Consider the following 72,089-nt stretch of genomic DNA (forward strand, 5'->3'; position numbering starts at 1 on the left):
TGTTTGTATTCCCAGGTAACCATTACGCATGATGAAGCCCTGCTTTCCTGGGGCTGGCTGAACTTTTGCCTGCTGACAGGAAACAGTAAATCAACCCTTTATTTTGCTTTGCATATACACACAGGTTTTGCTTTACCTTTTAAACTGTCTTTATTTCAACCCATGAGTTTTCTCACTTTTTTTCCTTCTGGTTCTCTCCCTCATCCCATCAGAGGGAGTGAGCAAGAGCTGTGTGGTGCTTAGCTGCTGGCTAGGGTTAAATCACAACAAGCTCATAATGGGATGATTATAAGGATCAGGTAGCCTAGTGGGAAGGATAAATGCCAAGTATCCTCATGAAAAATTGCAAATAATCTTTTCCAGGAATTCATTAAAAAAAAAAAAAAGGCAAACATGAAAATATCTCACAGCTGACAGACAACAAAAAAGGAGACCAGTGAGAGAATTGAGGCATTGCTGCTCAAGTAGTATGCAAGAAGTGGGATAAGGCACAGGCAACTCTACAGATGGGAATGTGATCCTCTGCAGGAGCTGCATTAGTAGCCCATTGCCACAAACCTTCCTCAGTTGCATCCTTCCACCTAAATGCATTAGATAATGTTCTAAGTGTATGTGTGTATTCTATGTATGTGCATAATATTTATTATATGCATACATGAACACTCAAGATTTACAGCAGAATGCTTTTCTAAACAAACTTCTGTTTTGCCCTAAAACCAGGCACTACAAAACTGAGAAACTAGAAGCAAGGTAGAGTTGACAATGTATTTTTAATCCTTGCTGGGGAGTTGTAACTGAAACAAAAGCAAACAAGTATTTTAAGGCAATTTACTACCCTATGCTGTCCCTAGAGCAACAGAAAGGTTGATGTTCTGAGGGCATCCCATTTAGTATCTGACAGTCCTTCCTTGAATTCTTGCTAATAGTCTAAAGCAAGTGAAACCTTTTAAAGTAAGAATCTCTAGGTCCTGACCTGGTACATCAATAAATTGATAGCAGATTCTTAGTTGAGTTAATCCATCAGCTATGAATGCAACTATTCAAGTTCCTTAAAGACTGAAGGGAAACCTGCTTTGACAGGAGGATTGTTTCAGAGTCTGCCTATGAAATGTGTAAGTCCATTCATTGAAAAATACATATAAACAACACAAATACACATGCTAAGTGAGCAACTTTCAGGTTTTTGTGGGAAATTTACACTGAAAATGTCAACTTTTTCCTAAGAACAACATCAAATTGCAAGGTGGGTTTTGTTTTAGTTTTTGTTTTTCAGAAAATGAAGAGTAAAAAGAAGAAAGAAAATTTGAAAAAGGTCAAGTTTCCAGAGGAAAAAAAAATATTCCTATTACTTCAGAAAATAACAAAAGTTGTCAATCAAATCATGCTCACACTTATGAAAATCATACAAGAAAGCATTTGCCATGCACAGTTGCTACTTTGCATCATAATTTATGATTACAAGCCCAGTCACTGAACATCAGTCAGTAAGCTGGACATGGTAAATGGAGAAATCAACCAGTGATTAAGCAATATGGTAATTACATCTCTCATAAATGAAAGATGATCATCCCTTTAGAAAAAGTATACAAGGAAAGTAATTTTGCTATCGACTCCTGTCAATATCAGCTGTAGCATTGTACTCTGTAGTACAGCATCATTTAGCAGAGTACAGTACATCAGAGCACAGCACAGCTAAAGAGCATGTAAGATCTGTCTTCATATAAAACAAACCAAGACTGAATCTAAACTGGAAAAAAAGATATGCCACATTATTAAAAAAAAAAAAAGAAAAAAAAAGACACCATGATAAAAATTTAAGTACTTTCCACTAAGTCCCAAAATAATTAGTAAACAAATCTCAATATTAATGTTTGGAGCTTGTCTAAATAAATAACACTCATTCTTTACAGATCATATTTACTTACTACCTCTTGCTTTCCTGCCTCTTCTTCCCTCTTTGCTACTGCTTGCTCAAAACTCACCTGGTGATATATGTTGCATCCACAAAAAATAAATTAGACTAATTTCACCTCAGGAAATTAATTGCCTTACTCTCTGTTGTCTTCATAATGCCTCTGGAACACGTTGAATTATTGAGAAAGGTCAGCTCATTCGCAACAAGATTCTTATTCTGCCAAATGAGTCTGCCTGACACTAGAAATAGGAGGAAGGTTTTGTGATTCAGTACATTAAAAATAGCAATTGGTTTTTTTGCAAGGAGTGGCGTACACAGAACAGCTTGGGACAAAATTACTGACATTTGGTTTCCAACCTTGAACAGCAATGCTTTGTTGATGTAACAGGTAATCTGAGAGCACTTTACAAAAGAGATTAGGAGGATGGGAATCTGGAAGTTGAGAAAGGAACTGATTTCTCCAAGCTGGGCTGTGCCACAGCCAAACTAGAATGCAGGTCTCCACAAACCCAGTTCAATGCTCTTAAATGTTCATCAGCAACCAATCAACTTTTGTCTGTTACTGCTCTAGGAAAAAGTGTAAGATTAACTAACAATAGTTTCCTCCCTCATTTTTTCAAGTAAATAGAACTTATTCAACATGTTCAAATATTCAAAATATGTAAGGGGTGAGTGTCAGGAAGATGGAATTAAGCTTTTTTCAGTGATGACCTGTGATAGGACAAGGGGTAATAGGTGCAAATTGGAGCATAGGAAGTTCAAGGTGAATATCAGGAAAATTTTTTTTCCTGTGAGGGTGCCGGAGCACTGGAACAGGCTGCCCAGAGAGGCTGTGGAGTCTCCTTCACTGGAGACATTCAAAACCCGCCTGGACGCCTTCCTGTGTGATGTACTCTAGGTGACCCTGCTCTGGCAGGGGGGTTGGACTAGATGATCTTTCGAGGTCCCTTCCAACCCCTATGATTCTATGATTCTATGTTCAAAATCAAAACCTGCTGGTTTTAAGAATACTGAACAGGGTTGGTGTAACACAAAAAAGAGTAGCAGTCAAGTGGTTTAATAGGTAAGCTCAATTAGAAGAGTGAATAGGAACATTATTTCATGCTAAAATAAAACTAGGACAATTTGGCTCTCTTTTCTTCAATTTAGAGAATATATCACCTGAAGAATCTTTGGCACTGCATATCAGCCACAGACAAAGCAGTATCAGCATACTTTAAATGCTGTGTGATAAAAGAAGCAGGAAGTGATAAATACTTCTCTTACCCTCCCTCTTCACTCTCCTCCCCTCCACAGCACAAATAAGGTTTATATAAAGCTTAAAAATTAGATATTTTTAGCGAAAGTTCAAACAAACAAAAAAAAAAAACAACTCAGGAAATAGTTTTTAAAATAATCTATAATTAGAAGTTACTTTTAGTCAATCTCCTCATTAGTCACCACGTTAAAGAGCACAAGCTAGTAAGAAAATGCTTGCTTGAACTCTGTTAATTCCCTAGCAATACTTTGTAAAGAGAGAATAACATAGCCCAGAAAATACTTTTTTTCTAGTGTATAGGAAGAGAAATCACTGAGAGTGTTTGATGGACCAGACCCCTATAAGGGAGCTAGTACACCCTATTACATAAGATGATCAAAGCAAGGAAAATATATTCAGCACTACAAATTATTCCTAGAATTATGATTAAAGCGGAAATCATCACCTGATTTGTATCTAAACTGTATCTGCTCTTCTTGGATTATCTTCACTTGTGCTGGTTTTGGTTGGGACAGAGTTAATTTTCTTCACAGTGGTTCATATGGAGCTATGTTTTGTGTTTGTGCTGGAGAGAGTGTTGATAATACAGGGACGTTTTGGTTACTGCTGAGCAGTGCTTGCACAGAGCCAAGGCCTTTTCTGCCTCTCACACCTCCCCAGCAGCAAGTAGGCTGGGGTGCACAAGAAGTCTGGAGAGGACACAGCTGACCCCAACTGACTCAGGGGATATCCCATTTCATATGACAACATGCTCAGGATATAAAACTAAGGGGAAAGTTGGCTGGGGTCTGCTGCTTGGTGGCTGGCTGGTCATCAGTCAGCTGGTGGTGAGGAATTGTTTCCATATGCGTCACTTATTTTTCTTGGGTTTTGTTATTTTCCTTTTCATTACTATTTTTTAAATTTAAATTATTAAACTGTTCTTACCTCAATTAATGGATTTTCTGACTTTTACCCTTCCAACTGTCTTCTCTCCCTCCTGCTAGGGTGGGGAGTGAGCAAGCATCTGTGTGGTACGTAGTTACCATCTGCGGTTAAACCACAGCACCATTGTAACTGACTTTCAGTAGTGAACTTTTATGTGTTTTAGAAGATCACACTTTAGTTAGCAAGGCAGGGATTTAGAGCAACTCCCTAGAAAACAGAGTAATTCTGTAACAACATCAGTGTAAATGAATTCAGACACTGTCGTGAATACCTAACCTAACATCAGCATGTTCTTTCATTCTTTCTTACAGTGACTTCTGTGAAGACTTCAGACTATACCAGTTTTTAAAGTAAACATATTTTCTGTAATGATCCCTTGTGCTAGAGTCTTTTCAGTTTTATTATTACTACTACTTGCAATGTTATATTCTTCCTAATTCCTCAATCTGCTCTGTTTAATCTGTTTGTTTCACAGAGGCTATGGATATTAAATGTGATGCTTTACTTCTAAAAGCCTCAAAATGCAATTAGTCTGCTTTTATTTAAACTCTAAACAATATAGAGATGAGTGCAGTGGGAAATCTTCTTTGGCCTTGTAAATAAAGCTAGAATGTTTAAACAAACAAACAAACAACAACAATTTATTGTTCAAGTATAAACAGAGTACCTTTTTACAGAACCATTTGCAGCAAACTTGTCTGGATGGCTTGGAGAAGGGAAATTACAATTAACCTATTTCTAGAAACTCTCCCGCTAGCAAAACTATAAAAAATACCTTCCTCATATTTTCTTACATATTTTTTTATTACAATGCAGCTTGTATGGATAAACAGAAAATACTCTCATCAGCCAAGTATTTCATCTTCAGCAGTCAATAAACAATTGGCCGGTCAACTTCAGAGAGTCATGCTTGGGCTGGCTGCAGGAATGAGTCTTTTCATGCTGAAAAATTCTAATTCTGAATGATGAAAGGCAAATGCCAAGTAATCTTTTTCTTACATAAATAATATTCTTTCAGCATGAATATAGGAAATCATATTAATAAGAACTGCTTTCATAGATACGTATCATAGCAGAAATAAGTTGGTCCAATGTTTTGCAGAAGAGGTGTAAGAGATTGACAGACTTCTTGATGCCAGAAATTGAATTTCACTGATATGGCTTCAAGAAGTCAGTCAATCTCTTGACAGTGGTTTAGAATGCAAAAAAGTCAAGTTCAGATAAACTGTCTACCTGCATCGCAGATGACAAACCGCATTCTGAAGCAGCCAGAGCACAAATCTTAGATTCCAAAATGCAGAACAGGAGAAAGGAAATGTTTTCCCACATTAGAGAGAGTAGCTGAGACTATTTTATTTTTATCCTTTACTTCCAATGCAAAAGTTACATTTCAACACACAATTTGCTATGTTGCCAACAGGCTCCCTCCTATATTTGTTACACATTTTGCAGATACAGCTTTCCTGCTAAGTTATTACATGCTTACCACTGATGCAATTACAAAATTCACTCAACTCTGATGCTGTTCTAGCACTTAGAATTTAAAATAATGTTTTGCCAAATGTCATAAGAACATAGTAATATCATGTGTAAATTTAGAATTTTATTTTTAAAAACTTTTTCCTTCTACAACAAAGGCTAACAAACTATTTCTGTGCTGCCAGAATATGGTCTCATACAGGCAGTCTTCTAAAATGGACAAGAGTATATATTTTTTAGAAATACTCTATAGATAATATTCTGAATCTGTGAATTGTCTGTAATACTTTATGAAGAACATCCCATAAAAATTATTTTTTGATGAAGGAAGTAAGTAATACTGAATATTCGCTTGATAAAACAGTGAAAGCAAAACAATATCTTCAAGTGAAAGTAAAACAATATCTTCTGTTATTAAAAAGCAAAGTCAAGAAGCCTCTGTATTTCACTTTTCTGGTAGTAGTGAAACACAGATGCGTTACTGGTGCTCTGTGAATAATGTGGATAAAGCTATCTGAAAATCCTGATTTCATTCACCACTGAGTTACTATGATTTCATCCATGCCTCCTCATCTTGCTCAAGACCTTAAAACATGCATTTTATTATCTATGAATATATATGTACATTTCATTATATATAATATACATTCAGCAACTCCAGAAGACAGTAAAGTGGCCAATAAAATCCCTCTTAATTTGGATGTTTGGAAGGAATGAAATTCCTGGAAAGAGCCCTATAGGAGACAGAGGGCATTATGTTGCCATTAAGTGTCTTTTCTCTTCACTATAGTGGATTTACAAACAGGCACGCAGGAATTTCAGGTGGCAACAGCAGTTACCAGTTAAGCAGTTTCAAGACTAGAGGTTCAGAACCTGCAAGATCTAATAAAACACATTATTGTAATCTCTGACTTATATGACCTTATAATTCTGTTGTTAAATGTAATTTAGAAAAAAAAGGAAACATTTATGAATGCACATATATATGTAAGTTGCTAGATCATCTCACCTATGGCATTAGACAGGCATTTGAGCAGTTGGAGAAAGATGAAAAGGCAGACGTGCCTGGAATTACAATTGCAAATAATTTGTCTCCCACTGGAGAAAATACAGAATGTACAGAGGTTAGGAAAAAAAAAAAAACAGTGAGGATTTCACACTACTTTGTATCAGGGACTGCAAAAAAGAATGTAAAGAGGAAAATAATAATAGCAGGAAAGAAGACTAATCACAGTAGCCCAAGAAAATGTTTATTATATCACATCTCATTTCACTCTGCCTTTACCTCTTCTCCAGATATACTTCTCCCAGGGAAAAGAACCACTTGAATCAATCCACTTAATTTTTTTAAAAAAAAAAATTGCTAGGATCACACTATGTATAATGTATTTCCCCGTCAAAGCCCTCACTGACCGAGAAAGCAAATTAATAAGAATGATTTTTCACAGAACCGTGCCCTACAAATTACATTTTGAGACAGCTGTTCAGCCCCTTCAGTCATGTCCTACATGGAGCAGCTAAAAAACAGAGGGCTAAGCTATGCTGGTGGTAATGGAAACCTAGTGTATTTAACCTTTCAGAAGGATCAGAAGATCAAACCCTCAATGAATGAAGAAATTCTGCTGATTCTTTCTTCATCAAAGAATAAAAGTATTCTCATACAAAATAATTTGTGAATATTATCTATAATTCAGAAGAGTCTTTGTTTCTATTTAGTGTTACTTAATTTCCTAAAACTCACCCTTAGAGCTGGTGAGTTTTACTTTATTTTAAAAGTAGTTTCAGTGAAGTTGTACCTCATCACCATAATCAAGAAGAAAACTTCTCTCTAATCAGTTGTTTGGCTCTGATTGTCCCCACCCTTCTGGCTCACTCTAGCTATGAGGAAGAGCCACATAAGATAAGATAAGTTTGGCCTAGCCCTTTGCTGCAACATCCTTACTCACATGCTTGTGAAGTTGTCCCATATCCTACTGAGTCATTTTCATTTGGTGCCAGGAAGAAGACTTTTGCATTCATAAGCAGTAATCACAAACCAAGTTCAAACTGAGTTTTCCAGCTGTGTTTTAAGCTGCACAAATAAAAGCAAACTGTTCAAAATCCAGTTAGGCTGACATTGTCATGACAGCAACACAACGCTGATGAGCAGCCATAATAAATTGGACAGTGCTTAGCATCCTTAAATTCTAAAAACCATCCTGCCCTAGCTAAAGTTTTGCATAACTGACTGATGAACAGGAGGTATCAACACTGAAGAAAAAAACTGGACCACCAAAGCTGCTGCTGCTGGATCTCTTCCAGCTGGAGGCTACAGGAAGGAGGCAGGGAATGAGGTCATAAATTATCACTTGCTTTATATATTGTTCCATTACTGTCACTGTTATTACTGTTGTTTTTTGCTCCTTTTGCATTGTTGTATTAAATTCTCCATATATCAACCCATGAGGTTCTGTATTTTCCTCCCTTTTCTCATAGAATTGTAGAATCATAGAATGTTAGGGGTTGGAAGGGACCTCTAGAGATCATCTAGTTCAACTCCCCTGCCAAAGCAAGATCACCTAAGGCAGGCCACCCAGGAACTCATCCAGGTAGGTTTTGCTTTCTGGGCAGCTTGTTCCAGTGCTCCATCATCCTCACAGTAAAGAAGTTTCTCCTCATATTGAGGGGGAACTTCCTATGTTCTAGCTTATACCCATTATCCCTTGTCCTATTACTGGGCACCACCAAAAAGAGCTTGTCCCCTCCCTCTTGACACCAACTCCTCAGATATTTATCAACATTAGTAAGATCCCCTCTCAGCCTTCTCTTCTCAAGACTAAACAGTCCCAGTTCTCTCAGTCTTTCTTCACAGGAGAGATCTTCGAGTCCCTTAATCATCCTCATACCTCTCTGTTGGATGCCTCCAGCAGATCCCTGTCTTTCTTGAACTGGGGAGCCCAAAACTGGGTACAGTATTCCAGGTGAGGTCTCACCAGGGCAGAGCAGAGGAGGAGGAGAACCTCCCTAGAAAATGAATGAACCCCAGGATACCACTGGCCCTCTTGGCCACAAGGGCACACTGCTGTCCCATGGACAACTTGTGCTCCGCTAGGACGTCAAGGTCTTTCTCCATGGAGCTGCTTTCCAGCAGGAAAACCCCTAATCTGTACTGGTACCTGGTCTTATTCCTCACCAGATGCCTTCCCATTTAGGGACTGGGGCAAGGTGGGGGGGTGCAGTGAGCAAGCAGCCACATGGTGTGCAGCTTCTGGCTGCATCTAAACCACAAGAAGATGAGAATTCAAGTACACCTGAAGACTTTTAGAAGATTAAATCATAGTCTGACAAACAGCATTTCTACATATATCTATGAAGCTGGGAAGGGGGAACTGCTAATAGCTCCAAGTTAAACCACAGGTGAGTGTAGAAACCCAAAGTAGCTGCCAGTGGCATGGCAAAAGAGAGCAGCAAATAGCAGATGACCAGAAAGCAGACACTCTAAAATTGAGTACAGTCTTACCTAGATGAAAATGAAACACTCCCACTGCAAATACGCATAAGCTGGAATTGCCAAAAGATAACATATCAAATCATGTATCTGTAATAGTTTTAGAAGAAAGTGCCAGAATGGTTACCCTCTGCAACGACCTTATTCTTCTACAAGAGACAAACTAAAACCACAGATCTGTCTTTTGTACTGCTGCTTTGCATAAGTTTCACCATAGTCAAACAGGTATTGCTACTTAGAAGTAATTAATACAAACATTTTCACCAAACTTTTCACCACCAACCTGTGGAACTTATTTCAGAAACTGAATGCTGATGACCTTCAGCTGACCAAATTTTAATCAGTACATGTATAATCAGTACAAATTTTGATAGAGAAGCACAGCAGTTGTCACTGTCCAAGGGAATTTCCTCTCTAGGCAAGAGCAAATTACTGGCTGCCTAACCTCCTTTCTGAACTAGTTAAAATGCTATCAAGGTAAGTCCTGAAGAGCAAGTCAACCTATTTCTTTACTACAGTTTATAAGGCATAGGAAGACCTGGTTTCACTCCAACTGATTGTACCAGGCTACTCTTCTAGGATTTCAACAAGAATGAAAGCCAGACCACAGAGAATTTATTCTAACAAATTTTTACTGTCCTCTCCAAAAGGAAATGTTCACCATGGAGTGCTGATCCAGTTGCCCAACATTTGCCATGTGTTATTCAGTGTTCCACTTCTCAAAACAAAACAGCTCCAGATATCCATCCACTTCTGCCAGATTTGGATACCTGCTGCAACACAACAGTCAACATCCAGCTTTCTGAGCAAGTGGCTAATGAAAAATCTTGGTTGTCCATTATGATAATGGTACCCCACAGGTCTTTTTCTCTGCATGCATAGGGGAGAGGACACAGTGAAGAACATAGTGTATAAAATGTTCCCTACAGGAATAGAATATTTCCTCAGTTTCCTCAGGATATCCCTGCAGAGGAAGACAGGAATTAATTTCTATACTGTTAAGGTGATGCTTTTGTTCACATAATGTGTTAATGGTCTGGCTGACATTTCAAACACAGACTACAACTTTTGTTTAAAACAGGTCTCAAGAACTCAATTTACCTAAAGCTTTGATTGCACAACGAGATGCTGACTTGTACTGACCTTACACCGTGACTAGGAATGGATTGAGGAGAAAAATTTCCCATGGGGGTACTGTAGAGGACTAGGGAAGGACATGGGAATAGTCTCTCCAGAATGGAGAGTATGCAACAGCAAGCAATTTTCCAAGACAGACAGCTAGACCAAGTTTCATTCTTGTGAAAACAGAGGAACAAAAAATAAGAGTCCTGCTTTCAAAGTCAATATACCCTAGTTTGCAGCATTGGTGCTGAACTATCAACATACTGCACATTTTTTCAAGGGAACTCATCACTGAAACAGAATTTACACACATGAATAAAATATGTTTCCATGAACTATATAGAGCAAGTAGTTCTAAAAAAGATCATTCATGTTTCTTTCTATGCAGGGGAAGTTCCTGTATGTCCTATACAGTATGCTGTTCCTGTATGTTTGCACTCTGCTGCATGGTTGGCAGTACTGTGTGCAAGAAATAAGGTCCCTTTATCTCTGGGGAAACTGAGGAAAAGGAGCAATAGAACTAGTGTTGGGAGAGGTGGGTGGAAGCAACAAAACCACATAGGACATAAGGACTTGGGCAGCTGGTGTAGGAATATGAAAATCACCTCAGCTTATTATAATGATACCGTCTGGTGTTCCTAGTTTGGACACTAAGGTGTAAAGGAATAGGGCACAGGGCTGGGTTTTTCCTTTCTGGGTCACAGACATATGAAATTCTTAAGTGAAGCTTCTAGAGTCAAGAGTTGAGCGTCCGAGTTTCTCCTATAACTAGTCAGTCCAGCATTCCTCACTCATTGGAACCACCATTTGAATTCTTTCAACACTCCGACTCACAGAGATTTTCTTTACCACAATAAATTAGACTTCTTACTTGTATTTTGCCTGTGATTTACATTATTTATTACAAGTCAGACTTCTTCATCCCGTTACAGGATTCTCTCAGTCCATCCCACTGGCCTATTTTAGACAATATGAAACAAAAACAAGCACCCTTAGTTACTAACCCTCTGGCAGCATCTCAGTGATTTTACCACGAGAGCACTCCTGGATTACTTAACTGCTTTCCTAAAGCCCCCTCTATACATGCCCAAAAGACAGAAAAAAATGTATCCTATGGTTTGTTGGGGAGCTAACTTAAAGAGCAGTTCAATCTGTTCAGCAATAGCATGGTCTTTTCTGACTTTGCTTCTTACTCCCTGAGACTATGGCACAAAGCCTACCTGGGAAAGGGCATGTGAACTACTATTCCCTCCTTCAGACCCTCCTCCAGGGTGAAGATGAATGATGATGCAGGTGGAAGATTTTAGGACTCAAAATGGAACTGTGGGATCAACTCCAGTTGTCTTCCTGTGACAAGGACCTGCAGTGCATGGGTAGGTTCTAGATATGCTGTAGCAAAGGATGGTTTTCAACAGAGCTGCCAAGCCTGGTGTGGGCTGCTGCTCGGGCTGGTGTCAGCTGGTAAGAGCTGAGAAGCATATAGAAATGGCCACGATTGCAGTCATTCAAATTAAAACTGCAGTGAAGACCTGGCAATTAAAGTGCAGATACTACTTACACTAGGCAAATACAGCAGGGAGGAAGTGGCACACAGGAATAGTCGATTTTTGTATGAAGCTTTTGTTAAAAAAAAAAAAATGTAGAATGTGTCATTGCTGATAGGGGTATTGAATAGCTCCCATTGCTGTGATACAGTTCATATCTCTACTGATGAGAAGTAGTAGCTCTAAACTGTTCAAGCATGGAGCAGATCAGCACTAAAACACATTTTCTCCCTGAAGACTGCAGCCTATTGAATAACAAAGGTTTGTTAGCTGAAGAACTTTGCAATCAACCCTTGCATAAAGCATGCATTCCCAATGCCAGCTGTTGTTAATGTATTAACAAGAAAACTGACTTATTGGATGTAAAAACATTAAGTGTTAAATTTACCCTTTTCAACCAGTAAAGAAATCACTGCATATAAAAATATTGCTTGCTCCAAATAATAATCGTACTTAGAGTGGAATAAATGCAAATAAATAAATGTGTGCTTTTTTTTTTTTCCCCTAAAGAAACAAATAAAACAAATCCCTACTATTTTACACATATTTAAGGACATCTATGTTTAGGGATGCATGGTGTTTCAACAAAAATCAGTGTCTGATGAAGATACAAATGGCTTTACAGGTACCAAAGTTAGTGATCTAAGAAAAAGATAGTCACTTTTTAATTCTATAAATGTTTCTTGATGTGATTTGCATACTACAGATTGAAAAGTGTAATTAAAGAGCAGCAGGATGTATTTATTTATCTGAAAGAGGTCACTATTTCAAATCTGTAGTTAACAGAATGGTTAAAAGGAAAGCTTGTATTAAATGGAAAGACAGCAGAAAAAAAAGCAGATCTGATTCATCTGGAAACAGCTTTAATAAAAAGCAGGCTCAGTCCTGGGATATTCAAATAAGCCAGCTAATTAGCCCTGCAAAGACAAGGCAAAAAAGACTATTTAAAAAGGAAGCACAGTAATGAAACTTAAAGAAATGCAATATGAAACAAATCTCTCAGCATAAACGAGATGAGAATTCATTTTCCCCATGCCCTCTCCACAGTGCCTGAAAGTGCCTGCTGCTGGCAATGAATGAAATAAAAGGGGAGGAGGGAACAGAGAAAAAGAGGTGTTCCCTTACCAGTGGATGGAGCTTGTCACTCCACTCCCTTCATGACGCTAGGAACTCACAAGCCTGTAAAATGTGCTTTGCCTACCAGTCCCCTTCTCCTTCAGCAAAACCAAAAGCAAGAGGTGGCTGTACAGAGGAGGAATTGGATGCTGTTTTACCCAGAGAAAGCTCTCCTTACTCAGCTGTTACAGCATTTCTAACAGTTTGAACAGCATAGTCCAAGTTTTTTTCTGACAGATCTCCCCTTCCCAGTACCTGCTGTGCTGTCTTCCTTTTCTCCTTCTTTCCTCTTCTTACCTGTTGGTGGGAATTTTGGAGGGTTGGGAGAGGCACATCATTCCTGGACATTGCTGGAAGAGAGGAGAGGAAGATCCAAGATGACTTCTGTCCCCACAGCCAACTGGAACGTAAGCATGGGCAGCAGGTGGAACACGAGCCATGCAATGGCAGGCAATCCCTGGGGACAGGTGCTGGGAGCGCCAGCTGGAAACACTTCTCCCCCTGTAGCGTCCTCAGCAGCCAACTTTTCCAATCAGTTTGTGCAACCCTCTTGGCGCATTGCCCTGTGGTCTCTGGCTTATGGTGGTGTGGTGGCAGTGGCTGTTTTTGGAAATCTCATTGTCATCTGGATTATCCTGGCTCACAAGCGCATGAGGACAGTGACCAATTACTTCCTGGTGAATCTGGCCTTCTCTGATGCCTCCATGGCTGCTTTCAATACTCTCATCAACTTCATCTACGCGCTGCACAGCGAGTGGTACTTTGGAGAGGCTTACTGTCGCTTCCACAACTTCTTCCCAATCACAGCTGTCTTCGCCAGCATCTACTCCATGACAGCAATAGCTGTGGACAGGTGAGAAAAAAGAGGAAAAGTTAAGGGGTAAGAGATTAAGATCAGATTCTCTGATGATAAAAAAAATACAGAAATAATAATCATAAAGCGATGAGAGGCAGAGCTCTCAGTAGTTCATTGATTGTGCTCCTCTGTACTTCTTTAAGATCTCTCCCTAACACTGTTTTTCTTCATGTCTTTGATATTTTTCTCATTCAGTCTTTCATTGGTTTTACTCTCTCACTTTGTTTTACAGCAAACACTTTGTCACTCTGACTTCAGTCGCTCTTCATGCTCCAGCTTTTAATACTAATCCTGTAACAGCAGCCGTTGCTCAGGGGTTTGCTTCCTCACCCGTGAAAATAGTATCTGTCCCTCAGCTGATGTCATCTAATTCATACTGATAAGGAGTTGTAGAGGTTGTGTGTGAAGAGAGAGGATTTCAAATTTCCCTCCTCTTTGTACTTCTGCAGCTGGCAGAAGCATTTGCCTGCTCCTCAGAAATCACTTCAGCCTCTGCTTTTAATAGCTCTTTTCACAGACATCTCAGAGCTGCTTGGTTCCTCCTGATTTTAACTAATGAGACTATTTACATTGCCATCTGTGCATATCCAGAGGTCTGATAAGAACATGATTTCAGAGCACTTGATTTTTCTTTTATTTGTAGTAAAACAAGCCTTTGTGACTGAAAGAACACCAGATAGGGAAAAACTTTATGTTTGTGCTCTTGACAATAATGGAATAGGAGAGCTGTAGTCTCTATAAAGGGGAGATGTAGTTCTCAGATTTCAAACAGAGATGCTTTGATGGACCGTCTTTCTCAGAAGGTGCTGTGAGTCTCCCCTAGTAAGTGTTCCTTTCTTTATGATCATTTTCACATTTGCTGTACTGGAAACATAACTTGCCCCATGCTTTTGAAATCAAATAAATTCCTGAATTTTCATTCAGAAAAACAGATTGCTTTGTACTTCAGATCTTTTATTCCTTTTAACACTGAAATTATTCACAAAACTCTGTTCTACATTTTCAAATCACATTATGCATCTTGCCTTAATTGACTCGGTAGAACTGCAGCACCTTCTGGTGATGGCAATTAAGATTTTATAAGGTTCAATTCACCTTCTGAAACACTGTTTCTTATTTTTATGTGCAAAGATTGGGAAACGTTGTACATTTTGTTTGTGCTGTGGACAAGTTCATAAAAATGCTTTTCTGTTGGCTCTACTGATTGCAAATTTTAGGAGGCATTCTCAGCCAGATGCATTTATGTTCCAGTAAGTTAAAAATGAAAGAGAAAATGAGATTCTTCACAACTTTTTTACCTCTCTGCTTCAGGGATGGATGAAGACAGGAAGAAGTCAGTATAGTTTTCTCCAGCCGGTGATCATCTTCCCAGCTGTTACTTCCCATTAATAACGGAGGAGGTAGTGTAAAGACCAGGCTGAATAGGGCTTTGAGCAACCTGGTCTAGTGAGAGGTGTCCCTTCCCATGGAAGGGAGTTGGAAATAAATGATCCTTAAGGTCCCTTCCAACGCAAGGTATTCCATAATTCTATGATGCTGAAGCCAGAGATACTATCTTTAACCAGGAAAAGATTTCTTCCATTGTTGGTTCGAGTTTAGCTTAAGATTCTCATCTAGCTTGAGATTTTCAGAAAGATAAAAGGTTCTTAGCTGATGCTGAGGATTTAGCTGTTATTGCTACAGCTGAGCACATCATTTTCCAAGCAGTTACTAGGATGATCTGAGTTAGGGTTTTTTTTTTCATTTTTTTTCTGACAAAAATACCCACAGAGACACAGTACTTACTACCTTGAAAGTTCCTAAATTTATGGTAGGAAGCTGGAAATGAAGGTGCATTTCCCAGTTCCCTGGGAATCCAGAGGGTGCATCTCTCGTGTCAGCAAAGAATAGCTCTGCTCCATGCTGACTGAAGTGCAGTGGTCAGATACAAATATATTGGAAATGTTTTCCTTAGTTTAGCAATGTGAGATACTGGTGCTCAGAAGTGAGTCAATTACTACAGTTACTCACTCCAATATATTTTTTATCTGAAAATCCCCTGAAAAAAAAAATCACTATTTCCACCCCACCATATGTCCAAGCTCACCTGCCCCCAAAGCAAATGAAATTCTTCCCCAGGGGGGAGCAGTGAACAGTGCCACAGCTCTGTTTGGGTGAGGTCTCTGTAGCACCAAGGAGCATCAAGGAAAACAAGCAGAAGAGCAGCCTAGCCCTCCTTCCCTATTCACACTGCTATGCCTTTTACTTTTGTATCAAATCACACCTCATTTGTTCAGTACCTTTAACCATTTCCTGGCTACCACTGCAGAACAATTCTGCAGAATCAAAAGGAAAACTGGAAGTCAAAAGTGAATCCCAAGGAATGTCCTTATATATACAGACTGCCCCATTCCAGGGCACAGATCTGTTGAGTGGACATCTTTTAAAACTTTGGTTCCCATTCTAATGCTTCAGTCAGGACACTCTTCTTTAGTTTTGACCCAGTAAACTCATCCTTACATATTCACTGTCATTTATTTTTTTACAAAAAAAAAAAATAAACAAATGTACAAATTTGGATAAAGCTTCCAAGGGCACTGAAATTATAAGATCAAATCAGATGATTTTCCAGCAGAAATTGTTAACATTTCAAAATACTGAAAGGTCATGGATTGCAACTCACTAAAAAGTATGTTATGATATACTCCACTGATAGTTTTAGAACATCCAGGTGTTCACAGAGTATGAATGAGTCACTATGACTGCAGACATCACTAAGCAGAGGTCATGGGCAGCACGTTTGCTTTCACATCTGATTCTACAGAGCACGCTAAGCTGTGCACACTGTGAAATGACTGGACTGACACAGACTTCTGTGGTGTAGGCAGTTCCTGCAGCAAGGTGTCCTCCACCTGGAGCAGAGATGAAAGTGTCCAAGATGCTGTGTAACCACTTGGTCATTGAACATAGACTCAAATCTGTGTGGGTTTATTCACACTTCTGACCACCCATTCCTGGTGGTCTTTTTACCCTGCCTTCTGCTTCTTTCCCAACAGGCAGTTCGCAGCCTGCTACAGAGATGCCATAGGGAGCTTTAACCAAGCCTGCTCAGGAGTCAGAAGCAGCACAGATTATACACTGTACTTCTTCATGGGTATTCATTCATTTGTTCTTCTGTAGCTCCTGCAGCACAGTGCCACAGTTATATTGCTTTCAGTGCAGTTAAGTTCCTACAGCTACCTCTTGGCAATAACCTTTTAAAATAGCCTAAGATAAACTGAACGGGGATCATTCTGAAGCCAACATGCCCTTGCCACTGGCCAGTGCATGATCCTAAAGGGTTGTGTGTCTCAACTCCCTCTGTGACTACTGGCTGTGATACAGTTCTTGGACATATTAAAGACAGTAACTCAGGCATAATTTAGGCCATCTGGCCCTGGCTGTTGAAAACCCATTGTCCACTCCTACTAGTTCTTAGCATGCAAAAGAGGTGGTTCATGTACACTGGCAATTAATTTCCAGTCCTAAGATTGCGTCATTATACAAGTTCTGTGTGTATGACTAGAAATTCTCTGCAGACACCTGATGGTTAAAGTGAAATTTTGGACATGTAGCAAAATAGCATAAAATAACATGCCTTCAGTATAGCACTGAGTATATTTTCACGTGTGTTTTCCTGTTATTAGCACATCTGGAGTATAACTTTCTCAGTTATTGTTCTCTCAGCAATTCCATGACTTCCTCATTTCAACAAATTTAACTGTTTGTAAAAGCAATTAAACAGGCATTCTAACAGTGACAGAGTAGCTGCTGATCCTATTCACATCCTACCACTTCCTTTCTTCCTTGTATGTAAGCAAAATTTTGGTCTTTGAAGAGCTATTACATATATATTAGGTTTCTTTATATGCAAAAGTAATTGAAAAAAATATTACATACATGCTAGTATTTAACACACATGTAAATAATACTTACATATTACTGCAAAACAGCCTACAAGTTTTACTGCTGCTCAATATGGGCCAACATAATAGCATCAAAAAGATGTAATTTTTAACAAATTATTAGGAAAGAGGAAAATGATAGATTTGACCTAATCCTTTTTAAAGATCAGTTTCTGCCACCTATTCTAGCCCTATAGTCTGCAAAAATCCCAGCCCATTTTTTAGTTCAGCTACTTGCAGATTCAAAGGTATTTCAATAGAAGAATGACAAAATAAAGTCCAATGTTAAAGAGGCTACCACTTTCATGTGCTTTTTTTTAAATTACAAAACTTTCTCTGCCTATCGTGTTTATGTAAACTCTAGAGCTGTTACAATTTGCTGCCTCAGTCACTCATTGATAATGACAGTCCAGTAATTAACTTATAATCAGAAGATTATCAAAGTAAATCACCATTTTTAAAATTTAAAAATTGATCATGTCCCAAAATCCCATTATGATTTCTATAATAACTTCATCTTTCCTCCTTTTTGGTCCTTCTGATAGAATGAAATGTCTGGGTTTTTTGACCTACAGGCAGATACAGAACTTTATTCTCTATTCATCTAGTCCAACAGAGCTGTGATGAAACTTGCTACTTGTATTTATTCCACAGAAGTGTGTTTCTCACAAGTTTTAGAAAGAATAAAGCTATTAACACAGGTATATTAGCACTCTTACCTCTGGTTCCCCAGACAGCTCACTCAAGTATGACTACAGCATCATGTTGTTGACATGGATAATGTAGACATCAGGATGATTTTAAAAATTTGATTGAAAAATAAAATAATTAAACAATTTGCCATGGAATGAGAATCAGAATCTAAGAGCCACGGTCCCAGCTTTCTCCTTTTCAGCACCCTGACACTCATTTTGCTGAACAACAGACCCAAAACAAAACTAACCTTCACTAATAAAAGATTAGATAAATAATCTCCATGTTTCAGAATACGATTGATTCTTGTTATTAGCAGTTTCTGTTTCCTTTTAGTTACCTTACTCATTTCTTTTTAATAAGCTTTCTTAAGTTTTTATAGTTCCCTTTCATCAGATAAAATACTACCATAGCAGCTTTTTTTGACTTTTATTGTTTCTGCAGAGATGTAAAAATCAGCCATACTCTACACACTATTCAAAGAATAATAACATTTATATCGGACCATGGACAGTGTTCAGGACCAACTTAAGAGCTCCTTCTTTACTTTGGGCTTCTCCTCATAGATGCTCCATAGAGCAATCATTAATGTTGACCAGGAATATATTTCATCTGCACGGATGTCACTGATATTGCCTATTATTATTGCACTACCTGCTACCACAGCCTTCTAATTTCTTTTGGCATTTCACCATTACTACTGTGAATTAGCTGCATGTATAATGCTGAAGTTTATTTTTTTAGAGTCATGCTTGGATTTTCAAACCATAAAATTCAATATTATTCATTAATACATTTGTTTTACTTGACTCGATTTTAAACTATATTTAACATACAGTTTTATTCCTCCTCTTGCACAATGTCTTTTCTTTGTTAAGGAACTTCAGTATTGCAGTGGTACATTCCTCCTATCTAGGTTCTAGCCTTCCTATTACACCAATATCCTTATTCAAAACTTGCTATTCTAGTTTCCCACCTTATTTCTTAGACTTCTAATACGTCTACAGAAATACACATGTACTGGGTCAGTTTTCTGTTTTTCAATGACATTACTGAGTTATTGATGGCTGTTAATAATCCTTCTATACACTCAGACTCCAGCAGAAGTAATATGATACAAGCTTGTAACAGAAGACAGTTACAAGGCATAAACACGATTAAATTTATCAAATAAAACCTAAGTTCCTCATCTGTACACACTCGGGTCCTCAAAATATCATTTAGGCTCTTCATTCTTTTCAAGTGTATACTGTAAGAGCAGTTATTATTGTCACAAAGTAGTACCATAATCCCTATAAATGAATCAGTTATTGAAATAGGCAGTTGGCACATTTAAAAATGTATTATCTTTACAGTAGAATACATTTTGGTATCTGTCTCTGCATGAGTTCCTGTTCCTGGGACAAAGTGCTCAAGGCCTTCATGTGCCATCGACACTTTAAACTGAGACTCCTGCCAAGCTATACATGACCATCTTTGATGCAGAATAACATTATCTGAATTGGGAGTTAAGCATCTGTTACCTCTCCTGTGCACTCAGAAACACTGAAGTACAGGGAAACGTAGATGTGAAAAAATGGTCTCCGATACGTCTAACAGGTTAGGATATGGAGGGCACAGGGCATGACCCCATGCTGCCATATAGTAGTGGTGTCAGCAAAAGTGGCACAACACCAAGAAGACGTATAATAGTGGTACTTGCATACATGTGCTCAGCACCGAGTGTTTTGTGCTTGGCTCGCCAGTGAGTAGAGGAGGTTGAAGGGATGGCAGGCAGGAAACCTGCATTGCCCAGCAAGCTGCCATTCCCTGCACTGAGCTCAGCCCAAACAGAACTGCAGCCTTTGGTCCCTCTCTCACTCCCCCTCCCTCACACTCTGCTGTCTCAATGTAAATGGTTTCCATATAAAAAGAGAATTTGCATGAAGAATGAGGAGAGAGATATGAACAAGAAAAACAAGAAGTTAGATGGATTTCGTTTCAGGTTTCTTGTGCTTTATGGGTTATTTTCCTCAGAAAGGTCCCCCCCACCTCATACTTCAGAATATTTTCATCCAAAGAAATGGATGTTTCTGTAAACTTACTATGCTGTTTTTTACACAGGATGCCATTTTATTGTTTGTTAGCTTTGCCTGCCTCTGGTGTCACATAACTACACAAAAGACTAGCTGCCCTACCCCCAAACTAAAGTTCAGTACAGCTTTTTTTCCAAACTAATGTTTGACTTAATAATCATGACTTCTCAGTTAGTCTTGGGCACTGTGTATTATGAAGGGGAAAATTTAGATATAGATTTTTAAATTTTTTACTATTATTACTAAGATTAATTTGCCAGTCAAACTATAGAATTCAAATAGGAAATCCCATCCATTTTTCTCTGTGTTTCACAAATTTATATTTTAAGGTGAAGCACATCAAATTTCTGGATTTCAGTATCTAGGCAGGTCTCAAAAATACTAGTCTTCAGAACTGGGTAGAAAAAGTTGACTAGGAGAGTGTTAAGGGTTCAAAAATAAAGAGATGAAACATAAAGGACTCTTTATGACGTGGGGGTCTAAAATTATTTTCTTTGGTTTATAATTCTACTTCTTTATGAGAAAAAAGGTGAAATAGTTTCTGCAGAACATCCTGATGCAATGGCTACAAGACTCAGACTGTCAGAGACATAGGGAAGATGATTTCTTGCTATGGTACAAACTTGTAATGATCAGGCAAGAAGACAGAACCTCTCTGGCTTTTGGTCAAAATTCCTGACAGAGTTATGTTATTGTTAACATCCTGAGACAGTTTAGGAATAAATATAGGCTTAACAGCTTTTTTTTTTCCTCTTTGTTTTGCATTGAGTAAATATTATATTTAACAAGCTGCTTTCAAAAGATGCAGTGAAAAAAAAAAGGAAAAAATCATGTTTACAAGCCAATACCTTGAGGAGTAGAGGCAACATTTACAACAGTGACTCACCCCAAGTCTTCTTGTTCAAAGCAGGAAACAACATCTGACAAGTTCAAACTATAGGTTCAGATGAGAAGTTCACTTTAGACATTCTTAGCCTTAAATTTATTTTCTCAATGCCCCTATTTATAGCTTGATGAAAACTATTAAAAGATGTATCTGTGGCTTGCTATGTAATGTAGCCTGCAGTATACTTTCAAAGATAGTCAAGGGTTGGCTTTTTTGTTTTGTTGTTTCCTTGAATATTATTGATTATATGCATGCATTTCTGACAGATTTACTAACCAGGAAAGAAATTTGTATTATTCATATGTTTATGTTTACCTAAAATAAAATTATTTCAAAATAACTGCAAAACCAAGAAGGAACCCATTCAGATGACAGTGTCAGACATAAAGGGAATAACAGATTGGTTTGTAGTCTGTGCAGATGGAGCTGTTTTTGCAGCACTTGCATTGATATTGGTCCTTGATACCCACGTAGATTGTATTCAAAGAATAGCAGAACCAGAAGACCTTCTGTCAGGGGAAGTCTGCTAGTCTAGCATTTTATGAAACAGACCAAAGTGTTCTCTCTTTTCTATCAATATGCATAGTTACACAACACATTGTGTGAAATAATTACATACTTAAAAAAATCTAGCCCATTGTCAGTTGCCAGAATATTCCTCAAGTAGAAAGACATTGCACTGTTTATGAGAACTCAGCTACAATGAAGAATTTCAATACTAGTGTTTTAAGGTTTCTGTTAAGAGGTACCCAAAAGCAAGGCATGGACACTAGTCCTGATTTCAGAAAACCTGCAGTGTTACCTCCTGCTCAAAACACAACAGCCACTCACCAAGAGCAGCACATGTACCTCTGGGTAAATCAAGGCTCTAAGGTGATCACTGCATAAGAGTAACATTGTTCACTGTTGATCCTTCAGCCACCAAAACCAGTCTTATTCAGACCTAGTCCTACATAAGATAGCCACTATTCCTTCAGAGCACATCAGACTAAATTAATGAATACAGACCACTCCCACAAGAAAATACAGGTCCTTGCACAAAAAGGTTGAAGAATAAAGAATGCAAGAGTTGAAGATCTGCTTTTCAGCATACAAAAAAAATGCCTCTAAAATCTCACAGGTCATTCCATCCTCTTCAGTCTACTGTATCTACTTCAGAGACCTTTTGTAGGATTTTCCACAACAATGTTTTAAATAAGGGCAAGGAATCATAGCAATTTCCCTATTTAAGTTTTTTAATTACCAGCTGGTTTCAAATACAAAGTTTGAGAACCAGCTTCTGTTTTGAGGCAATAACAGCATCTGTGCATCCACAAACAAAGTGCACTCTGCTGTTTGCTGTTGATGAGCCACTTATATGCAAGCATTATGATTTTCTCACAGTCTCTTCCTTTGTCAAGTCACAATTTCCCTCAAAATCTGGGGCTGAATTGATTACTTTTTTCTCCAATTCAGTTTATAAACACACTCTAAACAGGTGAAACAAATCACTTAGGATGATTAAAGGGTTCCAACTGTGTCTCCAGATGGGCATTTGTAGGATCCAATATTGAATACTGTTTTGTTTTTAAAATGTCTTATGTATTTTGGCTACAATTTCCTAAATGATGTGTGAAAAAGGGAATATTTTCCTGCCTGTGTTAGTCAGTTTATGCTGGTTTGCAGAAATATAAATTAGGATTTTTTTATTTTTTTTTTTTATCTTTTCTGCTGTCAGGACCATAATACACAAACTTCAGTAGCTCTTATAGTATTTACCAGCTGTCTCTTACGTTATTTGCAAACTGTAACAGAGCTCCATGATTATGCTGTCATTATAACCACTGGCTTGAGTTTATCAAGGTTATTCAAATGAGAATTGTCTCTATTATAATTTCAGAGAAAACAGATTTTCTTGATTTGATGAACACAAGAAATAAGTACCAAAGAGTAAATTGTAGACTGCAGCCAAACTGAGCAGTTGTGAAGGAAACTAGGTCTATTCTGACCTGAGCAGATATGAAAACAGTCTTGAAGGAAGAGAGCTGCAGCAAGCACACCATAATGAACCAGCCACTATATCTTGCAGCCTGACTGATGTCTTATTAAGTTCAATGCAAAGACTCTTGCTGACTTCATTAGAAATTAGCTAGGAACAAAGACTAACATAAGCCAAAGCTAGAAGAAAAGCTATGTCAGTGGGATATAGCATGATCTCAAGCAAACAAAAACATGTGCTAATGATTCTAGTGATGAAACTAAAGTGCTACCTAAAAATGTTTTAGAGAAAAGCAAATCACATGGTTCCGATGTTGAATAATCCACATTCTTTTAAGTGTTGGCTTGAGTCTCTACCTGTACATATTTACATCCCTAAATTTCTAAATGTGCATATTCAATCTTATAATTATCTTTCAAGTGTTGGTGTTTATATTGGATGGGGTAATAATAGTTTCTGCTTGTTGGGATAAATGAGCACACTAAGATAATTCTTTTCAGTTGATATGTAATTTAGATTCAGCATCCCTGCTTTACTGTGTAAAATGAGCTATCTGTGCCACTATCAGCAGCTCTCACTGGAGTGAGAAAGCATTAGAAGTCCAATCCTGAAATCAAACAAGCTCAGTGAGTTCAGAGCCTTTTGTTTGGCAGGGGGTCCTATTGTTCCAGCCTAGTGACTAAACAGCAAACGTCCAAAGACTGCAATGCCAACTGGCACAGCACCTCACTGAATAATGTTTGTGTGGCTACAGAACACCTTTCAACAGTGTAGCAAGTCTTCAGTTGCTTGTAGCCATTATAAATCCTCCTTCAGCTCTAATGCCTGCCATCTTTTAATGCCCCTAAGAGGCAGAGGTGTGGGGAAGTCCAAGGTCTATGTATAAATATCACAGAATACAGTGGACCTATGTGGGCCTCAGCATTTGCCACTATCACTGATTTCAGAGGGACTGCATAAGTTCAGGCCATTTCAAAGAACAATGGAGAAGCAGAACAGACATTAAGACACATGACATCAGAGTATCAGAGAAGTCCATCTGTTCCCCTTGCATGCAGTTTGTATGGCTGACCACAGAGAGAACAACTCTCTGGGAGTTCTTTCCCCATACACCTGCAGAGACAAAAGGGCTTGCCACCACAGAGCCCTATCAAAAAACACTGTGCTTCTCTGCCCATTCTACTTACCTTGGAATTTCTGCCTTTACACCACCTCAGTTTTCTTTCTTATTCTCACCTCCATCCTATTTCTATCTGCTAGTATTCTGCAATTCTCCTTTCTTTGCTTCTCCTCCTATTAGTTTATCATTATTCTTGTTTCACTTCTATTCCTATTTTTGCACTTGGAAAACTGTGCCCCAGTCTTAGTTCTTTTGCTCCAAATACTGTATTTCATCATTCTCCCATTCTTTCCTGGCCTACTCACACAATCTTTTTTCTACACCATCTTCAGCACCATTCAGTGCACAATTCAGACAGCACGTCTAATTGGCACTTTACCATACAAAATATATGTAAGGATATCAAACAGAGTAAGGAAATGAGCCCTAACAACAACACAGTTGTCTGTCATGGGTAATTGGAATATAAAGGGGCAATACCCTGCATCATACATACAAATTATCCTTAATTTATTCTCACTCACAGATTTTCTTAGAGACACCTAAGCGTGGAACCTCTACCTGTGCTAGCAGGAGCTTTTGTTCCTGATGGAAATATCTTGGCCAAAATGAACACAGATCAAAAGCAAGGGCTGACTGAAAAGTTAGCTACTGCCTCTTCAGGTTGAAGCTAAAGAGATAGACAAACTATTTATCGTTCTTAGGCACCAGTAATAGCAAGATAACATTGCCAGCAAACAAAATTATAGGCAGGAGTGGTTAAGCCTCCTTTGCAAATGACAACTAATAGTGCAGGAATGACTTAGTTCTTTTCAGGGCTTCTTTTGGCTACAGAGATTAACATCCACATACAGCTCAGCTATGGAGGTGTTTTTTGAACCTGCAACTGAGAGTCTTTCCACATTTCCCTCTATCCTTAATTACGGCAATGATGGCTTCTCTAGGAAAATGCTACCAAACTTAGATGACAAGTCTGAGTGAGTGTAACAATTGCAGCTATAAAGCAGTACCTCACTGTGTTAATTAAGCAATCTTATTGCTAAGAAAAGCCACTTAAGGAACAAGTAAGATGCTTCATGTAATTGTTAGTGTTCTGGCCAGTTAGAATAAATTAGATTTGTTATCAAATGCTCAGTAGTAGAGAGCTGTCAATACTCTGGTCAGCTAAATCTTTCCTGCACAAAGGCACTATTGAGGGACTGGTCAAGGCTCTTCCACCTCCTCCTCGTCTTGTTTGTTAGAATGACTGCCTGCTATATTTTTCTAATCTATCTTGTGCAAAAGTTAGGCTGCTGGCTTATCACTCTAATTTCAACATGAAAGACACGTAGCCTGATTTTAATCTGATTCTTGTCCTTTGACTTACTGGCTCAGACAGCCGATAGTTAACATTTCCATCAGTACAGCTGGATGAGTCATTTCATACAAACAATCCACATCTTTAGAGGCTAGACACCAGACAGGGAGATAAAACAACAGAATTTTATCTTAGGCAAAGAGAATTACTGCTGATACCTATAGGGAATAAGAATAATATAACTGGGAATAAGAGTACCGTGAATGTAATAGAAATTGGACAATAGCATGTACAGTAATATCAATGTGCAATCTGAAGGAAACTAGCAATTGAAAGGAATGATTCCAGGCTAGGAAGAAATACCTTAAGAGTCCCACAAGCATGTGAAAATAATGATTTGTTTATGGGTTATTATCTACTACAGGTAAAGTTCATCAAGTGTTTTGGACATTGTCTAGCAGCCCACACTCAGGCTAGCTCAATTTGAAAGACAGCATTCAGGATTACAAATTCATCTTCATTACCAGGTTGTAGTTACTCTGGATAAACCAACGGTAGTTTATCCATTGATTTCAATGGATCTCAATTCAAATTCTGGTTGGATTTGACCCAAGCAGTCACCTAAGAGTATGAGAAGGTTTCCTACAATCTAAAGTCAAGGCAGAAGATGAGAACACAAAAAGTAAACATCGTTAATAGGTTTGAAATTTTTTTATCTATGAATGTAGAAGTTACATAGACAAGCAAAATAACAAGAGTCATGTATTAGTGTCCCCTTGGAACAGGGTCTCCTAATTTATGCTTGCTTACCTACAAATAATTAATTCTCTCTGAGTGTAAAGTGATTTTGTAACTTCTAAGCCTGACAACAACTGAAGTCTAACAATAGCACAAAATTTTAAATGCTCATGAGACAAAGTGATTTTTTTCCACAGTCCTGCAATACGATGTCTATTACTGCCTCCATAATTTTCCATACAGAAAACAGTCTTTAAATCTATCCCAATCCAACTTTATGTGAGGTAGAAACTTAAAGAATTGATGAAGTTCAACTGTTAGTTATTGCAATTCCTTCAGAAAGTACAACTGAAACAAAGAGGGAAAGCTCTGAAAATATTTTTTACACATGTAGGCTGGAACATGTGTGGTTTGATTTTCTTACTGTATTTAAAATCTGAAACAGACAGGGAAAAGGGTTAATCATAATAATTAAAAGGCATTAAGACTGGAGACCTACAACGGAAACAAAGGGGACCTTTAGGAAATCACTGAGATTCCCCAATAATCTGATCAAATATATCAGATAACTGGACATACGTACTGTGAAAGACAGTGAAAAGTATATGGGTCATAATTATTCTTTGGCAATGAGTTTGTCTCTTCCAGAATTAGTACTAATCCCTGTGACTGAGGACAAACTGTTGAAAATTATCCAGACACTCTAGAAATTGGGAAAACTCTCATTAGTAAAACAATCAGGCTGGTTTTCATATTCATCCCAGTTTCCTATCTGCTTCAGGTATTATCATATAATATGAAAACAGAAATACCACAAAGAAACACAGAAAATATATTTTTGTTGTTGTTAGTTTCATTTTGACTTGCCATGCTTATTCCTGAGGAGCTTCTAAATCATTGAGATTCTAATTTTTATTTCAGAAAAACAATGTTTTGGAAAAGAGTGCAGAACATCAATACTACCAGTGACTGGAGAAGGGCAGATCTTCAGTTTCCTGAATATGCACAGATACACTGAATACTTCCATGGAAATGTCTTGATTTAAATTGCTGATCTCTTAACTCCTACATTACCTCACTAACAACACTGTGTTTCAGTCATGAATAAAAGGATTTTTAATACACTTTGGGAACCCTCTGGATCTGAAGGAAAATATTAAATGTAAAAACATTTTCCTTCTGTTGTTTTGGAAAACATTAGGATATAAAATTAAAGAACATGTAGTTAGTTGTTCAGTATGCTATATCTGTAAGCCAGTATGGATGTACATACAGCAAATACCTCCCTTGTTTTACAGAAGTGCAAAAAATTCCTTAAATGTGATTCTGGCTGATACTTATCAGCATTCCCCTTAATAGCAGAAGGAATTTTCAGCACCGTTTGTTTTTAATTATTATGATTAACAACTTTGCAAGTCATTCTTTGGTCATTGTTAAATGAAACAAAATAGTGTGACCGGGGATGTCGGTAGAAAACATGTTAATGCAGAGTTTAGCTCAGAAATAAAAAAAAGCAGTCATGCTAAGAAAAACACGAAAAACACATGAAGTTTTATGATATGGAGTATATAAAATTTAAAAATTCTGATTCCTTTGTTCCTTGCATCTGTAACAGAGATCAAAAGACAGAAAACAAGACTCGATTTTCTTTTACTGTCTGTCTTGATGATGCCTTTTTTCCTAAGCTTTTAAATTGTAATTACTCAGAGTAAACTTTTTAATGACTTTTTTTTTGCACGTTCTTCTAAAGTTATCAGCACACATGGATTGCCAATACACTTATAGGGCAGCAGGAAGAATGTGATCCTACTTCAGAACGTAGGAACTGAGAAAGCAAATGGGATGTTTTCCTGCTTTATGCACCTGTTTCCCTTGGTGCTGTATCACTTCCACATTGCCTGAGGAAATGTTCATCTGGCTCCTCTTTCAGTCACCGTATGAACCATTTGCATTCTGGCACTCTTTGGTAGACAATCCAAAGTCAGTCTTTGTCTGCTGAAATAAATGTATGTGGACATATCAGGTTCCTGTAGCTTTTGGACAGATGACAAACAATCCTGACAGCTTGGCTGTTAATTTTTTATTTAGAGATAAACCCTGTATTATGTAGCAGAGTAACAGAGGATCCAGCTGTCTTGTTGTTGCTTTCAGTCAGGTTGTGCACTAACAGGCTTAACTAACTCCTCAAGAAATAGTTGCTCTATTGGTATACCTATGGTTAATCAGGTGTCTCACAGCTGTAAAATAAGATTCAATGAACCTTCTTTTTCTTCCAGTACTGCCTTCCTTAGACCTGAACCACTCAAAGAGCACAATGCTATCTGAAGTCTAGGAAGACAAATATCTTTGCTTTTATCCTTCCAACCCTAAGCTTTGGTTGATTCTAGATACATCCTAATCAATGAAGGTTTCCTATGCAGAGGTTCTTTGCTTTCTTTTACAGGTACATGGCCATTATTGATCCCTTGAAACCCAGGCTCTCTGCAACTGCTACCAAGGTGGTCATTGGAGGCATATGGATTTTGGCTTTCCTGTTGGCCTTTCCTCAGTGCTTATACTCCATAACCAAGGTGATGCCTGGGAGAACTCTTTGCTATGTAGCATGGCCAGGTGGTCCAAAACAGCATTTTACGTAAGCTTTTGTTCTTTTAAACTTGTGCATGGTAGTGTCTACACTTGCAACGGACTTGGCAAATGCTGTACATCATCTGCATGATCTGTATTGATCATTGAGAAATGTAAATTGGGTTTTCTAAGCTAGGAAGATAGCACGTTTTAAGTGATAAGTGGGACACATTTATTTTCTTCTACTTCTGTGAGGTGTTCTCCATCCCATGCTGCATGTTTACCATCATTGCTTCATTTAAGATGGCTACTTCAATACAGAGAGACGGTCAAAAATAGGGACAGAACATTTAATTCAAAGCATGCTCCCTTTTCATCCTAACCAGGAAAACAATTATTTCCAGCCTCTTCTTGTCTTAAACTGATTTTTTTCCTCTGGGTTTCTTCATCAAAGGACTAGATTTACCCACTTACTTCTGTTACACTATCAAAATTACTTATGTCAGATATCAGTTCAAATAAGAAAACTGTAAAACTTGTAATTGATTCTAGTTTCCGGCGAATTGGTTCTTCAGTTTCTCTAGGCTGGAAAGTTGGGTGGAGTGGAACTTAATGAAGTTCAACAATGGCAAGTGTAGAGTCCTGCACCTGGGGAGGAATATTCCCATGCAGCAGTACAGGTTAGAGGTTGACCTTCTTGAAAGCAGCTCCGTGGAGAAGGACCTGGGAGTCCTGGTGGACAACAGGTTAACCATGATCCAACAGTGTGCCCTTGTGGCCAAGAAGGCAAATGGTATCCTGGGGTGCATTAAGAAGAGTGTGATCAGCAGGTTAAGGGAGGTTCTCCCCCCCTTCTACTCTGCACTAGTGAGGCTGTATCTGGAGGATTGTGTCCAGTTCTGGGCTCCTCAGTTCAAGAGAGACAAGGAATTATTGGAGAGAGTCTACTGGAGTGTGTTGGAGGGCTACAAAGATGATTAGGGGGCTGGAGCCTCTCTCTTATGAGAAAGATGAGAGATCTGGCTCTGTTTAGCCTTGAGAAGACTGAGGAGATCTTATCAATGTTTATAAGTACCTGAAGGGTGGGTGTCCAGGTAATAGGACCAGACTCTTTTCAGTGGTATCCAGTGATAGGACAAGGGGCAATGGGCACAAACTAGGATGCAGAAAGTTCCAACTAGGAAAAGCTTCCAGAAAAAAATTTCTTACTTTGGGGGTAACATACCACCAGAACAGGCTGCCCAGAGAGGTGGTGGAGTCTCCTTCTCTAGAGACTTTCAAAACCCACCTGGATGCATTGCTGTGCAACCATGTAACCTGCTCTAGGTGAACCTGCTTTAGCAGGGGGGTTGGACTAAATGATCTCCTGAGGTCCCTTCCATCCACTAACATTGTGAGATTCTATGATTCAGAAAGTGTAGAATAACAGTCAATTAAATTAAAGATATTCTATTTGTCCCTCTGGCAGAATTAGGAATAAGCAGTTACATAGCCATAGAAACGTTATTTGCCCTCTCATGTCCTCTTTGGCATTTAAGAAGAACTCTTTGCCCAAGGCTGAATGCCTTTTGAACCATCCAGCATCAAATTTGACCTGTTGCTCTCTTTCAGGCAGGTGAAAGAGGCCTTGATCATGTATAATTTTTATCACTGGAGGAGCCGTGCACAGATATTTCTCTTTAGCTCAGTAAGGTCACACTCACTGTGATGGCTGTGGATTCTTCACTGATCATTCACTAGGATTTTATCTGAAGATGGCATTTAACGAGGAACTTACAGGAGGCAAAAGAAGTTACCTTTTTGTCCCAGGGCTTAACTCAGCAATGATGACTATGTTGTACGTGGGCAACATATCTGTCACAGAAAGTATTTTGAATAATACAGGACACTTATCAGGCCCTTACCATTTAAATAGTTACTTTTGTCTTTCATTAACGGTCCAAAATATTGCTCAAAATCCCTAGTTTGCCCTTAGGATACTTAGCTATGCAATAATTAAGTGATTCAGCTAGTTATGGACAAACATATCTTATTTTGCAATCATTAATCATGGTAACTAGAGTGTAATTCTTAATTTATGTTAGTGCAAGTTCAAAATCAGGAATAGAAACCCCATAAAGTACTCGCATTAAAATGTAAATAAATTTGCAGTGCAATTCAAGACTTTCATCAAGACAGTGAAAACACTGAGGACCACCCAGTCAATAGAAAACATGTTTTATGCTACAGCAGCACTCGACTTCTAGCAGACCATTTCATTCCCTTGGCATAGCTCCTCTGGAAGCACTCATCAGCCTAATGCTTTTTCATTGCAGGTATCATGTCATTGTGATTGTGCTGGTCTACTGCTTTCCACTGTTAGTTATGGGCATCACTTACTCCATTGTTGGAATTACCCTCTGGGGAGGAGAAATACCAGGCGACACATCCAACAAATACCACGAGCAGCTCAAAGCTAAGAGAAAGGTACTGTTCCATCAGACCTCACTAACTGAACCCTGATAGCATCACCTGCAATTGTGTTGTAAAGTATTACAGTATATAAAATCAGAAACACTAAATCACTTGAAATAACAGTAATAAGAGACCTACTTCAACAGGAAATTTGATTAAGTCTGACAAGTTGTTCTCTACGTTCACAAGCTGTTCTTTTTGTAACTTTATTTTTGTCAATAAAATAAAGGTAATATTTGAATTCTAACTTCTACTCTACGTGCAACAGCATATATTGTGTCTGATATGTGGAAACTAGGCCCAAATGTTTAGCATTTACAGAGCTAAAATACTGAGTTTTGAACAATGGGCTAGCAAACCATTAGCTTCTCTTAGGCCATATTCTTATCCTACTGAAACAAAAGTGATTCTCGCTGTCATTTTCAGTAGATTAAGGCCCATAATTCTGTTCATATTGAATAATTTAGGTTTTAAATCAACAACTTTTGGTGAGAATACAATTTTTTTTTCCCCCAGTTATTTTCTTTCCATCTTTTTCACTCTAGGTATTGTCTAATCTGTGTCCTGTTCAGTTTTCATGTTGTTGCAGTGCCGTGAAGGTTTCTTTCTTATAATATTAATTTTCTTAACCTAACTTTTCTTCTTTAATAAGGCAGCCTTTCTGATATTTTTTTGATACTAAAACACATTTAGCCTTTCAAATTTGAAAAAAAATGGTACCCAGACGTGGCTTTCTAACTCACAATGATGAGCACATTTTCAATTGCTCAGTTTGCCTCCCAATACTGTGAATATGTTTGAACAGTGGTATATGCTGCCACACTGTAGCAATAGCAGACTGCAGCATATTTGGTCCTGAGACAACAGGAGATCTGCAAACACTGGAGAACACTGATATTTCCATTTCTTTCAGGACACTACTAGCAACATGAAAGTGTTTTTTTCCCCTACGTATTGCCCAGGAAACGTTATGGCAGAGGATACACAAAATGAAAGATTAGGATCATTTTCTCATTCATACATTTTCAACCTCATAAAAGACAAGTGTAAAAATTTCTGTGGCAAGTTTCAGTTGTCAGGATGGCAGACATGCCTAGACAATGTTCTGGTATGATGTGCAATGCCTCCTATGAAACCAAGATGTTACTTATTTTCACCTTTGCATATCTTTATTAAGAAGGCAAAATGCTAGCCTCTCTTAAGGAAGCAAAATGCAGTTTGACTAGTATTATCACTACTGTTGCCTTGGAACAGTTCAAAGATTATTTGGAATGTGAAAGGAGAGAAAATGATGGAAAAACATCACTGAAAACTAACCAATATGCTTTGCATATTTGTCCAAAAAAAATATTGGACTAATCTCCAGAAATGCTGAAAGCATTTCAAAAGATCGTTCTTTAACTTTATCCATAAAAATCCAACGTTATCATTACAGTCTTTGCCATGCATGTTTTCACTTATCCAAAAGTGCATTTTCAAAGTTTTGAAATTACCTTTCCTACAGAGCATAAGCATAAAAAGATTTTACTGGTCGATTAACTGTGCTATTACCAATAATGCCCTTTCAGCCAGAGGAAAGAAAAATGAAGCAAATACTCAGTGGAGGGTGCCCGGGGTCTGATTGTAAAGACAAACCAAGGAATCCCTTTCTATAACAGAGAGTTTACAAAACCAAGCGTGGAAAGACAATTATTAAAAGCTAACTTGGAGAACCAGGAGATGCCATAACTTCAACTCCTGTTTGGATAACAACTAGGTAAAATAAACAACAGACGTCATAAAAACTAAAGGTCTCTGAACAGAAAAGCTAGCTTTTACTACATGCTATAAAAGGTCCAATTAAATCTCTTGAATACAGCACCTCTTTAGAACTCTAGATATATGCAAGACACAAGGAGTAGCATTCTTAATTAAAGGATTTTAAATGTGAGAATACTGGAATGTGTGCCTTCAACATATGCAACAAGGGGATTAAATTACATGCAGATATATTGTAACTGCATCAGTGACTTTATTGGCAGAGCTCCATGACAGCTCTTCAGTTCCACTGCTGTGCTTTCCAGCAGGATTTATGAAATGACTGGTATTTGGAAAGATGAATCATAATTAGTTATTCATGTAGATGAAATAATAGACTGGAATTCAAATAAAGCTATCACTCAGCCTGCCTCATAACAGAGCTCTTGCTTTTCCTTTATTCAAACACAAATCATCTGTTTTTCTTGCTATTGAGCATGCAGCTATCTAGACATATCGAAAGTTTGTGCACTTATAATGGAAAATTATAAAATATCTGACTGCATGTCTCATATTATGCAATGATACAGTTAAAATATGTTTAATTAGGATTGTTTGAAACAGTATTTAATGTTAAGAAGTAGCGAACAGTTCACATAAGACCTTTAAAAGAAGCTATTTCCCAAGAAAAAAATTGAAGCTTGAGCAATTTATTAGTATTTCAATAGTCTGATAACTTCATATTGACTGTGCAATGTACTCAGAATTCTGAAAGCAACATCAAAGAACACAGGATTCAAAAAATTTCACAGTACACACTACAGACTGGGTAACACAAAGTAACAATTAGTATCTTTAAGGGTCAAAGACTTGCAATTAATAGAAATTCAGGACTGCATAAGACTACTACCACTACTTATTTTTTCTTTTATTTTGAAGGTCAGACATCTCAGGGACTGCCCTATTTAAATTTGCCTGACCTCAGCTTTTGAATTTCTGAACATTCACTGCGTGTGAAGACTTTGGAGCCATTATCCCTTCTTCTTAAAGCTCCTGGCATGAGACTGACAGATTTTCAGCTGAACACATAATTTACACTCCTTCAATTCCCATTTTCACAATACAGAATTATAGTTTCAACACTGTTATATGTAACTGAAATTTATATAGATAGCTCATAATACAACTATCAGCTATACTAGGCCAAAGTGTTCTTTATATTCAATGCAAATACTTAGAGACTTGCTCTCAGGTGTTGTATCCACACACTGTTTTTTAATATCTAACCTGTTCCAATCCCTCTTTCAACTTTACTTAACCTGTAAGAGGGGATAATCATGTACTGTCAATAAAATCAATCAGTTACTGTTGTCTTTTTCAAGATATGCAGTTCTGACACAACTCTTCTGAAAAAAAAGTAGTTTGTCTCAACAGAAGATGCCTTGTACCAACAGGATGAATACAGAAGTACAGAAAAAAACTTCCTTCACCTTTATATCTTTTGTTTATGTTTCTCCTTACCTCTACTAACTTTATGATAATATGTCACTGTGCACCTTTTTCAGCAGTTTTCATGATTTCTTCATACTTACGCCTTTGCCTGTATTTTTTGCTTCTCCTAACACAGCTTGAGGAGTCATCTCAGCTTCTTACTGCAATCAAGTTTGATTAAAAGTCACCTTATTCCAATTTCAAAATTTTTTTGCAAATCTGCAAGGAAAAACAGAATAAAAACCCCACGTTTGCTAGTGTCTTATAGTATTACAGGAGTGGCTAAAGACATGGCCAGGTTTACCAGCCTAATTATATAAGGAAATTTTCAAAGCTTTACATGTTTTTTTCTTGACAGCAAAAGTAAACATCCCAAGTCAAATGCATCTATTTAAACTGCTAATACAGTATATGCAACATACTGGAGGAGAAAATAGAAAAGTAGAAAATGTAAGAATTCTGTCTGAGAAGCAAATAATAATCAAAACAATGTGGGACTGTGGGAATAATGTTGACACAAGAACCACTTTTGAATATGAATTTGAAATACTGTATAGTGTGAGAAGCCAAGTCAAGCAAGACGGCAGGACACACTCTTCCAAGTCAGGGTCAGAACAGTTACATGTAAATTCAAAAATCACTCAGAAATACTCTGTGAAAAGCTTCAGATTTACTAAGCAGAAATAAACAGGTGAGGTCTTAAAGGACACAATTTTAAATAATATTCTGAAATACATGGGATATTTTCCCTCTTTTATAGACTACACAAGTAAGCAATAAGACAGGGTCTGAACAAATGTCCTCTGTAAGAACTACTGCATGAGCAGTTCACATGTAGCCACTCACATGTATTTGTTTTGCTTATTCTCTCTCTGGTGTTTTGGTGGTTTTGGGTTTTTTTGTTGGTTTGGTTTGGTTTTTTTTCCTTTCATGGATTTTGAGAAGTTGCCAAAGAAGGGCAACTAAAATGATCAAAGGTCTTACAAAGAGATTAAAATGGCACGGACTTCTAAGTTTGGACACAAGGAGGCCAAGGGATGAGATGATCAAGGTTCACAGAATCACGAAGGTGGTAGATAAAGTGACCAAAGAACTGTTGGTCATCAAATCCTCAAAACAGTTTAAAGCAGGTAGAAAAGAGAGTTCCTTAAGAGAAGGTAGTTTAAGAGTTGGTAATTTAACAGTTCTGAGACTGTCCTGCCAGATACTATGATCTCAGAAGGTTCAGAAAGGGATTAGGCAAATTAACAGGCAATAAATTCATAAATGCATACTGAAAGGATGAAGTAGGGATACATTCCTTTGTAATACAATTTTGGATGCTAAAGCAGGATTAGGAAAACAGAAGATGGGAATGGCCAGGTTCATGGGATTTCTCTAAACAGCACCTGCTACTGCCACTGTCAGAGACAGAACAGTAAGATAGATGGACTACTGTCTGATCCAAGAGGAACTGTGCTATGTCCTTTGTTCCTTTTTTACATAACATTCCAGCCATAAAAATACAGTTCAGCATATTATTCCCGACTTCTCATTAACTTTCAGTGCAACTACAAAGGCATATTTTCCTTTCTTCTTTTTTTTACCACATATGAATACACAACAAGAAATCATGTTAATAGGCATTTTATAATGCACTGCACAGAATAAAAAAAGCACTAGTTACAAATAATTATAATTAAACTATTTATTAATCAATGATACTTTATTAATAATGATATTGCTGGCATTAACTGGTAGCTGACCAGGCCAGGATGAAAGGAAGAAGGCAAGTTGCTTCAATGTGGAGTCGTTTATTAAGTGACAGATTTCATTCAATTAAAATAAATAAATAAATAAATAGATAAGAGCAAGATAATCGAAGCCCAAAGCATTGCAGTGTAACATCAAAAACCATGGAACACTGAATTAATTACGAGCACCCACAAAGGCTGACGCAGATATGGAAAAACAAGACCATACTCATAATATAAAGCTTATTCTTCAAAAATAGATGACGAGAATATTACACCATGAACTCACACGTCACATAGTAAGTAATTCTGAAATCAAAACTTACTGTTAAGAAGCAATCACAAAGTCTAGGCAAACCGAATAGTTAGATGCTGCCCTATTTATATAACCTCATGTGAAAGTTTGCATCCTGCCATAACAAACAAAATGTTTTGACACTCTGGGTCCAAGGATTTATCTTGCATATGACTTCCTATTTCCTGTCAACACCATCTTGAAACTCCACTTTTATACTAGACATTTGTTCAGACTTCTTCAAGGCTGGAACTAATTGCTACCCCAGGGGACTGCATAAAGATATGGTAACTTAAGTATATTCCCAATTATTTAACCAATCCACCACCTTCTAGCTTTTCCCGATGTAAGGAATATGCTGGGAACCCAATCTCCAACAACTTGTATTTTATATTCCATTTTCAAAATGGCATAAGGGAATCAGTTTAATATAACAGAAAGTCAATATAGCTCAATTAACCTAAATTCTATTAAAACCACCAGCTGCAATCAACTACTCTACACAGCTTTGTACTGCAGAGTTCAAGGGACAGCCAAATCTTCACAGCTGACACTGTAGTCTATACTGAATCATCATCTATGAATGTTTATAAAAGTCATAGGGTAATAACAACTAAACGTTTTGGCCTTTATTCAGGTAGTGGTCTACCAAGGCTATATGTATGTATAAATACTACTTCTCCATGTTATGCATACAAAGACAACAAAATCCTGGAGCACATAGATAAAAGGCAGCAGCAGCATCTGGGTTACAGCTCATCCAAACTGACCATGTAACAACAGACTGCAGAAGAGACTAATTTTTTTTGGTCCATCAGTAATCCTCTTTTGTAAATGGATTTACTCCATGACTTTGTAGAGATTGACAATGAAAATAAAAAGGAGAAAAAAAGATAGGGGTGTACTAGAACAGAAAAAACAGAGAAGAGGAAGCTAGAAAACTAAACCCTATTTTAAGAACAAGTGGTCTCACTTGTAGGCCAAAGCTTTATCATGGTAGAAAACCACACGTACTTTGGTGTAGCCATTCATAAATTTAGGAAGCATTGTTCAGCACATTCAAAAAGCAAGATCACATGCTGTCAGGTTGAAGGACAATTTGTCCCATCTAGTACCAGTTCTGTACAAGCCACTGCTTTGTTGTCAGTCAACAATCAAAATACCAAAGACCATTGTAATTATTCCAGTCCTTATGTGGAAACGCCCACCGTTTTATTCTCTAGGCATCTGAATGTGTGACAAAATACCACCCAAAGTGGCAGTTTATGTTCGTATGTCTTTCCTCAACATAAAATACAAAGAATTAAAGTACAAGTTTTTGAGGTCATTAGCTCTGAATCTCTCTTTGTTTTCCTTTTCATATTGTCTAGCTTTATGATTTCATACTTTTAAAAGTCAGTCTTCTCTGAGGTTAAACTGACTTAGTCATATACATTAGACTTTGTGCAACTACTCTAGAAGTTAAATCTGTTTGAAGATTTTCATATCAATGAGGCACGACAAGTTTTAAACTTCAGTTTTATTTGTAGTTGTGTTTGACATTGTCACAGTTCTTGCTTAAACAAAAAACAACCCAGGAAGAAGGAATTCTCAAGAGCTTTTAAAGGCACCTCCAAATGCAAATTTGTCCTTTGCCAGATGCTGCAAGATGTTGAACTGTGTCCAGAGCTTTCTCCACTTATTGTGTCACTTTGTCTCTTTCCATATTAAAATGTTTAATGAAAACAGGACAGGAACCAGCCTCAGGGACCAAGACTTGTCATCACAGGCAACCCTAACTGAATTCCTTTGATACAATTTTAAATCACCCCCGTAAAACCATTTTGCCTTCTGGATTGCTACATCTAATAGAAAGACTCACCACCCCTAGAGTCCCAGTTACCAGACTAAATTTATTTATAGGCAGTTGTATTTATGCCATTATTTTTTGTTAGCTTAATCAATTACTTATTATCTCTCGCTGATGCCATCTCTACAGATGTTTTTACAGCCATATCCTCTCTCAGCCTTTATTTACATTCATTACATAAATGAATCAAGGCTTCTGGTCTTCTTTTATACAACAACATCTGTATGCAACAAGTGATCAAAACCAGATAAGGAATGCTGGCAGTGACGTCTCATCATGGTCCTGCACAGTGGTAATGCTTTCCTGTCTCCTCTGGAACATCCTAATGCTTCATTTATTCCTTTCATTAAACTGATGACCTGGTTGTGCTGTAATGAATCAATACACCTGTCTCTTCCTCATTTGTTCACAACAGTTCACTCCACAACTCACAGCTGAAAATTTTATTAGTCCTTAATTTAGCAAATCCCAGAATTTTTCCAAGTATGATCCTACCTATGAAAGAACAGGTTAAAACAATTCCCAGTACCAGCACAGTACCAATCCATCAGTTTCTGTCTGCTCTGTGATATGTGTCACTGTCACAACCCTACTTAGAGACACAATCACCACAGGTACTACACTAAGTATATGATTAGCATTTTGAAGTTGCATTTCTGCTCCTGCAGTTCTTCAACATCCAATTTTTTCCTCTGTTATGCCTCTGTAGCAGCAAAGCTGCACAGTAAATGTTTTTTAACCAAACTTATTTGGCATGCTTTTATTCTTCTGTACTAAACTACTCAGTACGTACATTAAATGAGGCCAGTCTGACATAGGATATATCCGTCTTTGGAAAGAGGTTAGTATTAAATACTTTCTAATTACAAATGTTTCTCTCCACTGCCCTTCCAGTGGAAAGTGTTTCCCAAATTGTGCTCAGTAGTGAAATGCAGAAGTTACTCACAAAAATTAATAACTAAAGATAGGATTTCTTCCTGCTCCAGGACACCTCTTATTACCATATCCTTAACACTGACAGTTTATGGGAAGTATGAAATATCCTTATTTACCCAGTAGATGCAAACCAATCCTAATACAGCTAAAGCCTGACTTCACAAGCTGTTACACATGCCTAAAAGTGGTTTTGTAACACTGTAGATGAAGCTACACAAAGGGACGAAGCATGCTTCCTATAAAGCACAGATGATCATTTTGTCTGGTGTTCTTTATGGCCCTGCATGTGTGAGTCAGAACTGGTCATGAGTAGATTATTAGACTGCAAATGTTAGTGTTCCATTAACATTTTGAGCAGTTGTCCCATACTTATAAAGACAGATGGCCTGCCAGACTCTCTGGATTACTATTAACACAATAGTAAAAGCCACTTGCAAGTAATTGATACTACAGGTAGAAGCTTGAAGAATAGGGATTTTTTTTTTTTTTTCACCTTATCTTCTTATATCCTTAATAAAAGCTTCTAAAGGGTAATAAGTGCCAGAATATCATATGAGTATCTGCCTGGCAAAAAGACTAGCATAAAAAAGATATCTTTTCCTATTTTGATCAGTAATACATTCCCATAGATATTAAAAACCTCAGTAAGAATACAGAGTATTGACAGGGAAAGTTGATTTGGGCTTTTTTATTTACCATTAATTAAATTCTTAAATTCTTGCACAATCAACACATTAATGACAATGTATGACCCCCTCCATAAACACATACAAACAAAGAGGCTTTTTTCCAGCAGTATGAGGTAGCATAACCAATTCTCTGGAAAAAAAAAATAAAATTCTTTAAGTTTTAAAAAGTTTTTTTAAACCCTCTCCGCTATCAATGTAAGGACTGAATTCCTACTGAAAGGGTAGGGAAAAGCAAAGTAATTCTTACAGTTGTGTGTCATAATTTTCATTCTGTAGTCTCACTCTTCTCATGCTTAGCAGTTGCCTTGAGAAAGACTGGGACATGAGGTACTGGGCAATTATTTTCATGGCATGTTAAAACCAAAATATTTTTTACAGAGCTATATTATGGGCTTAGAACTTCAGAAAAAAAAAAAAAAAAAAAAAAACAGGTTCATCCTTTCTCCTTTTCAGGATTTTTTTTTCCCCCCCTGGGAATTTGTTAGCTTTTTAATAATTTTCCACATTTTAAACAAGTTTTCCTAGTTGGGTAAAAATAAAGCCAGACCTCTGATAGTTTTCTGAACAGCGTTAGACCAGTGAAATATAATTAATTACTGGAAGTTGCCCTGGTCTTATCTACCAAATAGCTACAGCACACTCAGGAAAAGTACCAGCTTTCATTCATTGTCTTGAGTTTTCCTAACTCTCAGCTACGAACTGTAAACACACCACTCCACACTCATCATCTGTGCTTTAAGCTGCAACCATAGAGTAAAGGAATAGTAAATTTTAAAAATGATAGTCTACTTACTGACAGACTGATGCAAGTTTTCCTAAACTTTTTTAAAACTTTCTTACAGAAAAGCTGGCAACAAGTCCAGGGCAGGGGCAAAGTTAAACTGGTTCTGCATGGTCAGTGAGTAGGTTTAGGATTGTGCATTTAGAATTTCTGTGATGTTTGTCCTCTGTATTTCTGATTATTTGTGGCAGAAAATTCATGTGGGATATTGAGTCTAGTTACAGTCCTAGGGCATAATTTTCTGTTTAGTACTGCCTCATATTTTGAAGAATGCAAGTAACACTGGATTAAACTTGACAAAAATTTCAACAAACCACTCCAAAGGTAGTGAACTCCAAGTGTTTTTAAATGCATTGCTAAATTGAACTAAAATTCAAGCACAGAGATTATGACCTCTATGTTTAAAACTATGCAGTAGTGTTTTTCCAAGACAGCTCTGATTTCCTCTGTGTAGCTCTCCCCAAGTTCAAGTCTGGGACCTGACCCTCCAAGACAGATAACCTTAATAACCCACATTCAGGACAAAGTGTGTTCTGTAAGTTCTAAGCTAATTCTTTCACCAGCACACAAACCAACCTTGAAAACCTCAAAAGGTCTTTTGTTGGCTCTGAATGTGTCCCATCTAATATGCAAAGTTATCCCATTACATATGCTAAATAGTGACCACATGTATAGCTCTGTATGTGTGTATATATATATTATGCACAGATAATATACATATATATACATACACAGATAGTATACATATATATACACACACACAGAGAGAGATAAAAGTAAGCTCTTAAGAAGCCCCTTCCTCACTGAGTACCTGAAGGGAAGTTGTGAACAAATTAATTTTGGCATGAGTTTTGAGTCTGGTGAGATATCTGGAATGGTGTCCAGCATTGGTATGGTGTAAAGTCCAAGACATCTGACACAGATCAGTCCTGTTGTGGGACTGCACTGCCAAGAGCTGTGCGTTCAGCAGAGCAAAACTGCAATTCCAGTATTGCACCTACACACTTTTGCATTAATTACATGTTGTAATTCATGTGTAAATGAAACAATTTCAGTATGTCTTTTTCTGAGCTAAAGCAGAAGGCTGTGACTACTTCCTTAAGACTTAGCGTGAGAGACCTCACTAACCTCCTGCTACTGCATGAATTTACAATTTGAAATGAGATGAAACAGCCCAGATACATCACAAATGGTGGCAGAATACGAACTGTAGAGAATCTACAATATTCCAAATATGTTTTTTAGAAGCAGATGAAAGTTATTCACCTAAACACAGAGGGGTGTCTCTGATATATCTATTGATACCTTCACCTAATAATATGATCCTTTAACTCAAGTACTTCTTGCACTACAATTTTCTGTATGGCAACATTGTAAACAACCTATTCAAAGCATCTTTGTGTCATTACTCCTTGCCTGGGTTGGACAGAAAGAGTTTCTTTGATTTCTACAGGCTTTGGAGCAGTTTCCTAGGAAACAGTTTCAGCCACCCTAGGGTAGGTCAGCTCATACGTTATACTGCAGGAGTATCAAACCAGTGCAGCAATGATCAGTGTGTTGACCATTATGGCCAAGTAGTGTAGATACTTTAATGCTTGAAACAGTGCTACATCATCTATACAAAAGCAGAAGTAGTAGATGCTGTCAGGACAATGACACTCCTGATACTTTTTAGCAAGAATAATTGACCAGAGCATATACTGCCTTTTTACTAAGAAATTATTTCCAAAATGCTCTGGATGCAAGCTACACGTCTGCTTCTCCTAATGAATTCATAACCTTGTACAGTCATTTGTGGAATATCAAAAATAAACTAAGTGCAAAATACAAACCTCAAGCATCACTGACATTGACAATTTCCTTTCAACTCAATTTAAATTAAAATAGGCTCGAGGACATTATTAATTGTTTTTCCTTAGGTGGTAATAAATACTTTTGCTTCAACCTTTGAAAGGGAAGCTGTTACTACTATTACAAATGCATAATTATGATGGCAATAAATGAATAGCTTTAACTATATTTTTTTCTGAACAGAATTTTGCCATGCATTTTAAACAAGTACAGTCCAAGAATAATTAAGTTTCCCCTTCAGGCAACACAATAATACTTCTGCCATCTGCAGAAAAGAGAATAAAGTTTTTTCAAACTATGTGTTAAGTAATCTGCATTTCTTTCCCATGTTGTTCCTGTGCCAAAATTATAGGAGAATATTGCAAACATTAAAATGGTTTCTAATTACATAAGTCACTTATTTAATTCCCTTAAGTGAATAAGCTGAAAATAAAACAATACAAAAGGCTGTAGGTTTTCCATATGAAATAAGAGCCTGTACTACTCTTTTGAAGATAATCAAAGGTACCCATCTCATTATAGGTTCAAGAGGGCAGTTTCTATTGATAGAAGCCTGCTTAGAGCAAACAACCTGTAGGGATGCTTTCACATAATTCATTGGCATAATTCAGCATAGTGTTATTTGTTTATTGCACTGTTCAATATAAGGTCTAGATTCCAAGAGAAAAAATTCACACATGTCAATCCCTCTGAAGTCTTATATTGAAAATTCAGGTGAATCTTAAAACATTGGCAAGGTTATGGGAGAGCCTTCAATGAGGATTAAAGATGTCAGAACACTTGCAAAATCGTTGCAGAAAGTAGATTTAAGAACCAACTACTCCTGTTGGGAAAACAAAAGAAGATATGATCACTTTTTTTTCCCCACACCAAATCTCGTCTCTGCTTGGAAGCATGAAAGTGAAGTGTGCCACATCACTTGTTCCAGGTCAAGAAGGAAACTACTGTTAAATAAGTAATGGTGTGAATTTTAAGTACCAAAGAACTAGATCAGCTTTTTCACCTTTTGCAGAAAGAGATCTCAGGTGGATAAGTATATCCAGTGATGTCGACCCCACAACAGCCACTCAGAGTAATTTTCTAACAAGCATAAACTTCTTATGCTACTCCAATGCTAAAGAACAAGCCAATGACACAAGGCCACCTACCTTGACTTGCCATCTAGTTTATACAAAAAAGATTCTTTTAGTTTGAGCAGCAGACATTAGCATACTGTCTAAAATCTAATAATCTCTTGTGAGAAGCTAAGACATCTCTTTTAAAGTAGCATAAGACTTGTAGCAACTTTTTCTCTTCACCTTCAATCAAATGCTTGTAAAATCACGTCTGCTCAAGGAAAAAGGCTGGAGTAAGAGATTTACCCCTTTTCTTCAATGGAACAGATATTCCTTGACATGTTGAGAGAATCTTAGAGTCACTGTCAAAGACGTGTTCCATGCAACATGAGAAAAGCACAATGTAAAAGTGGCAGTAGCTATCACTGTTCATAAAAAATTTCAGAAGTGCTTTGATTGGGGGACACACACACCCCATATTTTAGCATTTGTAAGACAGCAATCTGATTCAAAGCTACTTCATACTCAGAATATCTTTTTCATCTTAACAGCTTAAATAACAAAGTAAGAGACTGTGAATTCTGTCTGCAAGGGATTATGCAAACTGAAATGAAAAGTAGTTTATTTCAAGCAGGTGACAAAAATAGATGGAAAGTGTAAGTCAGAAGAATAAAATTATTTGTCAAGCACTGGAATCAAAAAGTACCTTACCTGTTGGAAAGACTTCCAAGCTCTCAGATTCTTTTTCCTAAATGTGCATCTCTGTCAGGTACTAAGAATCTATTCTTTCTATGGGCTAAAATAGCACAGAAAAACCCTGAGCTTGCCAAAATTGTATTAAAACCCACTTAGGACTGATTTCCAAGGTAACATCTCTGTACCAATACCAGTAGAGTTAACTTTGAATCCTAATTTTCTTGCAAAAGATAGATAGTTTACTTCAGCTAAGCATTGTGGCAAAGCAAAGGACGTGACGGCATTGCCTGCTTTCTGGTGCTTAGTGCACAAGTGCTGTGTATGTCCCCAGGACTGGGAAGTGGATTTACTGACTGCACCCTAACGTGGTATGAGAAATACTTTGTGCACTGTTAGTTTGGTATTTTACTTCTTCCAAAAGAGCACAGAGCAGAAATACATTATGATTCCTAGAGACTATCCGCCACCTGTGTGTAAGTTGTGTTCATGGACAATAACATCCATAAGTGGAAAAACAAAGACATTGTTACACTGTATGTGCTCTTAAAGTCCTTGCTCTGCTTCTCATTCACATTTGCATAACACTTAGAAGTAAAAGTTCTGAAACTAATGAAGCTATAGTGTCTGATATTGGTGCAAATGAATTCAGAAGACAAATTCCTGACCTTGTAGAAGCAGCAATATCAAAGATGACTTAGAAAGGCAATAAGGAACTGCAGAGCAGATTGAAAAGGAAATTATTCCATCACCTAAGTCTTAGGTATTGATGGCAAATCAATGCCCTGCAATGTGAATTGCTATAGCCCCCTATAAGCAACGGAGCCTCTCAGAAGTGTGTATTTTATTTCTCACCTTTTAAAATCTGTTCTCAATGCTACATATAAATCAGTCTCATTTTGCTACCTTTTTCATGCAAAATAAAAACAGGAGGAAAAAAAAAAACACACACACACACAAAAAAAAACAAAAACCCACAAAAAAATCTACACTACATTTGCTGCTCTTTCCAAGTATAGCAGAATCCGTTAGCTCCTTTTCACTTTTAGTGCTTCAAATATTTCACAACGAAGGCAAATCTAAAAACTCCAATTCCAATTAACTTATGTCTGTTTTGTTCTTTTAAATACATCATTTCTCATTACACACAACTGATTAATGAAAGAATATTTCTTACCCAGAGGAAGGATTTCAAGGAACGAGGAAGACTACAAGCACATCAATTAACTTCTTTTATAGACATAGTTTTTCTTACACATAGACAGTACAACAATATCAGCAGAATATGTTGATGAAAAACAAAATATAAAATACTTTGATTTTCCATCGTATAGCAAATCTAGCCCCAAGACTTGCCTAAAGGTTACACAGCTGAGAGATTCAGTAAAACTCATTGTAACAAAAGTCCTGGAACAGAAAAGAAAAAAAAAAAAAAACTTTGTTTTGCCTAGGCTGTCTACAATATGCAAAGAGAGATTGAACAGAACACCAGGGGAAACCAGGGCCACTGAGACACAGGTTGTTGATCTAACCTGCAGTCACACATTTTAGAAAGCTCTGTGATGAAATAGTGGTAGGAACAGAGCTAGAGATTAAGCACAACCAAATTTAGCAATTTTCTGGTTTGCTTGCTTTAGAAATGTTTCCTAACGAAAAACTGCAGACAATTATCAATGAATTCTATGCAACACAGAACAGAGGAGAAAGCAATTTAAAAATTCTAATATAAAAAAAAGATAAAGCAGAACAAGCATATTAAAAAGAAACAAAAGAACTTTGTATTGTCAGAGCCACAGGTCTAAGTATTCAAAAAAAACCAATACCATTAAGGTGCTCCTTTATACTCTGCAGTTGAACCTGCAAGGTGTAGATTTTTTAGTGAAACATCACAGTGTACTGGGAAAAGACAATTAGCAGTTTGGAGTCAGCCAGGGCAGCTGACTTGAGCTGGCTACAGGCATGTAGGCATTGGTTTTGCTGTTTCGTTAAATCCATCTTCATTTCAACCTATGAGCCTCCTCTCCTTTTCTCAGCTGCCCTTCCTGGCTGGGGAGAGGTCATCAGGTGATAGAACAACTGCTGTAGTTTAGCCCCAGGTATGGGCTAAATGTAGGTAATTAAAACCAGCTAAATCTGAATGACTAAGAACATAGCATGCTTTACTGTCTGTCATTCCAGTGACTTGTTACTTCAGAAGTTAAATCAAACGCTGATTTCCACCTAAAAACATCTTTTGTTTGTTGTCTAGCTTAACTATTTGCTTCAGAAATTTCTGCTGTCGGGATGATGATGACTTATATTTAATCATAGATTTCTAGGCAGAAACACCAACAAGAAAATTTTATGCTGATTTAACTGTTTTTAAAGATAAGTGTTGGCTTGATTTTTTGTTGGGTTGTTTTGTTTTTGTTTTTTTACACAAAATCAAACCTTGCAGGAAAAGATGCGATTTTCTGGCAGTGATTTGACATTTTTCACATCAAAACTTAAAAAAAAAAAACCCACAAAGTTAAAAATCTTAAAATAAGACTTTAATTGCCTGAAACAGTGACAAAAAACTTTTAGCTGAGAATTTTATTTGGGCCATAGTGCAGTTATTTTGGAATTTCTGTTTCCTTGGAGAAAACTTGAAATACTATATTTGGATAAAACAAAAAAATAATTCATTTTATGTTAATTTTTGAGTGCAGCAGCTGAAATCCAAAAGCTATTATTTCTACATCCTGCAAAGGTTTCTTAGTTTTAGGAGACTTTTAAGTAAACGCTTAATGCACTGCTTGCCATACCCTTCAAATTAATACAGAAAACTAGCCAATAAGAATTTGGATGTTAGAAAAAATACAAACAACTTCCTTCTGAAAATGTTAACACAATTTAGCCAGCCAAACTGGCAACCTGCACTCTGTGATTTCTTGCAGCTCTGGGACATGAGTGACAAGGTGTTCAACCAGACTAAACTGCATTTATTTCTGGAAAGCTCTAATGTTTCAGTTCTCAAGGACTACACAGATGAAGTGTTCAGTATAAATATGGATTTTCCTGATTACACTTGGAAAACATGGAGACAAAAATCCTTCCATCTAGTACCTATGATATTCCACTAGTAAATAATTCTAGGGATAATTTCACATGTACAGCGGGTACTGCAATACTTGCTAATTAAATATCAAGGCAAGTAATTAGACTCTCAAGTGTTCTGAAGTTACAGAAATCCTGAATGGTGTTGAAGTGATACTCATCATTCCTGGCAGGTATAAAAATACAGCAACAAGCAAAGAGCACCTGTAAATCAGCAGACAGCGAGCTTCAGTATCGTGGTAAAATTATGGAATTCAGTCCTCTACCCGTACAACGTGTGCAAGGCATAGGTGTAAATCCCCAGCAAAATAATAGTGGAAGTTTTGCCCAGAGGAGTGGAAAAGACATGCCATTTAATGATAGACTGATTTCACAACGTATTTTAGGGCATCATTTCAGATACTTAATTTAGTCCATAAGTGTCTAGCCATACAGAGTGAATTCTCTCCCCCCAAAATCTTCTCACATACAGTCCCATATACACCTACCTATACATGCTTGCATATGGACATACAGATATATGCTCACTGAAGCTGGAAGTGATACTATGTTTTGGTGTGATGCCTTCCCTTATAACAATACTGATCTTCCTTCTGCAATGATTTACATTTAACTGGTGAAAAGTGATTTAGATAAACCAAATGTTAATAATGTTGTATGTATGGACAGATGCCCTTTTTGCCTTTCTTTAAGTGTTGAGCAGTTTATGTAAAGATAATAATAAATATTCTCATAAGAAAAATCTTCTACAGTAGAGCCCCAGCCAGCAGGAAAGCCCGTAAACTGGTGACAGATTTTAAATGAAAAATTGCTTTGTTTCCCATAGGAAGATGTAATACAAGTTAATGATGGCACCATGACTTTTATATGTAAAATGATTTTATTACTTTAGCTGAAATTTTATAAAACTATGAAGCTAAGATATGTAAGTATGGAAAATTTCAGCACTTTTTTTTTTTTCTCTCCTAGCAAACCTACAGACAGTAGGAAATGGCAACCTGTACAGAGAAATGAAAGCAACTGTTGATAGCAATCCCTGTCATACCTCATTATTCACAGTACAAATGAACAAGAAACCTCCCAGCACTCATCTATCATGTCTGGTTTCATTTTACCAACCAAAAGAAAAATAATCTGTTGTGGAAAAATGACATATTGTGTTGAAAGTGGTAGCTGGGCTAGTATTTAGCATAGCTGAAGAGGGAAAGGCAAGAGTGAAAATTTGACATCACCCATAACTTTTCTTGTTGTGTTTCAAGCACAAAACAGAGCTCCTCTTTATTTGTGCTTAATGGAAACTATATTAGCTAACAGATGTTACAGTGCCTGCAGAAAACCACAAATAATGATCACCAGCCAAGGGAACTGTTAGCCTCTGAAATTAAACAGGATATTGGGGTTGCTCATTTCCTATAGCCTCATGTTTACTCAAACCACATCTAATAACTGGGGACAAGGAATATACTTGCAGACCACAACAAAAAAGACACCAGGGTCAATAAAGGCCAAAATGAGGTCTCCAAATAAAACAGGCTGTAACCTTATTCTATAATTAGGTGTACAGAAAAAAGTTATATTTTAGATAGCCAAAAATAAGTACACAAATACTATTACTTGGTTTAATAAATACAAATAGATTTAGAGAAAGTTTTCATTTATTTTCCACGGGAAAAGGGGGATCTCCAGCCAAGAACAAAGACAACAAACAGAAATTTAGGAATGGCAGAATAAAAGGAAATCTATATAAAAGCATGTTTATTAAAATTCCTCAAAGCAAACTTAATCAAATGCAAGAAAATTATTAAAGGATGTTGAAATGCTAGTCCAAATAAACAAGGTTAAGGTATATTATAAAATAACACTATTGCTTCCTTCTTTCAGGTGGTAAAAATGATGATCGTGGTTGTGCTGACATTTGCCATCTGCTGGCTGCCCTACCACATTTATTTCATAGTTACTGGGATCTACCAACAATTAAATCGGTGGAAATACATTCAGCAAATCTATCTGGCCAGCTTTTGGCTTGCCATGAGCTCTACAATGTACAATCCCATTATCTACTGCTGTCTTAATAAGAGGTAAGAGCTGGTTATGAAATAGTTGGTGTGCATAACTTTAAAGAAAATATAAATGTTTTAGATGGGATAAAAAACCAGAATTTTCACTTGAATAGTTTATTCTTAGTGGGAAAGAAAATAAAACAAGAAATTCCTTTGGGCTTGTACTTGAAATGAACCCCAAAACCACCATCGTGCACTTCTAGTAAATACTTCTGTCTACTTAAAAAAAAAATTCAGTGTTCAGAAACCAACCCTTCCAATTTCTGCATGCAAAATTTAAAATCTATAGCAGTTCAATATATTTTGGCTTGCAAAACATTAAAATAAAGAAGACAGTCGTTAGTGATACACAGTGCAATCTCTATATTGTATGATTCTATGATTCATGAACTAATTGTAGCCACAAATTTTTTTTGTGATGCTGGAAGGATCTTATTTAAAATGGGATTCACTGTGTATTTCATACCTCATCATTAGATTTACATTGAATTCTGAGGTCTGTAACAAGCTAAAAACCCAAAGATTTGTTTTCTCATTACTGAATGCTAAATTACAGTATTGTTTAATAGCTATGCATCAGTCTCTGAATTCCAAAAGGGACTGTATATCTTGCGTTTGGTGGGATTTTACAGATATTTGACAGTTTGAGACTACTGGATTGCAAAATAAAGTTTTTCATTTCAGTTTGTAGGACTGAGTTCTAAAGAAACATCATCCTGGCCATCTATACTTCAGTATTTCTTCTAGTATTACCGGATAAAGATTACTAAGAAAAATTAATTAGTCCACAGACTCAGTCAGTATTAACAAATAATCTTAAATATTATCTGACATCTCTTTTGAATGAGCAGCCAGTGTCAAGTTTCATTGCTGACAAGCTTTATTCCAATTTTTAAAAATATTTCCAAAACATCACTAAATTTCATTAAATACCTGTCAAAAGAAGTCTAACTGAAAATTAAGTGACCAAATCCTGTATAATTTTTGTTGGTTTAAAAACACTGGAGTTTGCCTCTTTGATGAGGATAGCTTCAGATACTTAACATTCATAGTTTTTTAAAATGTCAAGGAATGCCTGATTTCATGCAGCCGCCTTCTCCTTTTGATCATATACAACTGTTTAAAGAAGATGTAAAGTTTTAGTGTGCCAGCATGAAATCCTAACTCAAATGGTGAATTTCCCATTAATTTCAACAGAAACCAGATTTCACTGGGGACACCCAGTGAAAAAGGCAAAAGGCCTTTGCCAAATTAAAGGTGAGGGAGAACCAGGCCTCATAGTGTCTCAAATGCTATCATAAAATCTGTAAAACATTACCATTTTCTTCTTTACAGAAGACATTATTCAAACAAAATTAATATATACGATATATCTTATGTTGAGATTCATACACTGCAAAATCAAGTGTCTGGGTTAAAGAATACAAATCGACAAAAATTTCATAATTTTAAGACAATCTGAAAGCCACTTTGTTCGGAATTTAATGCAAGAATTAAACACTAATGAAAGTTTTCTTATAATTAAGGTCCATATTGAAATCAAGAAGCCGACACCTCTCCTTCCTTTTCCATGCAGTAGGAAAATACAGCCTGTTGCTGGGAGTTAGATCAGTTCATGCAGCATTGCTACCTCTGCTGCACCTAGTATCAGATACGGTTTTAATACCTATTGCCTGTCTCATCTTCTGGGCTAATTAGGGCATTACTTGATATATCTAAATAAAGAGAACATTATTTCAAGATAAAGAAAAACCATGCCCTGAATGAGAAAGAGAATAGGTGGTGAGAAGAAAAATAATACAGTCTAAATATGTTCAGGATTTAACAGCTTCCTCCACTGAATCAATTTCCATCAGAGGTGGTTTTTTTTAATATTTTTTCACAATATAGGCTGCATCTAAACAAAAAGATGCTGAATAGCACGCTACCAACTTATTTGGAATCATGTGGCAGGTCTGTGGCGAACTTAAAAAAAAATGAGGAAAAAAGTTACTTCTGGGAGATCAGTCAACTTTCACTGAAAACAATCTAAATTTTTATCTGTAGTCATCACTGTGGTAGCTGAACAATTTCTCCAGAAAGCTTACAGATACAATAAGCAACACAGCTGATCGTTGAAACAAAAACAAGAGAAACAAGACAAAGTCAGATAAATTTTAAGTTTAGGTGAAAAGCTGTTCTTTTTCAGGTTAAACAAATATACAGCAAATTGGTTTTTTAATATATTTAACTTCTATTCTGGAAATGCATACAGACAAAAAGTAACAATAATCTTTATAGTAAATCTCTACCTTTGAATTGAAATAAAAAAGCACTGTATGAATATTTCAAATGCTAATGCGCTCAAGCCTCAAAATTTCCATTTGTCTGTTCACATTCAGTTTTCAACTTTCTAGCAGTTTAATTATTACAAATTATTTTCCAAATATTTGATATGAACAATTATTAGTCATTATACCATTCCTATTTAAGCATCTCCATTGGAAAGGGAAACACAGAAGAGATTTTGAAATCTGGAAGCTGGGATGGTATTTTAGAGAAAAGAATGTTACGTATTTTCTCACTGCGAGAAGATGAAAATACAGGTGCAGAAATCATCAGAGGTCAAGTCACAACAATTTCTGTGAAGACAGTGCTGCCAAAGCTGGTGTTTGTTTATTTAGGCACAGGCAAAGGAAGGTGAATTGAGTATCAGGAAAATGCTAATGTTGAAATGCAGGGAAACTACATGGAAAAGCAGAAACAGAAATAAACTGTTAGCACTACCTTTTCTACCCTGCTCAGACTTTAGCCAGGCAATGTCCCTCTGACTTCACCCCAAACAGGGTTAAGGACAAGCTAAGGAGCAGAGTCAGTGTCCTGTGAGCATGGGATGTTTTCAGCTGGAGGCCTGTGGCTGGCTCTCACAAGCACAGACTTTCACCACGCATCTTTCCTCCCAGGTTCCGAGCTGGCTTCAAGCGAGCCTTCCGCTGGTGCCCCTTCGTTGAGGTGTCCAGCTACGACGTGCTAGAGCTCAAGGCAGCCAGGTTCCGTCCTACCCGGCAAAGCAGCCTATACGCCGTGTCCAGGATGGAGTCCAGCATGACAATGGTGTTTGACACAAATGATGGAGACAACACCCATGCCAGCCATAAGAAAAGAGCAGCTCCGAGGGACACGAGTTTTAATGGATATTCACAGAGGAATTCTAAGACCGTCTCTACAGCTTCAAGTCTCATCAGTTCACTGGACACATCAGTAGGTGATTATTCCTAAGCTCTTCCATGCTGACAGTTGCAAGGGCAGCACTGGACAATGCTCTTGTACTTTGGGACTAGATATTCATACCACAGGAAAGCAAACAATTCCACTGATGAACCCTAGCTATAAATATCATGAGACTTTTAGGTATAATTTTTCTGCTTTGGAGAGAAAGAACAACTTGAAGAAATGTGTGCATCAGACCAGAAGCACAGTTGCACCTTATATATGGCAATGCTTGCAGGATATCTGACCTGTGGCATTTATGTTTCACTTACTGAAATTTAACAAGCTCCTTTACTTATTGAAGGTGAAATGTATTTTTTTTTTTATTATGAGTATATTAATTCTGCAGTAACAAAGTTACATAAGACACGATAGAAAATTTCCTTAAGAAAACCCTATTTATTATACAGATTTTCTTTATAGCGATGACCTAATAAGCCCCAAGTCTATTCAATTGTTTCACAGTTTAGACCTGTTCCCAGGCAAACAGACAAAATGAAGTTCATGTGAAGTTCAGCTCTGTCTGCAACAGTACAATTTTTCAAGTATATATTAATTTTATTTTTTTATTAAAGGAGAATATCTGTAAGAGACAAAGTTAAATTCTACCAAAGTTTCTATATTAGTGAACATCAGACTCCAACAGAACATGTACTTCCAGGAGGATCTATTGCTTAGATGAATGTCCTGTAACTTTGTATCTCAGTGCTAAGGGTTCTTCTTCCAGTAACTCTAACAGGAGCTTTGTGATTGACTTTACAAAGGTCAGAAGACATTAAACTGGAAATTCACATATAAGAAAAACACCACTGTGGCAATGAATTCTTCTCTGCAGAAGATGCAGTAACATGTTTCAGTATGAAACACCTTCACCAGGAAAAAAAAAAAAAAAAAGAAAAATTTAGGCTATTTTCCTAACTTTTCCATAGCTAGATGCATGTAAAAATAGTCTCCTGTCTGCATCTGAAAATATCAGGCATTATTATACATACAATTTCCCAACCAACTCAGTCAAAATCCACTGACCACCACTGTTGCAAAGAAAGCTGAACTTAATACAGAAGGGACCAGAGCGCAGCCTTTGTTTTAGATAAATAGCTGTATCAGTTGCGTGGTTCAACTGCTTGTGTGAATGTTTCTTCTTTGTTAATAAAAACTTGTGTAAGAGTGCGAACGTCTTCCTGAGTTAGCAAGATTGGCACAGGGGACTGTATACCTGGCTAAGCCAAACACAGTACCAAAGCTGAGCAATTAACAAGGAGAAGTTTGAAGAGAGAAAGGCTTGAGCTGGCTTTAGCCCACATTCCTTCCCAGTGACTCTGGATGCCCAACATTGTGACACTGAACATATAAGAGACTGGTAATGAGAATCATGTTTGTATTGTGATTAATCTGTAAAGTCAATTGCTGTATTCTTCTAAGTGTAATTTGTATTTATAGTGTGATTTCAGTGCATTGCTGTATTACTCTGCCAAATCAAAACCCTGTGTAAGGTGAAATATCATCAAATAAGTAAATTTGGTATTTAACATTAAACCCTCCACATGTGGAATAACTGAGGAACCTGGTCAGAGTATTGTCCTCTATGAAGTGATAATCACCAGTGGCAGTTGTGACAGATGTGTCTGGTTGCAATAGCTTCATGCAGCTCAGGACTCAGTGGAGACAGATAGAAACACAATAGGGCTAATTTGAGCAATGTGCCCACCTAACCACAGTGCTGGTCAATGTTCAATTCCCGCTAAGTATGGAAGAAACCAACATCTATAGTTGGTGTGTAAATATAAGTCAATTGTCTTACTCCATGAACAGTGGGCAGCCCAGGGCCCACTGAGTGCTCCTGCACAGCAGTGGGCTGCTTGCCAGGATTTCCCACTGAGTAGGGATGCCTCTCAGGGTTGAACGAGTCCTTGCCACAACGGATTATTGGTAAGTGATTAGTAGCATGACAAACTTTGAAATCCTATCTGATAAAAAGGATTGATTGTGCATATGTAATCCTTTAGACAAACCGTTGATGAAGTCTGGGACTAAGTCTGGATCCAGCTGCACCTAAATTCCCCTCTGAGAAGGATTTTAGAATGCAAGGGTGTCCATTCTGAACCTTGTGACTCAACAGGAAGGTCTCCCTGGCAGTTTTGTCCTCTACGCAGTAAATAATGAAAGTTTACCTTGCCATAGAATCTTGTTAAACCACTGTCACATTTCCCACAAAACTTTGTTAAATTGCTCTTTAAGATAATAAACATATTGCTACTTCTCTCTTGTGAGTGAAGTCTGCCACTCCATCTGTGATGGGTAGGGATGTCAAAAACACCCTGACCATTTCTGTAGTTGTCCTCTGAAGCTACAGGATATTCTTGTACAACAGATGAAAAAAATCTGTGCTCTTAATCATAGCATCGCTTGAACAAAGCATTACAATGATAGAAGGTGCAAAATCCATCTCTTTGCCTCAGTCACACAGTTGAACAAGGAGCACAGCAAAAGCTGTAACTGACAGCAGACTGCATTGGAATGACTGTTTCTAAACAAACATTTTCAGGAAGTGTCCTGGTCATTATAAGATTCATTATAGGCATCCTGACACCCCTCACTGAAGGCAGAGGAAATCATCCTTGGTTTGTGCCAGTAAGATTGCTCAAAGTAGCAGCCTGCACGCAGTGCACATGCTTCTGTGTGACTGCTGGCACAGCACTGAAGCAGTCTCACATCTGCACTGAAGCCTTCAGTCGACATTCTTTACTTCTGCTGAGAAGTGAGTTAACGAAAACAGACACATGCAGAGCTAGCTTCCAGCTGAGAGGGGCTGTATATGTATGGAGTATAACAGTACTCCAAACAGCTACAATGAAACAGCATCAGTGAAGATCTTCTGTAACATAAGTCCTTTTCATGTGTAAGAGTTCCTACTACTTTTGCCCAGGCTGTTACTGCAGTCTGGCTCTAAAGTGCTTATGTGATGAAAATACTTCATTGCTCCCTGGACTGCCATTTTTCAGTGAGGTTCCCTTGATATAGGACAGGTTTAACTTTTGCATCTCCAGAAACAGTATGTTCAGCATCAGTTTTTTTTCTGTCATTCCCTTGATATTGGCTAAACTTGTAAAAACAAAACCAAAACAAAAAAAAAAAAAACAGAGTGAAGAAAATCTAACCATGGCTACATTTAAACACAGATCTTCAAAACTCATTTCATTAATTGAGACTTATAATAACTTTGTCTCAAGTCTTCCATATAAAAGCATGACATTGAGAGGGAAAATTAATTCCAAGAAAGCTGAGGGTACTCATACAAGATGCATTCAGTCGACTGCACGCTGTAGATACTTGGCAGAAATCCCTTGACATCCTCCCTTCCAGCCCATTTAAGGCTACTATCAGGGTTGGGAGGCATTGGTAGGACTGCATGGGATGAGATATTTGCTTATATATGCTTATACAAATATGCTTATTTGTGTCTGGTAACTAAACATGTCCAATGAGGAAGGTAATTTACCAATACTAATATCTATTTTTCAGAAACATACAAAAGGAACTTGTACAGAAAATGAGAGTAAACCACAGGTTTTAGAAGCTGCCTTTTTTTTTTAAATCTAGATATAGACATTCAGATGTTTTGGACATGAATGTTCCTACACTAATACCAGTGAATTTCTTGCACAGCACTAAACAAGAACCTCCTATTTCAATAATAAAAATTCAAAACCCTTCAGTCCATTTTCTCCTGAAAATAAAGAGCTTGTAGAAACACTTGTTCCTGTTGCATTTATTTCAAGACTTTTGAAGTTGCTGCAGCTGAAGCAGAAATTTAAGTCTGCTGTACTACTTCAAGTTCAAGATGAGCTTTGAATTTAGAGTTCCAATTACTATGTGCTGCTTGTTAATGAATACCTCCACATATTGCTACAAAAGATGCAGGAGATACTGGTTAAGATACAACACAGTTTAAAAATGTGTGAGCTCCTTGTATTAAACAACGTATTCAATTCAATTTTAGTCTTCCTGTTCAACAGCAGATACAATTGGTTCTATATTCATAATTCAAAATTATTTGTATCAGCCCATGAATAGTTGTTGTAGGTATTATCCCTAAATTGTTTCAGATGGGTTCATGTATCACATAGTATACTGTTATTGGCTAATAGGACTGCTTCTCTCCTATCCATAAAGCTGAGACATGGATATTGAATTATAACTGAAATCAGGTTTTCTAAAGCAAACGGCTATGTTTACAAATACCAAACTTGCCTGTTATGAATACTCTGTAACACAAGCTCTGGAATCACTATTTCCAAGTTTTCCAGTGCAATGCTTGTGATGCAAACAAAAAGGGACACTAGCATCAGCCATATAAATTTTGTTTCCAAAGTATAATCCCTTCAAAAATTCATGTTGCCCAGCCTGCTTGGATTTACATGCTTTAGATTATTAAAAAAACATTATCATCTAATCAATTGGCATTCACCAACTCACCACTGCGTATCGGTTAACAATTTAAATACTCAGCAGGTCTTCTATAATAGAATTCTGAAGTGCTTCCTCTTTCACTGCATTCAGGTCACCCTGAGTCCAAGAAAGCTCATCTAAAGAGCACCACAGCAGTCTGGCCTCCAGGTAAACATGGCAAACCAAATGAACAATAAAACCCTCAAAGTCTGCTTTTCAAGCACAGTTAAATAGCTTCTCTTCATCCAAACAAACTGAACAATTGGGGAAGGCCTTGGGTATAGTTATATCTAATTAATGTAAGCTTGTATCACATAAACCAGACATATTTCTCCTCACAGCAAACATTGATATGCCCCCCCCCCCTTTTTTTTCCCCCAGCCAAATCCTGTGGCTCCTCAATAGTCATCCCATATTAACCTAAGATCCCAGATCCTAATCCTTTCCTTCTGGTCTGATCCTGAGGCAAAACACAGGAGGCACTGAGGGGACTCTTCTTTGAGGTAGCCACCATTTAGCACAAAATGAGCCCATCTTGCTATGTGTCAGGCTCTTACATAGTGTGATCAGAGCTCTCTGCTTTCTGTCAGTGTTGGAGGGTTTCTGTGGGGGGTGATAGATGAGAGTTGTGCAGTGGGCCATGGAACAGGAGTCGGGACATCTGTGGTGGTCATGGTGGCTCTCTATTGGTTCCTCACTCTCCTCAAATGGCAGGATCACACGCTGTCCGTGCAGAGCAAGTTCTCCACTCTACTTCCTTATCACGTCAGCATGTCAGTCTGTCCCTGGGTCTGCCAATCATGAGTTCTTCCGTGCTCTTGCCTGGGCCCCCACACTTGACCAGAGTCCCATTCAACAGCCCACTGCACAAGTCTAATCTAATCTAAGGTTTCAGGAGACTGCAGATGCTTCCTTATGGCGAAAGAAATCAGCCTTCAAAATACTCTGATGCTACTTGTCAAACATCATCTTAGCACTTCCTTACAGCCACAGATCAGGTGTCACAGAAAGATGGATTAAGCTTTCACCAAAGAAACTACAGACCAGAGTCAGAGGGTATTGTTGAATTCTCAGTCATCAAGGCAGCTTATCAAACTGCACCTAAAAATGGTTAACTGGTGACAATAACCATGATCAGTTTGGCTATATAAATCCAACAGCTTAAAAAAAAAAAGCTTCTAATGTATTTCTGTTATTTGTCTTTGAAGGTATCTCCTTTTCAAATAGTCTAAGCACCAGCGTCCTCTATTTGCACATATCAGCCGGCTGATGAAGAAAGTATCTTTAATTAAGTGTCTGTAGCCTAGTAGGACAGACAGTCTTGCTAACACAATTAAGTTATGCCAGTCCCTGCAGACAGCAGCATGCAAGGAAGAGATGTAGCTAACTTTACACCTGGCCAGCTCCAGCTCCCTGATGACACTGTCACCCAATACAACAGTGGGATCAACAGAAAGTCTGCTTATTACAGCTCTATACAAGCAGTAAGCTCACATCAGCTCAGGAGGATTTTACCAATTTGCTACACATGTTGACTATGTGCTCAGTTATTTATTGTTTTCATTTTAAAATCTCAACATTAGTAAATTCCAAAAATGATGAGCATTAGAGTATCAATTACTCTATTATTAGAGGCTATATTTGAGCTAGTAGAAATAGCAAATTAAGTTCAGATTTATTAATTTCCTGAGGATATACCCGTAGGCATGAATGGAAGGTTTCAGTTGTAATAAATAAAACAGCAGATGAAAGGGCAGTTACGGTCCACAACAACAGAAGTTATTATTAAACTATTACATTTACAGTTAACATTTCTATTTTAGAACCTTTTGGCAAATTAAGTTCAGATTTATTCATTTCCTGAGGATATACCCGTATGAATGGAAGGTTTCAGTTGTAATAAATAAAACAGCAGATGAAAGGGCAGTTACGGTCCACAACAACAGAAGTTATTATTAAACTATTACGTTTACACTTAACATTTCTATTTTAGAACCTTTTGGCTATGCCTGTTCCAAAGGAGATGGCAAAACTCCTCACACCCACCTCCCTGACATAAGATCATCGCTGGCAACCTCTTCTTGTTTGAACTCAAAAAAAGCCTGACCCTAAGGGAGCTGCAATGCATCCAACCCACCTCCCTGACATAAGATCATCTTTGGCAACCTCTACTTGTTTGAACTCAAAAGAAGCCTGACCCTAAGGGAGCTGCAATGCAATCTGACATGTTTTCCAGCATGGCTGCACTTCTGCAAGCTCTGATAGAGAGCTCTCCAACTCATCTGGATGTAGACCTAGAGCCCTGAATGAGTCAAGGGCAACAGGTCTTAATTCTAATTGCTTTCTACCAAGCAATTCTATTTGCCTTTCCTGCCACAGTGACATATCAAGGTGGGTGTTACACAGAAATTCTTTGAAAATGAGTAAATAAAGCACACATACACACAAGTTCCAGGGAAGGAGAAAGACCTTGAATGAAATCTATGAGTTTCACCCATGAAAAAGAGCTATGCAATTTCCCAATGCATGTTGGCCTCTCAGTGGTTACTCTGAAGCCCATTCAAAGAGCTCAGATCTTTGCAAGAATTTGCAGGTGATATAATAAATATCCAACAGGAGTTCAGAAAGGAGATGTTAAGACAACCAAATAGTTGTATGTTAATAACATTCCCACCTCTCCCACTGGCAGATGAGTATTTCAATAGAAACGCATGGGGATGTGTCAGAGGTCAATATCATAAAGTGTGCTAGTCACATCATCTTGATATAGAGCTTTGCAGGGATCTAGGTCACCTTTCTCCTAATCAATGTAAATGATTTTCAGCCCAAAATGCATGTTCCTGTTCTACTGAATAAATTTGGTTTGGGGACTAAATTACAGAAGGGCCTTAAATCTTTTGAGGCCTCTGAGGAGGTGATAAAGGAGCTCACTGGTCATGTACCAGAATACCTAGAAGCCCTTGGCTTTAGGGATAATTGAAAACAGAAACAAAATTAAATTCCTTTTACACAGGCCGCTGTGTATTTCTGGATATATTAGGACAGGCCTTGATGTTTTAATGACAAAGGACTGTTAACATTCCTACTGTTCTTCCAATCACTGCCAGAGCTATTAGGCATTAAGGTCAAACACTAAACTAACTTTGCTGAGGAAAGAGTACATATCAGGGCTGTTAACTCTGCAAGGTCCACAGCTGCCGCCTGAAGGTGAGAGTAGAGGAAAAAATGAAATAGAATAGATTGGAATAATAATCTCTCTCTTGCCTGCCAGCTGTAAATTTGAAATTTTGGGAAGCATTGCCTCTGGAACGATGTACACTGGTGTTGGGGAACACCAAAGATAGCAATCCCTCAGGTCAGAGGAGGAGCCCACACACTGAAGTGCTGCTGAGTGGTACATAATGAGGTGAGGAGCCAGATTCTGCACCATAGCTGAACTTCAGATATGGAGCTGCTTGTCTCCCGGTCAGAGTCCCAGCAATAGCACTACTCTAGCTGGTGCTCTCAGCTTAGGAATGCCACCAATTTCTAAGCCATCCTCCAGGTTTTTTTTCAACACCATTTCTTTTCTTTTTTTTTTTTTAATGCGATATAGCTTCTCCCCAGACTAACAGGAAACTCCATCTAAATATACCTCATGAAGAGATAGTAATCAAACTGAAGAGGAAGGCACAGAATTCTCTTGTCTATGCTGGAATGAGCTCTTATGAGCCAGTCAATCCCCAAACAAGCAGCATAACAATCCTGAGAGCAGCTGACACCTGTAGCAGCTGAACATCAGATGGATGCTTTTAGAAACCTAGGACTGTGATGTATACAAATTAAATTAGCATACGTAATTAACTTGTTATTGCAAGTTATTGATGCACAGGGTTGGACTTCACCATGATATGAACAATAAAAAGTGTACTTTGCTCTCTTTTCCTTCCACAGGTTGGCTGAGTGCTTCACAAAAACACACTGCTGCAGAGTAAGAAACTGATTAAAGTCAATACTTTGCAAATGTCTGAAGTTTCCTGTCTTTCTCCAATACACGAAATAGTGCTAAAACCATCATTTTTATCTTTCTGCCTAAATATGTAAATTCCATCTCTTTTGTCTTCCACCTTCAGGCCTCCAGGCTCCTCTGTAAGGCAGCCTGAAAGCAGTACTCTGGAATTACTGTGACCTCCATAAGAAGAGTGTGGTACTGTTAGGCCACTGTAGCTGAGGAACAGTAGTGTACAGCTCTTCCTCCTCTTTTGTGAGGAGGTTTGTCTCAAACTCTGTAAATGGGAAGGGGATACCTCTGCTGATAACCTTAAAGCTGAGAGCTGCAGAAAACGCTTTGGTTCTCAAGAAGGAAAAAAACCAACATTAGTCCATAACAATGCAGCAAACAGCAGCTGGTGATTATAGTTATGTACCTGTATTACTTTTCTCCCAAAATGCATGGTGTCCTTAAATGATTAATATGAATGCTTTTAAATAAGACCCTAAAGAAACATCTGATTATTCATTTTACTTCAAAGACCTTCCAAAAACAGGAAGAAAAAGTGGGAAGATTGATAGAAAAGGACAGAAAAATAGGGTACTAGTCTTGTTCACTCTGAGCAAAACAAATCAGTCTCCAAGCTGTAGAAATCATTAAAGGTATGTTTTTAACACCAGAAAAGCTTTTACTGGAAGGAGAGTGGGGGAAAGGGGGTGGGAAGAAAAATTATCTATATATTATAGTAAAGATAATTTCTTCTAACATGCTTTCCCACAAATGCCAATAAAGGTGGGGTTTTTATCCCCCCTTCAGGTCATCAATGGCCTTATACTACTGAAGTACAAACCTCTCTGTATCCTAATATGGAAAAGTAATAGTAACCCCAAAAATGCTTAACACAGATACTTCATTTTATACACCAAACTGTGCACCTCCACAAAGCACTGGGTAAACATGACACTGGAAACCATGAGAGGGAACTGATATTCCTCATCTCATAGAGTAGTTTGCTAAAATAAATTATTATTTTGTAATCATAATGTATGATTGTACTTATTTCTTATACATTAATAATAGAATACTGCCAAAGTACTTGCCATGGAGCAATACGCGCTGTGCTGCATCTCTCACACTACAGAAAACAAAATGCTGCTTCAATGAGTTTACAATTTAAATGTAACACAAGAAATGACTGGCAGATGTAAATAGGTTTGATAATAATCTTAGTCAACTTGATTAGAAAAGGCTTTCAAAAGGTCTCTTGGTTCTCTCAGTAGAGAAGTACATTGCCTCTCTTCCCCTTGCAAGGTTAACACTGAATTCAAAAGATGATCTGTGAGAGAGTATCTAGGACCAAATACTATATTTCTTTTCATTTGCATGCAACAAAGTTAATTAAATTACACAGGGTTCACTCTGATACAATTGAGCAAAATCCACTCATTTTCATTATGGTTTCATCTATATTCATTCAGGTAGGAAGAAAACAAAGCATTATTTTTCTAAGTTTTGGTCCTAATGCATCCATTTACACAGAAATGGAGATTTCATTGAAATTATAGAGCTATAAATGAAAAGATTTTTGAAAAAGATGAAAAAAGAAAGTACTCCTAGCATCCAATCATTAATAACAATTTAGATATTTCTGCTAAGCTAGTCAAATTATTTAATTTACTGAATGTAAGAGGAAAGGCTTTTGCTGATGTGCAAAAATGGGTGTTTGTAGAGAAATCTTAGAATTATCCAAAATGTAACAGCCAGGGTCTGTTCTCAAAACCTTGTGCATTTTGAAAATATGATGTGCATTAAGGGTGGAATCAAATCCTTACCTGTGGACACAGAGTGCACCCAACAGAGGCAGGAGTTTGAACAGCAGTCTTTGGCTTCTGCTACATCGATTTTGTCTTTGCCCAAGTCCCCTGGAACTACTAGCTTTTAATGCACTTGTTTACCTTATTGACAGAGGTTTTATGATATTTTTCAAACTACTTTTGTTCTACAACTATCTTATATTTATCCTTCAGTAAATTAATGCTAGCATCATGCATGGAAATCTTGATTGTGAGGCAACACTGCCACAGTCCTAATTCATTCTTTATTCTAATCCACTCGATTGTTCTCAGAAGTATCTAAATTAGAAAGGAGGCTGAGAGAGAGGTTGTTTTTAAATATTTATTAAAGCCTAAAAAATGGTTTGCTCAAATGATTGTCATGTAACTGGAACATTCAGCTTAAGAAAAAGAAATACCCTATTACATGTGATAAAACCACCAGCACCACAGTAAGTAACAGAGAAACAACTCATCTAGCGCTACAAACAGAAAAAGTACTCCTGTCTGAAGGATGTGAGTGTTTTCCACTTGTCTTATCAGATAGCTATGAAAGTCTCATGAAAATAAAATACATCTTTTAGGAGACAGCAAGAGAAATTGATTTAACAATTAAATACCCATTGAAATAAAATGCTTAGATTATCCATTAAGATTAATGTTATCTTTTCTGGGAAAGAAAGGATGCGCTTCTGAAACACAGGATTATTATTTTCAAAGCAACACTTTTGGGCCATTAAGAAAATTAGCAATTTTAACAGCAAGGAAACCTGTTATTTCTAACAGAGTACAAGAAGGTCAGAAAAGAAATGTAAATAGAAGTACTACACTACTCAAAAACCTTTGGGATTTTTATTCCAGCCCCCATTGAGCTAGAACATCAACCAAAAACCTTGGCAAGATGGAAATCCCCTCCTTCCCAAAAAATATTTTAATGGTGCTTGGCCAAAATGAAAATCCTCACTTGATATCTTTGAATATTTTTAGTGTTTCTTATCAGATACAAGTATTTATAAAACAAAAGTAATTGAGGAAATAAATTTTTTTACCAACATAAATACCTGGTTTACACATTTCAAAACTTCTTTTCAACATTTTAAAATTTGAACGTTTAGAAGAAACTGTTTCATCAAAATATTTTTTGCCATGAAACTTCTGACCTCTAACCAAATCACAGAGGGAAAAAAATTAATCTGAATTTCCTGGAACATACAAAAATTCAACTGATTACATAAATTAAGCTTCTTAACCTCTTTAACTGCTTGAAGTTTCCTCTGATTAAAAATTATTATTCCACAAGAGGCACTTTATTTATATAATGTGGAAGCACAGAAGTGTGAAGTTGATTAGTAGAGAAAGAATTGGAAAACTTTGAAAGAAGGATTTCTCTTCCTGCACACAGCATCTGGAAGCCTGTGTGCAGGAAAGCTTGCACTAGGAGGAACTGGAAGGGGATTGACTAAACTGGGGGGAAAAAAAAAAAAAAAACCAAACCACTTAAATTTTTCATAACAAGGTACCAAATAATAAAGTCTGAGCTATTCTGTGGGGAGGATGAGGGAACTCGGGAACAAGAGGGAGAGATGCAACATACAGATGGGCTCATGACTGAGGGGTGGACTTCACCATAGAGCAGTCATGATCTTGGGAAGTGACAGTCAGAACAACTGACCTAAACTGACCAAGGGGATATTCCATACCGTATGACATCTGCTCAACAATAAAAGCTAAGAGAAAGGAGAAGGAAGGGGAGGCATTTGTTATTATGACATGTCTCTGGAGCAACTGCTACGCAGACTGAAGCCCTGCTTCCCAGGAAGGGGCTGGATGTCAACTGCTAATGGGAATTAGAGAATAAACTTTTTGTTTTCCTTTGCTTCTGTGCATGGCCTTTACTTTTGTTTTATAAAACTGCCTTTACCTTGACCCATGAGGGTTTTTTTCACCTTATTTACTTCCTCCCATCGTGGTTAGAGAGTGATAGAGTGGATTGGTAGGCACCTGGTGTTCAACCAAGGTCAACCCACCATAAATGAAAAAAAGTTCCTCTTTTATTCACTCACATTTCTATCAATGTCATGCATGTATTTCATTAGCCATTTCCCTCTGTATTTCACAATATTTTTATAAAATTAACTACACAGTTGGTAACTTACATAGTTTTCAGAAAGTTTTAAGAGTTTTACTCCTTAGACTAGACAATGCTTATGAATAACTTAACAAATGAGTATTTCCACCAGGTATAAACCTTCCCAATACAGTGCAAGAATAGATTCCTAATCTGCATTTTACTTCTCTTCTAATTAAGATTTAATCCCAGCTTTCTCTCACAAGATCACAGATAAAAAAAGAGTAAAACAAGATGTCTCATATCTATGTAGGTACCTAAAGATGTTTGAGCAGCACACCAAACAATATCACCTTTAAAAATCAGAAACTTATAAGTACATGTAATGGAAACCATTATATCACACAAGACTAAGCAGAAAGCTATCTTAATCTAAATGTGAAATTTAGGGAAGCTGAGCAGTATAATGCACATTCTCTCAGCAACTCAGGTACTGAAATGGATGAATCACAGACACAAAAGAAAAAAGCCTTCCATCAAAAGTACCACCGAAAATGAATCTTGGTCAGATATCTTACAAAACGCACACACCATCATTACAAGAACAAGAATTACAGCACTCACTTCCCTTATGTACCAAGAGTTATTAACACCTGTACGTCTGGGAAATAGTGCTCTATCTAATGAGCATCAGACGAAGCACTTATTCAGCCTCAGCTATTCCCTTGTGATTACTAGTGTTAGACCAGGGTATCATTTCACAACTACACAAAAGCCGAAGAAGTCGTAATTAGAGAATATTATGTAGCAGTACAACTTAAAATTACAATGCAACTAAGAGAACATGAAAAAACATAAGGATCGAACCACAAACCAGCTTAGAGAAGCACATCCCCACAGGAGCAGAGATAGACTTGTCCATGTTTGAAAGAAAGCTTCAACTCACCTAATGGCTAAATGCATGTGCCTGTGTAGGTATTTAGGCACGCAAGCTAGGTGCTCCAAGACAAACAAGTAGCTAGACACCTAACCAGAAGAACAGCTTCCTTCCTTCCACTTGCAACCTAAATTTTTAGGCCTCAGTAAATTTGGGATAAAAGTTAATAACAATTTATAAAAGTTGAACCCTTTCCCTTAGGAGCCGGTGCAACATACCGGATCTTCAAATTAATGTTTAATTAAAATGACCTACCTCAGGCAAATACAAACGTTTCATAGGCTTTGACCAGAAACTTCAGTGGCATTCATTAAAAGTTTTGTTAAAATTTCGTTGTAGCAAGTAAATTATTTTCTCATAGCATTTGATTAAAGTCATATAAGTGCACATCAAAACTCTGAAAATTCTTCTGAAGTGTACATTACTCTCACAGACATTTGCAAGTTTAAGTACACGAGATGACAGACCAAAAATTCTGACACACTGATTCACAGAGCAAAAAGAAATACAAAGCTTGCAGGTGAGATGGAGCACCATGTGCCACTCTTCTCAGCTACTTGTTCATCCTAAACACTTCATTTGTATCCTTGCCAAACCAATACTGTCATTTTCCATGGGAAAAAACACACTGGCAGGCTCCCTAGCAATAACAAGCACTGTAGCTTTATCTGCAGTGCATTACAGATGACCACTGATGGTTCTATACCACAGAAATGTCTGAATCAGGTAATAAAACAGAAAAATAAATAAATCCTAAATAGTATCTTTTTAGATTCTGTTCTATCCAACTTGGTTGGATTGGTTCACTACTTTTGTGGGGTTTTTTGACATGTAAGCTACAAATAAAATTAAAAGGTAATAAGGAAATTTCATACACACTGTATCAAAACAAGAAGCAGAATATTATTATGATCACCTACTTATGAATATATTAATTATAGTGCCACTAGAACTCCCAGCCAATAGCATTGCTAGAAAAAGAAAAAGTTATTTCTTACAACTTATTTTCTAATATTTTTCATCCTCATCTTTTAAAAAATCAGAAGCACCGAGTTTCCTGCACTTGCCTTTGGAATTTTTCCACATCCAGTAAAGCTGTTTGTTTCTGTTAGTTAGATTTGCCTTTTCTTAAACTGAATAAAATTAACCTTAGTTGCAGAAGCACCAAGTTTCCTGCACTTGCCTTTGGAAATTTTCCACATCCAAAACAGAAAGCTGTTTGTTTCTGTTAGTTAGATTTGCCTTTTCTTAAACTGAATAAAATTAACCTTAGTTGCAACCTATTCTATGCCATTTACATAAGACCTTTCAGTAACTAATTTACTCCAATGCATTTACTTCCTCCTCAAATAAGTTTGACAAGGTTTTTATGTATTATTAAAAGTTAGCACCATTGAGTATTTTTCCTGCCTACTTTGGGCACCACTTTCTAGCTCCAGTTAAGAAATATCTGGAATTAAACACATGGCTGTTAGTAAAGGTGAAGCTAGCACAGGAAGAAAAGACAGTTATTTCTTTGTTCTGTCATATGACACTTCCAAGGAAAGCAGAGACCTTTCTTGGCTTCTGCAGTTGGTCTATTTCATTACACCTCATATTTGTATAGACATTCACAAGGGTTTACAACAATAGGCTGACACTCCCTCCACATCTCTAAGTGTCTGCAGTTTGTGGCACATTCAGTTTTGCAGTGTTGTCTGCATAAAGTCTCGTGATAGGGAAGTCCGATGTTTTACAGACTATTTTGGGGGAAATTAAGCTGTTTTCCTTAAATGTTTAAAGAACTTTTGTGGAACATATAAATCAGGATGTCTTATAAACTTATTATACAAAGCATTTATTTCTGTTTCTAACAAATCTAGCTTTAATTTTAATTCCTAGGAAAAAAAATATACCCATGCAATTAGTTATTTTCTAAAAAGTGAAGAATGATGCCCCTACAAATTGAGAAATAAACTCTGTTCACAGTAATGAAGTTTTTTTATAATCAAACATGTCACAGATTATTAGATAGGTCACCAAGTTGTTCTCATGTTGCAACAGGTGAACCAAATATTAGTAGATTTGACAGTGGTTTACTCATTGAGATGTCTTAAATTGTTAACATGATAGATTTCAAGCTGTCATTGATGGTTACTAAAATATCATTCAAAAATCAGTGTTAGGCACTGAACTTCAAAGTGAGTCCTGCTTTTCAGTGACTATGACCTCCAGTAAGCTTCTATTTTTAGATATTTAACTTACTATTAGTTCAACATAGTTTGCAGCAACTGAAAGCTTTGCTCCAGTCCCTAATTTCTTTAATTCATAGACAGAGGCAACAGTAAACAGGCACTATTGTAAAAAGCAATAACTTAAACAGCAGTGTCCAGGACTGTAATTTTGTTGTGATTAAAAAAAAAATGAAATAAATCAACTGTTGGATGACACTGAGTAACACAGAGGTACTACTGTATCAGGCAGGTTGTGAAGTAAAACAGTACACCATAAAAATTCTAAAAGAAAACGTGAACAGTGACTATGTCACATTTCCAGTGCATTCAATAGAGAAGCTCCTGTGATAACAGTACTCCAGGAGACAGAGGAAGAACTCATGTCACCAACATTTTGACTCTCAGGTTGTGTAGCACTGACAAAATAACTTGCATTCTGAAATTAAATTGAAGTCTTTCTCTGTCCAGAGGAAACAGTCTAGTGGTTTATGCTTGCGGCAGGATATACAGGATGAAATGTTTGGTCCAGGGTTTCCCTTATGATCTGGCTTTGGCAAAAAGCAATCCAAAAATCATCTTCCAGTTTTACTGACTTAGCCAAGGACACTCCTTGAGCTACTCATTCCATTTCTATTCTATCTAGCAACTGCCAGTCACTGAGGGGTGATGGGAGCCGCTCCAGAGCTGGCCCAGCTCACAGAGGAGCAGTAGATCTCAGCGTACAGGGATTTTCCTGAGGTTTCCTCTTCCAGCATGTGGAAGATCATTCCTGACACAGATGGTGAGTGAGCCAACTAGGGAAGGCTCTCAACTGGACCTGTTGTTCACAAACAGAGAAGTACAGGGTGGGTGCTGTGAAGGCTGGAGGCTATCTTGAGTATAGTGATTGTAAAATGGTAGAATTTCCAATTCTTGGGGAAGTAAGGAGAGGGGTCAGTAGAACTGCCACCTTTCACTTCCTGAAGGCAAACTGTGACCTGTTCAGGAGACCGGTTGGCAGAGTCCCTTGGGAGACAGTTCTGAAAGACAAAGGAATCCAGGAAGGCTGGACATTCTTCAAGAAGGAACTCTTAAAGGCATAGGAGCAGGCCATGCTGGTGTGCTCTAAAATGAGGTGGTGGGGAAGAAAATCAGTATGGGAAGAGAGCTTCAGCTTAAATATGGGGGGGAAAAAAAGGAAAGACTACAGCCTTTGGAAGAAGGGGCAAAAAATTCAGGAAGACTACAAAGATTTCCTGAGGTTATGCACAAAGAAAATCAGAAGGGCCCAATATGAGCTTAATCTAGGTTGTTGTTTTGTTTGGTTGGTTTTTTTTCCTACAAAGGACAATAAAAAATGTTTCTATAAACACATTAACAGCAAAAGGAGAACTAAGGAGAATCTCCATTCTTCATTAGATGCAGGGGGAAACATAGTGACAAAGGATGAGAAAAAGGCTGAGGTACTGAATGCCTTCTTTGTCTCAGTCTTTAATAGACCAGTTATTCTTGGGGTACCCACTCAGCCCCCTGCGCTGGAATATAGGGATGGGGAGAAGAACGAAGCCCCCATAATCCAAAGTGAAATGATTGGTAACTTGCTACACCACTGAGATGCACACAAGTCTATGGGGCCAGATGGGATCCTCTCAGGAGTACTGAGGGAGCTGGCTGAAGTGCTTGCCAATCCACTTCCATCAACAGTCCTGGCTAACCAGGGAGGTCCCAGTTGCCCAGTTAGCAAACATGGTGCTCATCTACAAGAAGGGCCAGAAGGACAATCTGGGGAACTACAAGCCTGTCAGTCCATCCTCAGTGCTGTGGAAGGTTGTGGAGCAAATCTGCTTGAGTGCCATCACATGGCACACACAGGACAACCAGGTGATCAGTCCCAGTCAGCACGGGTTTATGAAAGGCAAGTCCTGCTTGACTAACCTGATTTCCTTCTGTGACAAGGTGACCTGCTTCACAGATGAGGGAAAGGCTGTGGATGTTATTTACCTAGACTTTGGTAAAGCTTTTGATGCTGTTTCCCACAGCATTGCTCCTCTTCTGGAGGAACTGTCTGCTCGTGGTTTGGATGGGCATATACTGTACTGCATTTAAAAAAGCAGCTGAATGGCTACTGCACTGCATTTAAAAAAGCAGCTGAATGGCTGATTCTAAAGAGTTGTGGCAAATGGAGTTAAATCCAGTTGGCAGCCAGCCATAACTGGTGTTCTTCAGGGCTCAGTATTATCTTGATGATAGCTCTCATTTGTTCTCTATCAACAATCAGGATGAGGCCATTGAGGACATCCTCAGCAAGTTTGCAGATGACACCAAGTTAGGCAGATGTATTGATCTGCTTGAAAGTAGGAAACCTCTATAAGAGGGATGTGGACAGGCTGGATCAATGGGCCAAGGCCAGTAGTATGAGGTTCAACAAAGCCAAGTGCCTAATCCCACATTTGGGTCACAACAACCTCATGAAATGCTACAGACTTGGGGACAAGTGGCTGGAAAGCTGCCTGGCAGAAAAGAACCTGGGGATGCGGGCTGATAGCCAGCTGAATGTGAGCCAGCAGTGTACCCAGGTGGCCAAGAAGGCCAACAGCATCCTGACTTGTATCAGAAACAGTGCAGCAAGAGTAGGGAAGCAATCATTCCCCTGTACTTGGCCCTGGTGAGGCCACACCATGAATACTGCGTTCAGTTCTGGGGACCTCAATGCAAGAAGGATATTGAGGTGTACTGCGTTCAGTTCTCATGCAGACCTCAATGCAAGAAGGATATTGAGGTGCTTGATCATGTCCAAAAAAGGGCAATGAAGCTGGTGAAGGGTCTAGAGAAGAAGTGTTAGGAGGAGTGGCTGAGCGAACTGGTGCTATTTAGCCTGGAGAAAAGGAGGCTTGGTGGAGACATTATTGCTCTCTACAGCTACCTGAAAGGAGGTTGTAATGAGGCGGGTCTGTTCTCCCAAGTAACAAGTGGTAGGAGTAGAGAAAATGGCCTCAAGTTGCCCCAGGGAAGGTTAGATTAGATATTAGGAAAGATTTCTTCACCAAAAGGGTTATAAAGTACTGGAACAGGCTGCACAGGGAAGTGGTGGAGTCGCCATCCCTGGAGGTATTTAAAAGATGTGTAGATGTGGTGCTCAGGGACATGGTTCAGTGATGGACTTGGTAGAGATAGGTTAATGATTGGACATGATGATCTTAAAGGTCTCTTCCAACCAAAAAGATTATTTCCTTACTTCTTTTTCTTCTGGGTGCTAATAAAAGATTGGTGACTTCATCTGGCATTACCTAATGGAAGATCATTGGCTGCATCCAAGAAAACTTTATGCTGTCTCAATTAGAGATGCACAGAGTAAGAATTCTAGCTGAACTGTACCTTCCTATCACTATACATACACATTTTTGCTAGCAGCATTTGTTTCTTATCTAGTCAACAGAGTGCTTCTCTACAGAGACTTGATAGATAAAAAGAGCTTGAAATTCATTTATAAGCCAGACAGTGAAAGACAGACATTTGGTGCCCAAAGGCTTATTCAGAAGATCTCAAAGATAACCTCACCTGGTTCTCACCAATGGTGAGCACTTGCTCCCTTCTTTAAAGAAGCTTCCACCATCTGCATTACTGAAGACTACTCCACACTCATACCTGAGTATCATAAAAAGCCACAGAGAGAAAGCTCATGGTACCTGAGCTACAGCTAAAGGGGTACCT

The 72,089-nt window shown here is 37.7% G+C and overlaps 1 protein-coding gene across 1 annotated transcript; it reads left to right on the forward strand.

The window, feature by feature from the left end:
- Window positions 1-13,225: 13,225 nt before the first annotated feature.
- Window positions 13,226-52,939, forward strand: TACR3 (tachykinin receptor 3). The gene is made up of 5 exons (XM_008938230.1): window positions 13,226-13,701; window positions 28,858-29,046; window positions 31,295-31,445; window positions 49,503-49,699; window positions 52,624-52,939. The coding sequence occupies exons 1-5, from the start codon at window positions 13,226-13,228 to the stop codon at window positions 52,937-52,939; spliced, it is 1,329 nt and encodes a 442-aa protein (XP_008936478.1).
- The last annotated feature ends 19,150 nt before the right edge of the window (window positions 52,940-72,089 follow it).

Source organism: Merops nubicus, unplaced genomic scaffold, assembly GCF_000691845.1.
Source record: "Merops nubicus isolate BGI_N331 unplaced genomic scaffold, ASM69184v1 scaffold5164, whole genome shotgun sequence".
In the NCBI taxonomy this organism is placed as follows: Eukaryota; Metazoa; Chordata; class Aves; order Coraciiformes; family Meropidae; genus Merops; species Merops nubicus.

Bases quoted from the DNA above. Each gene is read 5' to 3' on its own strand.
- TACR3 (XM_008938230.1), top strand. From the start codon at position 13,226: ATGACTTCTGTCCCCACAGCCAACTGGAACGTAAGCATGGGCAGCAGG. The intron at 31,446-49,502 runs GTACTGTTCCAT...TCCTTCTTTCAG, and splicing joins AGCTCAAAGCTAAGAGAAAG to GTGGTAAAAATGATGATCGT. The intron at 49,700-52,623 runs GTAAGAGCTGGT...CTTTCCTCCCAG, and splicing joins TACTGCTGTCTTAATAAGAG to GTTCCGAGCTGGCTTCAAGC.